Source organism: Hylobates moloch, unplaced genomic scaffold (assembly GCF_009828535.3).
Source record: "Hylobates moloch isolate HMO894 unplaced genomic scaffold, HMol_V3 SCAFFOLD_2, whole genome shotgun sequence".
NCBI classification, from domain to species: domain Eukaryota; kingdom Metazoa; phylum Chordata; class Mammalia; order Primates; family Hylobatidae; genus Hylobates; species Hylobates moloch.
The window spans coordinates 24,331,703-24,403,791 of NW_026652277.1; the positions used below are offsets into that span (position 1 = coordinate 24,331,703).

At 40.9% G+C, this 72,089-nt stretch overlaps 2 pseudogenes; one reads left to right on the top strand and one right to left on the bottom strand.

The window, feature by feature from the left end:
* Window positions 1–24,910: 24,910 nt before the first annotated feature.
* On the top strand, window positions 24,911–26,967 carry LOC116474793 (exocyst complex component 7-like; annotated as a pseudogene).
* Window positions 26,968–28,033: 1,066 nt separating this feature from the next.
* Window positions 28,034–52,632, bottom strand: LOC116476395 (zinc-activated ligand-gated ion channel-like; annotated as a pseudogene).
* Window positions 52,633–72,089: the final 19,457 nt, after the last annotated feature.

The following is a 72,089-nucleotide window of genomic DNA, read 5'->3' on the forward strand; positions in this document are numbered from 1 at the left end:
TTTTTTATTATTACATAAGTTAAATACTTCAGCTTATGTCCTCTATGTGATTAACCTACATTGATTAATTGATCGATTGAGACAGGGTCTCACTCTGTCACCCAGGCATGATCTTGGCTACTGCAGCCTCAACATCCCAGGCTCAAGTGATCCTTCTGCCTCAGCCTCCCTAGTAACTGGGACTACAGGTGTGCACTACTATGACCATTTTTTTTTTTTTAATTAAGTAAAGACAAGATCTTTGTATGCTGCCCAGGCTGGTCTTGAACTCCTGACCCCAAGCAATCCTGCCTCGGCCTCCCAAAGTGCTAGGATTACAGGCATAAACCACAGAGCCCAGCCCACCTTTCTATTCTGTTTTCGAATTCAAGGTCCTGAGAGCTTTATTAGCTAATTCATTTCCACTGCCAGACAATAGCAATCTTTCTGCAGATGAGGTAAGTGGACAAATGTCTGGTAGATGCTAATTGTCATATTGTCTCCTTTACCCTTGTGCCACACTGGAAATGGACAGAAACTGAAATCTACCAAGTATGAGTTTCTGATGAAAAATTGAGCTGGAAATTAAATTCAAGCTGTAAAGGATCACTGCAAACAGTCCTTGACTTATATCTATGGGATACCTGTGGTTTGTAATCTCAAGAGGATCATTAGAACTTTCTGTACCTCAGTTTCCACATGTAAAGGGTGGAACTAGATAACTGCTACACACCCTTATATTTCAAACTTCCATGATTCTATAATTCACAGCAAGATCAGAGCTAAGTTCCAATCTTGTTTCTCTGTATAACTCCTGTTTGGGGCTGCCCAGAACCCTTTCCTCCTTTGTTGGTAACAGCACCTGCCCTCACTCTTGTTTTGCCAAACTACTCTTCTTTCCCCATCACCCCAACAACCACTATGCACAAGTCATTCTGGTAAGGCAGCCACTCCAAGTATTCCATCTACTTGACCACAGGGACAAGCCAGTGGTGAGCATGTAGCCCAAGTAGGGCCGGATCTGGGGTTTTTCATCCAGAAGGTGGCAGGGATGTTTATCTTTTTCCTTTGGAACTCTAGCCATAAAGATGTGTCCTCATGTTACCCAAAATGAGCAAGAGCTGGTAAGCAAGAAGCCCGGCCTGAGGCAGAGGCCAAGATAAGAGGAGGGAAGGAGCAGATGGATTCCTGACGGTGTTCACGTTCCTGGATCCGAATGATGCTGAAGTGAGCTCTGTGGTTGCCTTTCTGTGATGTGAGTAAACCACTTCTTTGCTTAAGTCCTTTTTGTTTGGAGTCTCTGTCACTTACCACCAAAAGTTGTTGTAACCAATATAATTGTCCTAACCAATATAATTCTCCACTTTCCTCTAAACTGCTAATATTCTATATTTCAATTCAGTCAATTTAACAAAAAAAAGTTTTTATGACTCCAGCAGTTTAAAAAGTCACCAGATCCTCAGGCCTTTTGCTTCTGAGGTAGTACAATCAAATGATAGACTTACATCAGGGCTGTGAAACATGGTGATTTCAACTTCCGAGAACTGAGTTTTAAGAGATGGATACTTTAAATCATGAACCAAATACACTTCTTCTTCTACAAGAGTGTCGCAGACCTTCTTCAGTGTCTTGATTTTCCAAAAGACAAATTAAGCATGAAGAAAATATCAGATAAGTTACTAAGTCTCTGTATAGAACTTCTAGAGTGAAATCCAGGGATTGGGAATGTCCTCTGTCATGTAGGATTTGACACTAGGATCTACTACTAGTGGTAACAGACCCTTTTTCTGGTGTCATTTGCAAGGGAGCAGGAAGAGAGGAGGGAGCAACAGTGGTTGACAGCTCTAGAAGCCCTGATCTGGCATCATGGAGATTTTCTGGCCAACCCTGGAGAGATTCCTGAGTAGCGCATTCTGAGTGAAGGTACAGATACAGCCCAGAGCACCCTGGCTCCCCATTGCGGGGAAACTTGGGGTGCATGTTTTGGGGGAGTAGTTCAGCAAGTAGAGAAAACATATAGATTGGGACATTTTGTTTAATGGCGAGGGAAGAAAACCCCATGCAAAAACTTCCATCTAGCTGAAAAGGTAGGGGGGGAAGAGGGGTCTTTCTGCCTCACTAGTAAGAACAACTTTAGAAAACCCAAAGGCAACCGCCAAGCCCGTGTTTGGAGCATGGCAGAACTTATGAAAGACACAAAAGCCAGTGAGTGGCTGAAAGCACTGACCAGCTCCTCAGACGGGGAGAGATGGATGGCTCCTGGGAGAGAAAACCAACTACAGCTGCTCTCCACCACAGACGTGCAAAGATAAACAAGATTGTTTTCCATTTTAAGTGCAGCTTATTTGCTTTAAATATAGGTACACCTGAATCCAAACTGCAAGATGACATGTATAAATCCTATTCCTTCTTTTACCATTTCCACAGTCAGAACAGTTTGTAGTCTCGTAGTTGGGATTTGATTTACACAAATATAATTATCACTGCAGCACACTAGTATTTTGAGAATTAAAGCTTTAACACTGCCATACAAAGGATTGCATGGTAAGTTATTCTAAGCACCACAATTTTGGTCATTGTAAATTCAACTCTGACGACGGGTTTATAGGATTGAGCACTCCATATAAATTATTTGTGCCTCATTCTTTTCCCCATTGCCTCAAGCATTTGGACACTTTTCTAAAGTCATACTTTGATGCCAAGTGGTACCATTGAAATGATCTGGCCTAACCTTGTCTTTTGAAGACCAAGATACAAAGGCTCAAACAGATGACATGACTTGCTCTGGGTCATACAGGCTTTTTTTTTTTTTTTTTTTTTTGAGATGGAGTCTCACTCTGTCACCTAGGCTGGAGTGCAGTGGTACAATCTCAGCTCACTGCAATCTCCACCTCCTGGGTTCAAGTGATTCTCCTGTCTCAGCTTCCTGAGTAACTGGGGCTACAGGTGTGTGCCACCACGCCCGGCTAATTTTTGTATTTTTAGTAGTGATGGGGTTTCACTATGTTGGCCAGGCTGGTCTTGAACTCCTGACCTCAGGTTATCCACCTGCCTCAGCCTCCCAGCATACAAGCTATTAATGGCAGAGCCAGCGCTAGAAGCTGTGTCTCTAGAATGCCAGCTTCTGACTCAAACTCCTGCTCCGCGAGCTCCTATGCAGAAAATGGTCACCGTTAGAGGGGTTTACAAGAGGAGGTGAAAAGGACAAGCACACTAACCCAGATTGACCAGAATAGATTTGAGTGAGCAGGTCAAAATTGTGGCAAGATAAAAACAAATAACGATTATTTGAGTGAAAATTACCAGGGATTTGGGGGGTGGAGCCAACATGGCCGAATAGGAACAGCTCCAGTCTACAGCTCCCAGCGTGAGTGACACAGAAGACGAATGATTTCTGCATTTCCAACTGAGGTACCAGGTTCATCTCACTGGGGAGTGTCAGACAGTGGGTGCAGGACAGTGGGTGCAGCACACTGAGCATGAGCCGAAGCAGGGCGAGGCATCGCCTCACCCGGGAAGCACAAGGGGTCAGGGAATTCCCTTTCCTAGCCAAGGAAAGGGGTGACAGACGGCACCTGGAAAATTGGGTCACTCCCATCCTAATACTGCACTTTTCCAATGGCCTTAGCAAATGGCACACCAGGAGATTGTATCCCGTGCCTGGCTCAGAGGGTCCTACGCCCATGGAGCCTCACTCATTGCTAGCACAGCAGTCTGAGATCAAACTGCAAGGTGGCAGCGAGGCTTGGGGAGGGGCACCCGCCATTGCCAAGGCTTGAGTAGGTAAACAAAGCGGCCAGGAACCTCGAACTAGGTGCAGCCCACCGCAGCTAAAGGAGGCCTGCCTGCCTCTGCAGACTCTATCTCTGGGGGCAGGGCGTAGCCAAACAAAAAGCAGCAGAAACCTCTGCAGACTTAAATGTCCCGTCTGACAGCTTTGAAGAGAGTAGTGGTTCTCCCAGCACGCAGCTTGAGATCTGAGAACGGACAGACTGACTCCTCAAGTGGGTCCCTGACCCCTGAGTAGCCTAACTGGGAGGCACCCCCCAGTAGGGGCAGACTGACACCTCACACAGCCGGGTACTCCTCTGAGACAAAACTTCCAGAGGAACAATCAGGCAGCAACATTTTCTGTTCACCAATATCCACTGTTCTGCAGCCTCCGCTGCTGATACCTAGGCAAACAGGGTCAGGAGTGGACCTCCAGCAAAATTCAACAGACCTGCAGCTGAGGGTCCTGACTGTTAGAAGGAAAACTAAAAACGGAAAGGACATCCACACTAAAACCCCATCTGTATGTCACCATCATCAAAGACCAAAGGTAGATAAAACCACAAAGATGGGGAAAAAACAGAGCAGAAAAACTGAAAATTCTAAAAATCAGAGCACCTCTCCTCCTCCAAAGGAACGCACCTCCTCACCAGCAATGGAACAAAGTTGGATGGAAAATGACTTTGACGAATTGAGAGAAGAAGGCTTCATACGGTCAAACTACTCCAAGCTAAAGGAGGAAGTTCGAACCCATGGCAAAGAAGTTAAAAACCTTGAAAAAAGATTAGATGAATGGCTAACTAGAATAACCAATGCAGAGAAGTCCTTAAAGGGCCTGATGGAGCTGAAAACCACAGCATAAGAACTACACGATGAATGCACAAGCCTCAGTAGCCGATTCAATCAACTGGAAGAAAGGGTATCAGTGATGGAAGATCAAATGAATGCAACGAAGCGAGAAGAGAAGTTTAGAGAAAAAAGCATAAAAAGAAATGAACAAAGCCTCCAAGAAATATGGGACTATGTGAAAAGACCAAATCTACGTCTGATTGGTGTACCTGAAAATTACGGAGAGAATGGAACCAAGTTGGAAAACACTCTGCAGCATATTATCCAGGAGAACTTACCCAATCTAGCAAGGCAGGCCAACATTCATATTCAGGAAATACAGAGAATGCCACAAAGATACTCCTCGAAAAGAGCAACTCCAAGACACATAATTGTCAGGTTCACCAAAGTTGAAATGAAGGAAAATATGTTAAGGGCAGCCAGAGAGAAAGGTCGGGTTACCCACAAAGGAAAGCCCATCAGACTAACAGCTGATCTCTCAGCAGAAACTCTACAAGCCAGAAGAGAGTGGGGGCCAATATTCAACATTCTCAGACAAAAGAATTTTCAACGCAGAATTTCATATCCAGCCAAACTAAGATTCATAAGTGAAGGAGAAATAAAATACTTTACAGACAAGCAAATGCTGAGAGATTTTGTCACCACCAGGCCTGTCCTAAAAGAGCTCTTGAAGGAAGCACTAAACTTGGAAAGAAAGAACGGGTACCAGCCACTGCAAAAACATGCCAAAATGTAAAGACCATTGAGGCTAGGAAGAAAGTGCATCAACTAATGAACAAAATAACCAGCTAACATCATAATGACAGGATCAAATTCACACATAACAATATTAATCTTAAATGTAAATGGGCTAAATGCTCCAGTTAAAAGACACAGACTGGCAAATTGGATAAAGAGTCAAGACCCAACAGTGTGCTGTATTCAGGAAACCCATCTCACATGCAGAGACACACATAGGCTCAAAATAAAGGAATAGAGGAAGATCTACCAAGCAAATGGAAAACAAAAAAAGGCAGGGGTTGCAATCCTAGTCTCTGATAAAACAGACTTTAAACCAGCAAAGATCAAAAGAGACAAAGAAGGCCATTACATAATGGTAAAGGGATCAATTCAACAAGAAGAGCTAACTATCCAAAATATGTCTGCACCCAATACAGGAGCACCCAGATTCATAAAGCAAGTCCTTAGAGAGCTACAAAGAGACTTAGACTCCCACACAATAATAATGGGAGACTTTAACACCCCACTGTCAACATTAGACAGATCAGTGAGACAGAAAGTTAACAAGGATATCCAGGACTTGAACTCAGCTCTGCACCAAGCAGACCTAATAGACATCTACACAACTCTCCATCCCAAATCAACAGAATATACATTCTTTTCAGCACCACACCACACTTATTCCAAAATTGACCACATAGTTGGAAGTAAAGCTCTCCTCAGCAAATGTAAAAGAACAGAAATTATAACAAACTCTCTCTCAGACCACAGTGCAAACTAGAACTCAGCATTAAGAAATTCACTCAAAACTGCTCAACTACAAGGAAACTGAACAACCTGCTCCTGAATGACTACTGGGTACATAACGAAATGAAGACAGAAATAAAGATGTTCTTTGAAACCAGCGAGAACAAAGACACAACATACCAGAATCTCTGGGACACATTCAAAGCAGTGTGTAGAGGGAAATTTATAGCACCAAATGCCCACAAGAGAAAGCAGGAAAGATCTAAAATTGACACTCTAACATCACAATTAAAAGAACTAGAGAAGCAAGAGCAAACACATTCAAAAGCTAGCAGAAGGCAAGAAATAACGAAGATCAGAGCAGAACTGAAGGAAATAGAGACACAAAAAAAAAACCTTCAAAAAATCAATGAATCCAGGACATGGTTTTTTGAAAAGATCAACAAAATTGGTAGACCACTAGCAAGACTAATAAAGAAGAAAAGAGAGAAGAATCAAATGGATGCAATAAAAAATGATAAACGGGATATCACCACCGATCCCACAGAAATACAAACTACCATCAGAGAATACTATAAACACCTCTATGCAAATAAACTAGAAAATCTAGAAGAAATGGATAAATTCCTTGACACATACACCCTCCCAAGACTAAACCAGGAAGAAATTGAATCTCTGAATAGACCAATAACAGGCTCTGAAATTGAGGCAATAATTAACAGCTTACCAACCAAAAAAAGTCCAGGACCAGATGGATCCACAGCCAAATTCTACCAGAGGTACAAGGAGGAGCTGGTACCATTGCTGCTGAAACTATTCCAATCGATAGAAAAAGAGGGAATCCTCCCTAACACATTTTATGAGGCCAGCATCGTCCTGATACCAAAGCCTGGCAGAGACACAACCAAAAAAGAGAATTTTAGACCAATATCCCTGATGAACATCTATGCAAAAATCCTTAATAAAATACTGGCAAACCGAATCCAGCAGCACATCAAAAAGCTTATCCACCATGATCAAGTCGGCTTCATCCCTGGGATGCAAGGCTGGTTCAACATATGCAAATCAATAAATGTAATCCATCATATAAACAAAACCAATGACAAAAACCACATGATTATCTCAATAGATGCAGAAAAGGCCTTTGACAAAATTCAACAACCCTTCATGTTAAAAACTCTCAATAAATTAGGTATTGATGGGACGTATCTGAAAATAATAAGAGCTATCTGTGACAAACCCACAGCCAATATCATACTGAATGGGCAAAAACTGGAAGCATTCCCTTTGAAAACTGGCACAAGAAAGGGATGCCCTCTCTCACCACTCCTATTCAACATAGTGTTGGAAGTTCTGGCCAGGGCAATCAGGCAAGAGAAGGAAATAAAGGGTGTTCAATTAGGAAAAGAGGAAGTCAAATTGTCCCTGTTTGCAGATGACATGATTGTATATCTAGAAAACCCCATCGTCTCAGCCCAAAATCTCCTTAAGCTGACCAACAACTTCAGCATAGTCTCAGCATACAAAATCAATGTACAAAAATCACAAGCATTCTTATACACCAATAACAGACAAACAGAGAGCCAAATCATGAGTGAACTCCCATTCACAATTGCTTCAAAGAGAATAAAATACCTAGGAATCCAACTTACAAGGGATGTGAAGGACCTCTTCAAGGAGAACTACAAACCGCTGCTCAGTGAAATAAAAGAGGACACAAACAAATGGAAGAACATTCCATGCTCATGAGTAGGAAGAATCAATATCATGAAAATGGCCATACTGCCCAAGGTAATTTATAGATTCAATGCCATCCCCATCAAGCTACCAATGGCTTTCTTCACAGAATTGGAAAAAACTACTTTGAAGTTCATATGGAACCAAAAAAGAGCCCAAATTGCCAAGTCAATCCTAAGCCAAAAGGACAAAGCTGGAGACATCACGCTACCTGACTTCAAACTATACTACAAGGCTACAGTAACAGAAACAGCATGGTACTGGTACCAAAACAGAAATATAGACCAATGGAACACAACAGAGCCCTCAGAAATAATGCCACATATCTACAACTATCTGATCTTTGACAAACCTGACAAAAACAAGCAATGGGGAAAGGATTCCCTATTTAATAAATGGTGCTGGGAAAACTGGCTAGCCATATGTAGAAAGCTGAAACTGGATCCCTTCCTTAGACCTTATACAAAAATTAATTCAAGATGGATTAAAGACTTACATGTTAGACCTAAAACCATAAAAACCCTAGAAGAAAACCTAGGCAATACCATTCAGGACATAGGCATGGGCAAGGACTTCATGTCTAAAACATCAAAAGCAATGGCAACAAAAGCCAAAATTGACAAATGGGATCTAATTAAACTAAAGAGCTTCTGCACAGCAAAAGAAACTACCATCAGAGTGAACAGGCATCCTACAGAATTGGAGAAAATTTTTGCAATCTACTCATCTGACAAAGGGCTAATATCCAGAATCTACAAAGAACTCAAACAAATTTACAAGAAAAAAATGAACAACCCCATCAACAAATGGGCAAAGGATATGAACAGACACTTCTCAAAAGAAGACATTTATGCAGCCAACAGACACATGAAAAAATGGTCATCATCACTGGCCATCAGAGAAATGCAAATCAAAACCATAATGAGAAGCCATCTCACACCAGTTAGAATGGCCATCACTAAAAAGTCAGGAAACAATAGGTGCTGGAGAGGATGTGAAGAAATGGGAACACTTTTACACTGTTGGTGGGACTGTAAACTAGTTCAACCATTGTGGAAGTCAGTGTGGCGTTTCCTCAGGGATCTAGAACTAGAAATACCATTTGACCCAGCCATCCCATTACTGAGTATATACCCAAAGGATTATAAATCATGCTACTATAAAGACACATGCACACGTATGTTTATTGCGGCACCATTCACAATAGCAAAGACTTGGAACCAACCCAAATGTCCAACAATGATAGACTGGATTAAGAAAATGTGGCACATACAGACTATGGAATACTATACAGCCATAAAGAAGGATGAGTTCATGTCCTTTGTAGGGACATGGATGAAGCTGGAAACCATCATTCTCAGCAAACTATCACAAGGACAAAAAACCAAACACCGCATGTTCTCACTCATAGGTGGGAGTTGAACAATGAGAACACATGGACAGAGGAAGGGGATCATTACACACCGGGGCCTGTTGTGGAGTGGGGGGAGGGGGGAGGGATAGCATTAGGAGATATACTTAATGTTAAATGATGAGTTAATGGGTGCAGCACACCAACATGGCACATGTATACATATGTAACAAACCTGCACATTGTGCACATATAAGTAAAATAAAAAAAAGAAAATTACCAGGGATTCATATGTAATCTCCAGTGAAATATTGAAAAGTTAAGTTATTAAAATTGCCTTTAAGGCTTTGATGATAACCAGCATTTGCCTAATACCTTTCATCTGTGAGTTTTCAAAATATTGTAAAATTAGTGTGAGTAACTCAGTTTTACATATGGGAAAGCTGAGGGACAGGGTGGAATAAAAACTTGCCCAAGTTTATACAGAGAAGCAAGAATGGAACCTAGGTTATGATCTTCCTGTAAATCACAGAACCATGGTGGTCTGAAATGAAAGGGTCTGGATGATTATCTGGTTCTACCCTCTGAGTGTAGAGACTGCGGTGCAGAAAGGTCTAATGACTGGTCCAAGGTCACAAAGCTAGTCAGTAAGTGAGCCGCAATAACACTCATGCTCCATGAATCCCACTACTGGGTTTTCTTCCCTTGTTCATATGGCCTGAATATACAGTATCCCTTGGTATTGGTAGGGGATTGGTTCCAGGACCTCCTGCCAATACTCAAAACTGCAGATGCTCAAGTACCTCATATAAAATGGCACAGTATTTGCACATACCTCCTCCTGTATACTTTAAATCATCTCTAGATTACTTATAATACCTAATACAATACAAATGTTCCATAAATAGTTGTTATACTGTATTGTTTTTTATTTGTTACTTTTTATTGGTGTATTGTTAATTTTTATTGCTTTTTTTCCCCCAAATATTTTCAATCCACAGTTGGTTGAATCCAGATGCAGATCCAGGGACTGGGAGGGCTGACGGAGGGCTGACTGTGTTTCTGCTCTGGCAGATGTGAAGTGAGCCCTAAAAAAACTTCCCACTGGCCAAGGTACTTTCTAACTGCAGAATCATGCTTCCTCCCACATTCCCTCAAGGGATAATCAGCTCTAAGAGGGCTGACTATCCATGCTTCCTCTGATGCTTGAAGACCCAGTATGAGATCCAGGTTGAGGATAAGGAAGGGTGGCTTAAGGAAGTCCACCCAGCAGTCCTTGTTTCCACTGGACAGTGGCATCTCCCAGACTCTTCAACTGCATCTGCTGCTGCAGAGGCTGCCAGTCATCAAACTGGAGGTCTGGTAGTTGCTAAAATGGCCTGGCAGCATTTGGTGGCTACTGACTGGACTTATTGGTTCCATTAAAGTGTCTTAATGGTGCCTTCTTCAACTTGAAAATGCTTGTGATTCTTCCTCCTACAGGCCACCCCTAAGCAAAGAACAACCTCCTATTTTTCGTTTAAGTATTATTTTGGCAACCACAAGAGATGGCAACGCTGCTACGGTTGAAAATGTGCTCCACATCAAAGCCACATTTTCTTTTCAGCAGACTCACAAAGCTCTTTATTTCTAGCCCTCCTGAATACTCCACACGCCACCAATGTTTACATTTTTGTCCAGCCTACGCGTCTTTTCCTGCTTAAGAACCATATGCCCTATCACTTTAGTCATGTGGCTAACACACCCTGCTTCCTTCCTTTTCCTCCAGCTTTTCTGGCCTCTGACTCAGTTACACCCATCCTGGCTGGTAGGGAACTTTTTTTTAACATATCAATTCTTGCCAGTGCCCTCTGATGTGGTTCTCTTGTGCAGCATAGAAAAGATTCCAAGAGTCCCCAGTGTTCCTCACTACTGATCCCTTCATGCTAAGTATTTCACTAAATGTTCTCTGATGGTGACCACTGTAGAGTTTGTTTCATCTGAAGTCTACTTGTACTGTTCTTAACTTTAGTAAATAGGAGACAGTAAGAAGTGATGTTTGGGTTTGCAAGAAAGGTACAAATTTAATGAGGTTGCAATCTATATCTTGCCTCAAAATGAAAATAGAAACCCCATTCTACCCAATTACATTAGGTGGAAAAAATGTAACAGTCATGTTGGGGGCAGTAAAGCCAACACCACATGTTCTCACTCATAGGTGGGAATTGAACAATGAGAACACTTGGACACAGGATGGGGAACATCACACACCGGGGCCTGTTGTGGGGTAGGGGTAGGGGAGAGGGATAGCATTAGGAGATATACCTAATGTAAATGATGAGTTAATGGGTGCAGCACACCAGCATGGCACATGTACACATATGTAACAAACCTGCACGTTGTGCACATGTACCCTAGAACTTAAAGTATAATAAAAAATATATACATATAAAAAATAAAAAAATTTTAAAAGAGACTTATTCTCGAATCCTGTTAAAGAATGGGGAAGTGAATTTTCCAGAGAACTCCTCATTCTTTCATAGCGCAACTCCTTAAAACATCAAGTCAAGCCATCTTCTTAGGTTGTGGCTGAACTTGGTAATTAAGTCATTCAACAAAATATTTATTGACTCACTACCAGGTTTGGGGAACTGTGCTAGGTTCTGGAGATAGAGGAGTGAGCAAAACACATGCAATGCCTACCACCACGGAGATTACGGTCTAGTAGAAGACTATGCACTGGCTGCCTACCTTGCTCAACTAGGTCAAGTCAGTCAGTGGACATGTTAAAAAGTTAAATATCCATGGAATACAGGGTATTATATAAGGATATAGATGATTTGGTGTTGAGATATTTAGTAATAAGTCCTGCTAAATCTGGAAGGTGTAATAAAGTCCTGCCTAGGGTCAGCAGCCTCCCCAGCAGCAGGCACCACCGCACACTAGGGCAGAGACAGTAGCCAAGTCAGCCTTTTGGGTGCACTCTAGGCATGGGGTGGGCTAGAGGACACTTTTCACCTACTTACACTGCATGGAACTTTCCAAGTGGGCCCACACTCTGTGCTATGTACATAGTCTCATTGAATACTCACAATTACCCTGGAAGTAGGTTTTGTTGTTTCTGCTTTATGGAGAAACTGAAAGTCAGGAAGGAAAATGACTCGTTCAAGATCAATAGCTAATGTCAGGTCTGAGCTCAGATCTGTTGACTCTAAAGTTCTTGCTTTCAGGGGATCATGACACACTCTCTCTTAAACCAGAGAAATTAAGATCTGCAATGTAATATCTCAAAACTGAAAACCCGCCAAAGTCATCATTTGTGTAATAGAGAAGACGTACTTTCAGAAAGAAGCTGTTTGACTGTTAGATCCATAAGGATGGGGTTCAGTAGTAAAATATTTTCCCTCCACCTCACCTTTTCTTTTCTTATCTCAGAGCTTTTAACTACAGAAGTACCCTTGATTTTACACACACACACACACACACACACACACACACACACACACCCCCCCCGCTACATCAGTTTCGAAAGATGTATTTCACATCTGGATCTACTATTTCATTTTTTGCCCCAGTCCAGACCACAACAAAAACACCAACACAAAAACATGAGTAAAAGGGAAATATTGCAGGAGCATTCACATGAGAATTGTTATTTAGAAATCACATCCCTGAGCTCCACTTGTTCTGCATCTCTGATCCAGTCCCCAATTCTCCAGACAATGTAATAGTTTGTCATACCCTAAAGGAAAACAAAAAAGCCAAGAACTACTTCAAAGCACAGAAAGTCCTCACTAACTTAAAAGAAATCATCAAGCAATTTAATATGAAAATAAGTCGAACTTATTTTAAAAAACAAACATAATTTGAGTCCTATTGAATGAAGCAAAATAAATAATTAAGTTTTTTTTTGAAGCAGATTGTTTTGGAAGGAAATCAGGCTTTTGTAAGAATTCCTACACTTGTTGAGTGTGGTCAGGTGGTTGCAACATGGGCATGGAAATGTAGAATTCACGGCCTCCTTCTCCAAATCGTGAATGTCTGATGTACTATAAGCTTTCAGAAAACTTGTTTACAAACTCTGTGCTGTTGTTTGGCTGTCTATAACATCAGTATTACTTTTACAATATCATTTTTTAACTAATGACTCTTATAAGATTGTAGGAACTTACAACGCAAGTGGAATCATCCTGCCATGATACAGTCTGACGCGCAGAACGGCACCGTGTGATGAAAAGAGTGATCAGGAGACATCAGTGAAAAAGAGGTCTGTGTTTACAACAGTGTCTGTGGGAACTTAACATAGAATGGGTCACGAATGGACATGGAGCCCAGACAACCAGGAGGGCACCAGGTCAGTTTTTGGAAGGAGCTAAGGAGGGAGGTATGTATTTATAGAGTCTGAGCTATATGCTGAGCTGTGGGAAAATCCAAATCCTGGGTCAGAAAGGTGAGCTGGCTATAAAAATGGAGCAATGAGGTGAGAAATGAGACAGAACCCAAGATTAACAGTAGCGGCAATGGATGGAGAGGGTTTGGGAAAAGATTCCTTTCTCCATACTAATCAAGATAACGTTGCATAATTATTGATTTATAAGTATCCATTATATGCTAGAGTCAGCATTAAACATGCAGTGACACACTCATTTTATTTATTTATTTATTTTTGAGACAGGGTCTCACTCTGTCATCCAGGCTGGAGTGCAGTCGCTTGATTCTAGCTCACTGTAGTCTTGACCTCCTAGGTTCAAGTGATCCTCCCACCTCAGCCTCCTGAGAAGGTAAGACTACAGGCACATGTCACCATGCCTGGCTAATTTTTTTACTTTATTTCCTGACATACTCATTTTTAAGCAAAGGACTTCTAAGTCATGGCTTGTTAATCTAACACTGACGATAGTGTCTCAGGCAGAAGCCACAGCCCAGAAGACTTCCCAGCGTGGGAAGGCTTAGGAGACCAGCTGGCATCAGGCACATTCCACAGAAATACTGAGAAACTTACGAAGAACAAACAGACCCGGCAGGAGCAAGAGGAAGATACCTGGCCTGAGTAGCACTAAATATGTCCCAATTAAACAGAACTACTATCCCAATTAAGCAACTGTCATGACCATTAATAAACACAAAAGGGCGTGTTGCACGATGGCCTGATTCAGCGCCGTTACTGATTTAGTGCACTGTAATGATTATTAATAATCCTCAGCTACTGCATGCTTCTCTGAGTGCTCTGGGAATTCACATTTGCCTGGATCCTTGAATGAAGGTGATACTGGAAGTGAAACTCAAAGAGAATCATTTGGGTGGCCAAAATAGGTCTGATGAAACTGCTGATACAGATGCCTGAGTATTTCATGGAATTCTGGGCCATTTCCTCTCCCTGGTCATCTCATGTCTTGTGATCTAACCAGCTCTTAGGGATTCCTTGGTCAAGCACTCTGGCCCTGCTTCCTCCTTTCGCTTGGCTGGCAACTCTCACATAGACTTCAATGGCGAAAAGCTGTCAACAGTTCATAAAAGGATCAGACACCTTAAGATGTTGTATACAAGTTCCAGTGATGTTTTCAAATATACTTCCTTTCCTAGTTCCTCACAGATAACCTTTTGGCATCCAGTGAAGTAACGTGGAGGGCAGATACCCAGTTCTGATTTGGGGAAATGTTTTCCACCCACTAGTTGTCATCATACATGGTTTGGTTCAACACATTTCATCAATGGAACCTTGTGATGTTCCTGTTAGCAACTTTTTTTTTTTTTTCCTGGGGAATAGGGGTCAAGGAAAGGCCTTTCAAAGGAGGCCAACTGTAAAGAGCTGGGCTTACTTTCATGTTTGCCATCACAGCTCTTAACCATTGCTTCCCAAAGAGAAGCAAAAGAAAACACAGCTTTCCATGAGGCCTGTTCCTTTCATGCCAGCCTAGTTCCAAGGAAAAAGATTTTCCAAATCAAGTAGAGGTTTTAGATTTTTTTTTAAATTTCCAACTCTGAGTCTAAATATTGGTAAAGAGAATGCTTAAAGAGGACTTGAAAGATAAAAACAAGGTATTTTGCTAACATCATATCCATGACTAGTGGGATTGTTTTGGGGGGTGTGTGTGTGTGTGCGCGCGCGCACGCGTGCGTGTGTGTGTGTGCGCGTGTGTGTGTGTGTGTTTTGATTTCTGGGACAGGAGGCAGTGAATGGATAAACTAGCAAGGAAAAAGTGAGACTGAGCCATTAACCCATTGGTAAGAAAATCACAATCTCTGGTAATCTATGAGAAACATTTCCTAAGGACCTTTTTTGAGACCTTGCAGCTTTTCTCAATTGGAGTTTCTCATGTGAACCACAAAACAGACAATAATTTAAGTGACTATTTTCTCAGTTCTCCAGACGGCATAGAGCTAGTACTATCCTGGAATATGCATAGAAGAGAAGGTAATTCATTGTGTACAATGGGTATTTTACAACAATTAGGGCTTAGTTCTATCCCTGAAATGGTCGAGGAAAACCATTAGAAAAACACCACACCTAAGGCCCAATCCTGGAGACAGACCAAATACAAATTGCCTTTCCAAGAAGCACAGATGATTAAAGTGGTTTAAAAATAAATGTATGTACATACTTGAAATTTAACTTTCATGTAGTCACAAAGTTTAGGGAAAATTCTTTCTGAAATATCTAAAAGTTCCAAAAGTCTTTTAAACCTTTTGATGATGGGGTTAAGAAAAAAAAAGGAAACAAAATCCCTTCACTTTGGAGTCAAATGACCAAACACAGGCACACTTCTCATAATATTAACTCTGTAGCAATGCATTAATTTCTCCTTCTTTCCAACAACAAACATTTTGTTGTTGGATGATGTGCGTTAGGGGCCTACTAAATGTTTCAGTTATAGCTGGGTGCAGTGGCTCACACCTGTAATCCTAGCACTTTGGGAGGCTGATGGGGGAGACTCACTTGAGGCCAGGAGTTCAAGACCAGCCTGGCCAACATGGTGAGACCCCATCTCTACAATTTTTTTTTAACTTAGCTGGGCAGGATTGTGCATGCCTGTAGTCTCAGCTACTCAGGAGGCAGAGGCAGAAGGATCACTTGAGCCCAGGAGTTCGAGGCTGCAGTGATCCATGATTGTGCCACTGCACTTCATCCAGAAAGGCAGAGCAAGACCCTGTCTCCACAAAAAAAAAAAAAAAAAAAAATTAAAAAAAAAGTTTTTAGCTCTAAGTTAGACAATGTCTGTTGTCAAGGCTCTCATAATAACTGCAGGGAGGAGGACAAGCATACAAAATGGCCCTGGGAGCAAGAGACAGAGAGAGATGAGAGAAAGATTAAGGAAATAGAATCTTTATAAGTTAGTAATCAACTCTATGTGTAGATTGAAGGAAGGAGCTAATTTGAGTGATTGGCTTTTCCAGGCCTTAAATGGAAAATACATGAGGTAAAATTGATTTGTTGTGGTTGTCATTATTGTGGTTGCTATTGCCACGTGTGGTGGGAGAGATGGTGACAGCCGACTTAGTGCTGGAAGAATTTGAAGTTCCACTAAGGCACTCAAATGAAAGTATACTGCAAATAGTTGGACACAGCTCTGAGTTTCAGGAGAGAGGTCTCACTGGAGATGCAGATCTGAGAATTACTAAAGATCGTGAAATATATCCAGCTCATTCATGGAAGATGTGTTTACTGAGGAGAGGAAAGGTCTTTATTTTTGAAAACTTGAGAAAGAAAGCTGTATTTTCAGTTGCACATTCAAAAGATGATTTAAAAGCAGCCATCAGCAAAATCCATAGTATTAACTTTGATCTGAGAAAATCTTTGCATGCTCGCTGCTTTAGGGACTAAATTCAACAGCTTTGACACTGTTTTCTTAGATGCAACTCCTTTTTCCTCTTTCAAATGCTATAATTCTCCCGTTTTCCCTAAGCACTTGACTTCCCTGAGAGAGACCCTAAGACCATCTGTGCTTCAATATGTCCTCTTTGGAAATCCATTTGATTATGCTGTCCATTGCAGGAGGAGATTAAATAGGAAGATTAGCTAATAGATTTTAATATAATTAGTATCCAAGTAGCCAAAATTTTGCCAGACTCTTGACAGCTGAAAAATATCTACATCTACTCTTGTGACAAAAGAGACAACTATGATAATACGAAATTTTAAACACTGACTTCTGTCTATAAACCATTACACAAAAACGTTCCCATGACAAATATTAAAACATTGTATATGCATGACAAATATTGAAACATTGTATACATTGCAAAATACTAAGAAAGTAATGTAATTTGAAAAGTAAAATTTAGCATACAGTAAAAATGAGAGATTACATATAGTTACTTTTACCTAGGTAAGTGAATAAAGTTATCAAATATTAGTGATAATATTCAAAATTATATGTAGTAATTAATTGGTGTAAAAAATCAATGAGTATTATAGATTAAAATAGATTTTTTTCTAAATGAAACAAAGAATATCTTCATAAACATACTCCCCCTCAGAAAAGGTTCATTATTATGTAGATTCAAATCCTTACTCCATAGCATAACCTTGGGCAAATTATTTGACTTCTGTATGTCTCAACTTTCTCATTTTACAAATGAGAAATACCATTAGAACTTTTGGTTAAGGCCAGTGTAAGGAATAAATGAGAGAACAGAGTCTGGTACATATGTTCAATAAATACTGAAGTGATGATGACTGAAAGTGGTTTTGAATTGAGATGTGACTCAAAACCACTCCTTATGAAAACAGAACATTAAACAGCATTATAAAATACAAGACTTTTACAATATGATACTGATGGAGAGTCAGAGCTGCTGCATTTGGCTGTGCAGTCTGTGCACTGAACAATTCCAGGGCTCCATTTACAGATATGGTGACATGCACAGAGCCTGCAGTATTTATGCAATGCAATGGTCCTGGCTAGAACAAGAAATTAACCCACATGGAAAAGAACTTTTCTTCCCTCTTGGAATTCACAAAGAGTTGTTTTTTTTTTTTTTTTTTTTTTTTTTCATTTAATCTTAGAATTCTTAACCTCTGTACACAGTTCTTCACCTCTGCTACTTTACCTAAATCAATGATTCCAAATAAATATCTCCGTGGGCCAGGAGTTGAAAAAGTATTGTGTGAACTAAGCTTGCTATAATCAAAAGAAAGAAGAGGCATTACCTAAAGGTATTCATATTCAAGTGGTTTTGAAACACTGCATAGACCAAATAAAACAAATTTGTGTGCCTTAGCACACTAATCAACTTTGTGGCCTTGTTTGAGTCATGTAATTTCAGTTTTTTTAATCTAGAAAAGTGAAAGATAGGATCATTTTCTTACAGTGGCTCAAGAATGACGATCACAGAAACTCAGAGATTCAGCTCTTGTTCAATTTTTTCTTCTAACCCCAGAAATTATTGTCTCCTGAGTCAGCTAAAGATGGTGATCTGAAAAACAGCCTGTTCCCACAGAAGCAGCTCAATTCCCCTCCTCCCACTGCTCTATTGCATGGTCTCTATTTATTTGAGTATTGCTTTTTAAAATTACCTAAGGGAATAAATGTTTGTTTTAAATTATAGCATTGAAAGATACGGCCGGGCGCGGTGGCTCACACCTGTAATCCCAGCAGTTTGGGAGGCCAGGTCAGGAGGTTACGAGGTCAGGAGATTGAGACCATCCTGGCTAACACAGTGAAACCCCGTCTCTTCTAAAAATACAAAAAATTAGCCGGGCATGGTGGCAGGCGCCTGTAGTCCCAGCTACTCAGGAGACTGAGGCAGGAGAATGCCGTAAACCTGGGAGGTGGAGCTTGCAGTGAGCCGAGATCGTGGCCCTGCACTCCAGCCTGGGCGACAGAGCGAGACTCTGCCTCAAAAAAAAAAAAAAAAAAAAAAAAAAAGAAAAAAAGAAAAGAAAAGAAAAATACAGAAAAACAGAAAAGAGAAATAAAATTTACCTGTCGTCATATCTCTGACGATAGGTAAATATGTATGGAGGTCACATATCTATTTGGTTTTTCCTCTGGTACACATTCACGTATTAGTTATATGGAATCGGGATCATTCTATGTATGCTCTTTTAAAATATACTATGTTGTTTTTAAGATTTAAATCAATATATCTTTTTAGAATAGTTTACAGAAAAGTTGCAAGGATAGTGCGGAGTTACCGTATACCCAATACCGTTCTCTCTATTGTTTACATCTTACATTACTGTGGAATTTTTGTCACAACCAAGGAACCAGCATGGATACATTGTTATTAACTAAACTACACACTTTATTCAGATTTCACAAATTTTCCCCTAATGTCCTTTTTTCTCTCTCAAGATTCCAGTCAGGATACCACATTACATTTAATAATCATGTCTCCAATTCTCCTCTTGGCTGTGACAGTTTCTCAGATTTGTCTTGATTTTTACGGACTTAATATCAAAGGGGTACTGGTTAAATATTTTGTAGAATGCTCCTCGGTTTGGATTTGGCTGATATTTTTTCACTGTTTTGTAAACATTATGAGTTTTTGGAAGGGAATACATAGAGCTGAAGTTCATTTTCATCACATTCTATCAGGAGTATGTGTATCAGCATGACATATCACCGATGAAGGTAACTTTGATCACCTGGTTGAGTAGCGTTTACCAGATTTCTTCATTATAAAGTAACTTTTCCACCTTTTCATATTCTACTCTTTGGAAGCAAGCTGCTAAGCACAACCCATTCAAGGGATGTGGAGTTAAGCTACATCACCTTGAGGGAGGAGAATCTACATAAACTACTGGGAATTTTTCTGTTTAGGAGATCTGTCTCTTCTTTATTTTCGTGTTCAGTCATTTACTTATGTCAGTATGGACTCATGCTATTTATTTTAAACTTTGGATTATAATTCTATGTTATGTTACTATTTTATTAGGCTGGCACAAAATTAATTGCAGTTTTTGCAATTAAAAGTAATGGTAAAAACCGCAATTACTTTTGCACCAGCCCCAACCTACCATTTATTTTGTTGTTCAAATTCTTTGGGTATTAGAAGCTCTTTCAGGTTGGCTCCTGGGCCCCTCTCACATGCCTTCATCCTTTTTGAGCACTTCTAGTTTCCTGGCACGACAAAAATTGTTCCAGGCTCAACTTGTATATTCTCTGTCCCAGCTCTACAATGTGTCATTTCTCCAGGGAGTCCTGGTTCCTTTTATTGGAGAAGAGTATTAAAAACCAAGGTCTGAGCAATTGGTGTGTTTATTCCTGTCTTGATGTCATCTTTTCTAGGCTCTTTCAGTAGAAAGATCTAGGAAACCTATGTATGTGTACCAAACCATGTATTGCATATATCTATGATTACTTCTGTGCCTATTCTTCTGAATCTGTATTAAGATAAACATGACTTCATACTGGTGTCTCCAATTCTAATCTATTACCACGTGGTTCATTCTAACCTTGCTTCTCTGTTACACCCCTCTTTAATCATAAGAAATGTGGCTCCAACCAGCTGCTGTCAACTTGTTTACTTGTTCAATTCCAGTAAACATATTCAGCAGTTTCAGAATTGTTAAACCATATCCTCAGGAGAAACAAATTTACCAACTAGAAAACAGTGCTTATGTTCAATCTTCAGTTCCTTTTGTCTTTTGTTTTATAGTTTCCAGTTAAAACACCATTTTCGTATAAAGTGGACATGGGACACACCCATAATCCCAGCATTTTGGGAGGCCAAGGAGGGTGGATCACTTGAGGCCAGGAGTTCAAGACCAGCCTGGGCAACGTAGCAAAACCCTGTCTCTACAAACATACAAAAATTAGCCAGGCATGGTGTCATGCGCCTGTAGTCCCAGCTACTCAGGAGGCTGAGGCAGGAGGATCACCTGAGTCCAGGGAGGTTAAGGCTGCAGTAAGCCAAAATCACACCACTGCACTCCAGCCTGGGCGACAGAGTGAGACTCTGCTTCAAAAAACAAAAACAACAACAAAAAGCCCCACTGATATGGTTTGTCTCTGTGTCCCAACAAATCTCATCTCTAATTGTAATCTCCACATGTTGGGAGAGGGTCCTGGTGGGAGGTGATTGAATCATGGGGGTGAACTTCCCCTTGTTCTCCTGATAGTGAGTTCTCACGAGATCTGGTTGTTTGAAAGTGTGTGTGGCGTTTCCCCGCTTGCTCGCTCTCTCCTGCTCCACCATGGTAAGACACGCTTGCTTACCCTTCACCTTCTGCCATGATTTTAAGTTTCTTGAGGCCTCCTAGCCATGCTTCCTGTTAAGCCTGCAGAACTGTGAGTCAATTAAACCTATTTACTTCATAAATTACCCAGTCTCAGGTAGTTCTTTTTAGCAGTGTGAAAACAGACTAATACACCCACCATTTTCCAAAGTTACTTAGGTGAGCATCTTATTCTCCCCAAACCCTTCAGTGAGGTTACGTCATATATTTGTAATACAATTATATTCTTTTGTCAGAGTCTACAGTCTATCCGGAGATCTGTTGACCTCTCGATCGATTTTTTATTTGCATACATTAAGGTTCATTCTTTGTACTGCAAAGTTCTCTGTGTTTTGACAAATACATAGAATCATGTATCTGCCACTACAGTACCACAGATTAGTTCCATCACACTTTAAAGATGCCCAATGCTTCCCCTAGTCAAATACCTCTTTCCCCCTAAACTCTTGGCACCACTGATATGTTTTCTATCCCTATAATTTTGACCTTTTCCAGAATATCATATGGTTTGAATTATATTGTGTATGTAGCCTTCTTGCTCTGGCTTGTTTCACTTGTAAAATGCATTTGTGACTCATCCATGTAGGTGAGTGAAGTAATGGCTAATAAATACTATTCAATGCTGAATAGTATTTCATTATATGGCTATACCACAGTTTGTTCATCCATTCACCTACTGAAGGAAATCTTGGTTAATTCCAGTTTTGAGTAATTATGAATAAAACTGCTATAAACATTTGCATGCAGGTTTTGTGTGAACATAAGATTTTAAAAGAGTTAGGTAATGCCTAAGAGAATGATTGCTGGGTCATATGGTAAGCCTATGTCTAACTCTGTAAGAAACTGCCAGACTGTCTTCCAAAGTGGTATAGCATTTTACATTCCCACTAGCAATGAATAAGGGCTCTGCCTTTCTCACCGGCATTTGATATTGCATTTTTTTTTTATTTTAGCCATTCTAATAGATGTGTAGTGGTATCTCATGATTGTTTTAATTTGCATTTCTCTAGTGACAAATGATATTCAGTGTCTTTTCATATGCTTTTTTGCCATCTGTATATCTTTTTAAGTGTAGTGTCTTTTCAAATCTTTTGCCCATTTTTAATTGGGTTGTTTGTTTTCTTATCATTGAGTTTTAGAGTTCTTTATATTTTCTAAATAAAGTTCTTGTCAGAAATATTACTTGCAAATATTTTCTCTCAGTGTCTGGCTTGTCTTTTCATTCCCTTAGTGGTGTCTTTCATGGAGTAAGAGTTTTAAATTTTGATTAAGTCCAATTTACCTATTTTTTCTTGGGAATTATGCTTTTGGTGTTGTAGCTAAAAATCTTTGCTTAACCCAAGAATACACAGATTTTCTCCCATGTTTTTTTTTTTTTTTTTTCAGAAGTCTTATAGTTTTACATTTCACCTTTAGGTCTGATATATTTTGAGTTAATTTTTGTATAATTTGTGAGGTATACATTGAGATTCATTTTGCTGTGCATGAATCCCTAATTGTCCCAGTACTATTTGTTGAAAAGACTATAATTTCTCTATTGAATTGTCTTTGCACCTTTGTTAAAAATAAGTTGACTATATTTATGTGGATCAACTATTTCTAGGCTCTCTACAATTTTCATTGATGTATGCGTCTATCCTCTTCCTATTTGCACATTGTCTTGATTACTGAGGCATTACAGTAAGTCTTGGAATTCAATAATAGGAGTCCTCCAACTTTGTTTTTTTTTTTTTTTTTTCAGAATTGTTTGGCTAATCTTAGTTCTTTGCTTTTCTGTGGTTGAGAGGGGGCTATATTAAAAATCACATTTTTGATACCCACAAAAAAACTGCTGGAATTTTTATTTTAAATCTGTAGGTCAAATTGAGGGAAAATGGCATCTTAACAATCCTTGAGCATGACATAGCACTCCATTTATGTAGGTCTTCATTGATTTCTTTCATTATGGTTTTGTAGTTTCAACATACAGATCTTATATATATTTTAATAGAATCACATCTAACAACTTTTGCTGCTATTTTAAATGGTATATATGTTTTTTGCTTTTATTATTATTTTAATTGACACATAATAATTGTACATATCATGGGGAACAGTGTGACATTTCAATACATGTATACAATGTGTAATGATTAAATCAGAATAATTAGAATATCTATCACCTCAAACATTTATCATTACTTGTATTGGGGACATTCAAAATCTGTTCTTTTAACTACTTGAACATATGCAACAGATTGTTGTTAATTATAGCCACTCTATCATGCTGTAGAACACTAGACCTCACTAGACCTTATTCCTTCTAACTAGCATTACTTTTGTGTTCATTAACCAACCTTTGACAATCCCCTCCTTCCTCTACTATTCCTGTTCTCCAATAATTGCTCTCTACTTCTACAAGATAACTTTGTTAGCTTTCACACATGAGTGAGGGTGTGCAATATTTATCTTTCTGTGTGTGTGGTGTATTTCACTTAATATAATGTCCTCGAAGTTCATCCATGTTCCCACAAATGACAGAACTTTGTTCTTTTTATGGCTAAATGGTATTCAATTGTCTATATGTACCTTTTTTTATTCATTCATCTGATGATGGACACTTAGATTGAGTCCATATCTTAGGTATTGTTAATACTGGGGCAGTAAACATGAAAGAGTAGACATCTCTTTAACATGCTCCATATTTCTTTGGATATATACCCAGTGGTGGGATTGCTGGATCATGTGTTAGCTCCATTTTTAGTTTTTTAAGGAATCTCCATACTGTTTTCCATAATGGCTGTACTAGTTTACATTCCCACCAATAGCATATAAGGGTTCCCTTTTCTCCACATCCTCCCCAGCATTTGTTACTTTTTATCTTTTTGATAAAAGCCATTCTAACTGTGGTAAGATAGTATCTCTTTGTGGCTTTGATTTGCATTTTCCTGATGATTAATGATGTTGAGCATTTTTAATGTACCTGTTGGCCATTTGTATCTCTTCTTACAAGAGATGTCTATTCAGCTCATTTGCCCATATTTTAATGAATTATGATTATTATTTTGCTGTTGACTTGTTTGAGTTCCTTATATATTCTGGATTTAATCCCTTGTCAGATGGATAGTTTGCAAATATCTTCTCCCATTCTGCAGGTTGTCGCTTCACTCTGTTGGTTGCTTTCTTTGCTGCACAGAAGTTTTTTGGTTTTATATAATCCCATTTATCTATTTTTGCTTTTGTTACGTGTGCTTTTAAGGTCTTCTCCATAAAGTCTTTGCCCAGACCAATGTCCTTAAGTGTTTACCATATATTTTCTCCTACTAGTTTCATAGTTTTGGGTCTTATATTTAAATCTTTAATCTATTTTGAGTTGATTGTCTTATATGGTAAGAGATAGGGTTCTAGTTTCATTTTTCTGCATATGGCTATCCAGTTTTCCCAGCACCATTTATTGAAGAAACTGTCCTTCCCACCAATGAATGCTCTTAGTGCCTTTATTTATAGTCAGTTGCAGGGTGGGGAGCACTAAGGAAAAAAACTAGGAAGTGGGAGCCATAGGGTTTGCAGCTATGATCCTTCCACTGGAGGCATTCACCTGGCTGCCAGAGATTAAAGAGAAGCTGAATCAGGAGGAGGAGGTGCTGTCCTATATTCAAGACAGCCTGGAGAAAAGTGACCAGCTCACCAAGAACATGATGTCTATCCTGTCATCATATGAGAGCCACCATATAAAGCTGGAGAATTCCATCATTCTGGTGCACAAGCAGACAGATAATCTGCAGCGGCTGCAAGATAATTTTGAGAAGACGCTATCCATCCTGGACCACATCATCAACTCCTACCATGTTGCCAGTGACACTTAGGAGATCATCAGAGAGAGCCCCACAGGTAGGCAGGAAGAGTATCTGGGAAGCATGGCTAAGATTCAGAAGGCTGTGGAGTATTTCCAGGACAATAGCCCAGACAGCCTAGAACACAACTAAGTGAAGCTGCTGCTTGAGCAGGGGAAGGAGTCATTAGAGTCTGAGCTCTGCAGCCTGATGACCAGGCACAATAAGTTTGTATCCCCTGTGCTCATCCTGGATCTGATCGTTGGTGATGATGATCTGGAGGTACAGGAGATTATGTCCCTAGAGCACCTGCCCAAGAGTGTGCTCCCGGATGTAATCTGCATCTCCTGCTGGCTGGAATACAGCTGCAACCAAGATTTTATTAATGTCTACTACAAGATTTGCTCCAGCCAACTGGACCACTTCATCAAGGCCTGGAAATTATTTCTGGAAGAACAGTTCTTTTTCTGGAATTCCCTACTCTCCTTCTATCCCCAACAAGAGGAAAAACACACCCACCAAAAAGCCAGTCAAGTGGCCAGGGACAAGTCATAAGGCTCAAAACCTTCTGAAAACAGTGTTCATTCCCAGCATAGTTTAGTTGCAGAAAAGGGATGCTCCAACCTCCTTCCTTTGGAAGGTCAAGAGCATAATTTCAAAATTAAGCACCTGTCCGAGGCCTTGAATGACAAGCATAGGCTGCTGGCCAGGAGAGATGGTGGACATGGAGACTGATGCCTACATCCACTGTGTCAGTACCTTCGTCAAGCTGACCTAGAGCGAGTATCAGTTGCTGGCTGACATCATTGCTGAGCACCATCAGGAGAAGACCTTTGACTCTGATACAGGATGTGCTGGATGGGCTGATACTTGAAGGGGAGAATGTTGTCTCCCGCTCGGAGGCCATCATTTGACACAACTTTTCCGTGGTGCTTATTGTCTTCTCCATCCCACAGTGCCTAAGCACAGCAAGCCTGAGTTTGACCAGGTGCTCTAGGGCATGGCCGCCATCAGCAAGAACAAATCACCTGGCCTCATCATCTCCCTAGAGGTCATTGGAGCCAAAGCACTGGAGGACTTTGTGGACAACATCAAAAATGACCTCAACAATGAATGCAACATGCCCAAGAATGGCACCATGCTCATAAGCAACGTCATCCTCTTCCTGCAGCAGCTTCTGGACTTCCAGGAGATGGTGGGTGACATGCTGGCTTCCCAAGAGGCCAGTTCTTCAGCCACAGCCATGGTTCCAAGTTCAGCAAGTGACTGCTAAGCATCTATATCTGTAAAATTCTGGGCAGCCTGCAGTTGAACTTGCTGAGCAAGTCCAAGGTGTATGAGGACCCAACTCTGAGCATCATCTTCCTGCATAACAACTACAACTACATCCTCAAGTTCCTGAAGTCTGAGCTGATCCAGCTGGTGGCTGTGACTCAGCAGACTGCTGAGCACCCCCATTGGGAGCACATTGAGCAGTAGATCCCGACTTACCAGTGCAGTTGGCTAAAGGTGACTGAATATTTCACAGAGAACAATATACTTGTGTTCCAACCAGGAGTCTAACTCTAGAATAAGGAGCAGCAGATTATCAAGGAGTGTCTCAAGGGCTTCAGTGATGGCCTTGAAGAACTGTGCAAGATCCAAAAGGCTTGGGCTATTTCAGACACAGAGAAGAAGGACAGGATTGGCCAGGCCCAAAAAAACATTGTCAAGGAAACCTATGGGGCCTCTCTGCACAAGTTCAGCAGCATGCCCTTCACCAAGAACCTGGAGAAGTACATGTACACATGGAGCAGGTGGATGACATGATCAATCACCTTTTCAACACCTCTGCCTGAGTCTTCTGCTAGCCCTGCCTGGTTGTGCCAGACTAGGCTGGTCATTGGACAGATAAACCCACGTTAACTTGCCTCTGGGCTGGGTGAGTTTGAAGTCCTTTAGGAAAGAGATTTGTCTTCACTGCCCCATCCAGGAGCCCCCCCTCCCTGAGCCCTTTAGTCCTGGTTTCTGCTTTTTCCCTGTAGCCCATGTTTCCAACCAAACCAGCATTCACCGAGAAAGCTGGGTTCCTTCTCATCTTGGGTTTTGTGACACTGATAGCTTGTGAAATAGGATAGGAGAGAAAGAAGACAGAGGCCTGTGCCCACAGCTGCCTCATGTGTACCAAAAGCAGGAGGGCAAAACCTCTGGCCTCAGTCAAAAATGGGTACTAGCACTTCCTTTTCAGCCCAAAAATGTGGGTAGGTCTCAGAGGAGTAGTCAGAAGACCTGAGGAAAAGCAATCAGGTTCTCTTGGATTTTGTGCAGAAAACAAATTCCCCATTGCCCACAGACCTGAGGTCTGGGGCTGTTCCATCTCCTAGGAGTCCCCTAGGCGACTGGGGGCAGGACTGCCTGCCAGCTCGCCATTCCCTCTGGGGTCCAGTACTCTGTAGGAGGCATTCAGAAAAGGAGCCCTGACCCACCCTCTGTGGCCTGCTTCCCAGGCCTCCGTCTCCCACTTCCCAGCATTAGTGCCTCCTGGCCCAGGGCCAAAGAGCAGTGGTTGCAGAAGGAGAAGTGAGGCTGCATGCCTATGGACTGGGACACTGGTGGACAGTGGAGAGAAATTCAGGAGGAAAACGAGGGTGAAAAGTAAGGTCCTACCTACGTAGGATCAGAATGAATAGCTGAGTTCAATGAAGACAGACCCTTGAACTGTACTCGCACTTGGGGATGGGTTTATTTCAAGCTCTTTGCTTATATGCTAACAGAGGGAGAGCTCAGGGTGGTTTAGGGTGTTCTGGGGATAGAGATGAGATCTGACTTTCCTCCTCAGCTCTCCAGAGACCCTGTCTTGGCTCTACCCCCAGCCACGGGAAACCGAAACTGCATCCTAAAGTCTGCAACCCAGGCCCAATGCAGTTACAGCCTGGGCTGCTTGCCATGGGGTACAGCCTCTCTAGGGGCTGAGTTGGACTTGCATGCTGTTCACATCCAAATTCCCTTGAAGATGAATTGGCTGCACAGCACCCAGGCCACATACATGAGAAAGAAGTCACGGTCAACAGTCTCAGCCCAGCTCCTCTTTGACCCCTTTATTCTTCTGGGCGCTTCCATGAAGCAAAGATGCAGAGAAAGGAGTTGTTCTTCAGGCCCCCCCACCAACCAACATGAGCAGAAGAATGAACCCCAGGAGTCATCAGTCTGTATCCCTTCTGGAAAGTCTCAATTAATGAACGTTTGGGTCTGGCCCATTGCGGGCCATCTTCGATGGAAAAAAACACCATCTTAGAGAGGCTCCGCAAGGCAACATGTTAGCTTGGAGAGTTGAGGTCACCTGGGCCTTTAGGGAGGACAAGCTTGCCCCCAATGCAGACCTGCCTCTAACAAGGAAGGATATGGTGGAGCCCAGGGACAGGAGAGCCAGCAGGGTTGGTGCAAGGAGCCATACCCACCTAGCAACCCCTGCACCCTCACCCAGCCCTAGGCAGGCAACCTGCCAGTTCTTCTCTGTTCAAACCTGCACTTAGGCCTCATTCCTTACCCCTCACCCCCAGGAAGGTGCCTCAACCTCCATCCACTTTCAGGATTAGACACTGGATTATCATAATCTTGCTTTTCCTCTCTCAGGACTAGGCTGGGGCTGCTCATAGCCCCAAAGTTGCCCCAGGCCAGCAGCCCAGCCAGCAGCAAAATCTCTGTGGCACTGAGGAAGAGGAGCAGCAGCAGCAGGACGCTGAAGTAATAAACTGGAGGTGGAAGGGCAGGTGGGATGGTTAGGGGCCAGGTCCTGTGCCTCTGATGTCCAGGGAGCTGAGCTGAAACACTCTGGTATGGGTGACAGCAGGTGGGAGAAACCAGGAAGGCCAGGTAAGGAAGTAGAACTTACTGAGGAGCGGGTTACAGGAGGAGCTGGGCAGGGCCTGCACCAGGGAGGAGTGTAAGAGAGGTAGCCCAGCAGCAGTGTCATCTTGGAAGCAATGCACTTGATGGCCTGGAGGGGCAGCAGCCCCCCTGCATATGAAGGCCAATATAAGGGCCCCTCAGGTGCCAATAGAGCTATGATGGACTTTAGCGCTTTGTTATTCAGGCTCAACTGGAAGGAGAAAAACTGGGGTTTTCCAGGGGGAGATGGGGATTGGGCAGCAGGGATATAGGCTCATGCCTCTGGTCCTGCATCCCCCACCTTCCTACCTCCATTAGCCCTCCTGTCAGCCTCTTCCTGACTTGACTCACTGTCACCTGGAAGCAGGGCACCAGCTGCTAGGGTGGAAATCATGAACTACATACTCCCTCTTGACACTCATGATCTCATTCACCACGTGGGCCTGGAACTCCAGCTCCATTGCTGAAAAGGGTGGGGGTGAGAACAATGAATAGGAAAGGGAGATCCCTGCCCCCAAATCTCCTGGAAGTAGGGCCAAAAGCAATCTGGAGCCCAGGGGGTGATGGAGACTTCTGATGGCTTCTGGGGGACAGACTTGAGGACAAAACTGGTCTACAGGAGGGCTTCCCAAACCTCATTTTGCAAAATTTCAAAAGGTCTTTATCAGATTCATAGATGAATTTTCATTGTAAAAATCAATGAACTTCCCACAAAAAAAAAAGAACATCAGTTGGCTGAAAATAAGTGGACTTATTTCTGGGGTCTGTATTTTGTTCTATTGGCCTATATGTCTGTTTTGATGCCAGTAACATATTGTTTTGGTTACTATAGCGTTGTAGTTTGATAGTGGGATTCCTTCAGCTTTGTTTTTATTTTCATTATTGTTGTTTTTGCTCAGGATTGCTTTGGTTATTCAGTCTTTTCTGGTTCCATATGAATTTTAGGAATATTTTTTCTACTTCTGTGAAAAATGTCATTGGTATTTTGATAGAGGATTGCATTGAATTTGTGGATTGCTTTGGTGGTATGGTCATTTTCACAATATTAATTCTTCTAATCTATGAACATGGGATGTCTTCCCATTTTTGTGTGTCTTCAACTTTTTTCAGCATTGTTTTATAGTTTTCTCTGTAGAGATCTTTCACCTCTTTGGTTAAACGTATTACTGGGTATTTTATTTATTTATTTATTGTTATCGCTGTTGTAAGTGAGGTTGTTGTCTTGGTTTCTTTTTCAGATAGTTTATTGTTGGTGTATAGAAACCCTATTGATTTTTTTACTTGATTTTGTATCCTGCAACTTTGCTGAATTTGTTTATCAGTCCTAAGAGATTTTTTTTTGGTGGAACTTAGGGTTTTCTATATATGAGATCATGTCATCTGCAAACAGGGATAATTTAACTTCTTTTTTTCCAATTTGGATTCCTTTTGCTTCTTTCTTTGGCCTAATTGCTCTGGCTAGGGCTTCCAGTATTCTGTTGAATACAAATGGTGAAAGTGGGCTTCCTTGTCTTGTTCCAGGTCTCAGAGGAAAAGTTTTCAACATTTTCCCCATTCAGTATGATGCTGACCATAAGTTTGTCATATATAGACTTTATTGCATTGGAATACATTCCTTCTATACCTAACTTGTTGATAATTTTTATCATGAAAAATCATTGAGTTTTATCAAATGTTTTTTCTGCATTTATTGAGACACATACAGTTTTTGTTCTTCATTCTGTTAATGTGATGTATCATGTTTATTGATTTGCATATGTTGAACCATTCTTGAATCTCTGGGATAAATACCACTTGATTATGGTGAATAATCTTTTAATAATGCTGCTAGATTTGGTTTGCTTGGATTTTGTTGAGGATTTTTGCACTTATGTTCAACAGGGATATTGGCCTGTAGTTTTTTGCTGTTCTTTTGTCTTTGTCTGGTTTTGGTATCAGGGTAATGCTGGTCTTGTAGAATAAGTTTGGAAGAACTCCCTCCTCTTTAATTTTCTGGAATAGTTTTAGAAGAATTGGTATTATTTCTTCTTTAAAAGTTGGATAGAATTTCACAGTGAAGCCATCAGGTCCTGGGCTCCTCTTCGATGGGAGACTTTATTATAGATTCATCTTGTTGCTTATAATTTGTCTGCTCATATTTTCTATTTCTTCTTGGTTTAATCTTTTCAGATAATATGTATAGAGAAATTTATCCGTTTTAATCATTTCTGCTAGATTTTCTAATTTACTATCATACAGCTGCTCATATAATCTCTAGTGATGCTTTGTATTTCTATGGTATCAGTTGTAATATCTCCTTTTCCATTTCTATTTTATTTATTGGGTCTTTTCTCTTGTTTCTTGGTTAGCCTAGCTAATAGTGTGTGGATTTGTTTACATTTAAAAAAAACTTTTTTTTTTTTTTTTTGAGACGGAGTCTCGCTGTGTCACCCAGGCACCCAGGCTAGAGTGCAGTGGCGCGATCTCGGCTCCCTGCAAGCTCCGCCTCTCGGAGTCACGCCATTCTCCTGCCTCAGCCTCTCCGAGTAGCTGGGACTACAGGCGCCCCCCACCACGCCCGGCTAATTTTTTGTATTTTTAGTAGAGACGGGGTTTCACCGTGGTCTCTATCTCCTGACCTCGTGATCCACCCGCCTCGGCCTCCCAAAGTGCTAGGATTACAAGCGTGAGCCACAGCGCCCGGCCAACTTTTGTTGATTTTTTGCATTTTTTTTAGTCTCAATTTTATTTCTGCTCTGATCTTTATTATTTCTTCTATTAATTTTGGGTTTGGTTTGTTCTTGCTGTTCCAGTTCCTCAAAATGCATCATTAAGTTGTTTATTTGAAGTGTTTCTACTCTTTTGATGTAAGAGTTTATTTCTATAAACTTACCTCTTAACACTGCTTTTGTTGTACCGCATTTGTTTTGATGTTGTGTGTGTATTTTCATTTGTTTCAATAAATTTTAAATGTTTCTTCTTAATTTCCTCATTGCCGCATTGGTCATTCAGGAGCATGCTGTTTAATTTCCACGTGTTTGTACAGTTTCCAAAGTTCCTTTTGTTGTTGATTTCTAGTTTTATTCCATTGTGGTCAGAAAAGATACTTGATATGATTTTAATTCTTTTAAATTTGTTGAGACTTATTTTGTGGCCTAATATGTGTTCTATCCTGGAGAATGTTCCATGTGCTGGTGAAAAGAATATACATTCTGCAACTATTGAATGAAATAGTCTATAAATGTCTGTTAGGTCCATTTGGTTTAAAATGCAGTTTAAATCCAATGTTTCTTTGCTGATTTTCTGTCTGTCTGGATAATCTGTCCAATGCTGAGAGTGGGGTATTGACGTCCTCAACTATTATTGTATTGGAATCTATCTCTTCCTTTAAATCTAATAACATTTGCTTTACATATCTGGATACTTCTATATTTGGTACATATGTATTTACAATTCTTATATCCTCTTTCTGAATTGATCCCTTTGTCATTATAAAATGAGCTTCTTTTTCTCTTTTTCCTTTCCCAGAGGAAGATGTGCTGCTTCCGCTCAGGCCTGGGGGACATGACTTTTCCAGGAAGCCCAGACATCATTTCCCTGGAATGCAGGGTGCCACTTCAACTTAGGTATTGGGGTGCATGACCATTCTGGGTGGTCAAGGAACTGTTTCCAAGGGACGCAGGGCACTGCTTCAGCTTAGGTACCAGAGAGATATGACTTCTCTGAGTAGCTAAGGTACTATTTTCTTCAGCTTCTGCCCAGGACGGCACAGGGAGGGGTAAGCAAAGCACTTCCACCTCTGCTTGGCTCCACAGGGAAGGGTGTAATAGCTACTTGCAGCTCAACTTGTGGATGTCAGGCCACTGGGCTGGGGTGGTTCAGTGGTGACTTAGCCTCAGGGATGAAGGGGAGCTGTGGCTACTTGCCCCTGAAGCAAGACACATTTCAGCCACAGTTCCAGTTCGAAGACAGTGTAGCACAGTAGCTGTGTGGGTCACAGGGGAGAGGGCACAGTGTCAGCTCCTTCCCTGTGGAAAGCACAGCTATGTGGACTCCAGGTAGCTCCCTCAGCTGGGCTTCGTGCCTGGGAGAACTTCGGAGGACTGCAGTGGTGAGGTTTATAGGTGTCCAGGGTGCTGATGGGGATTGCTAGGATCCTTTTGCTTACCTCCTCACCACAGAGAGAAGTTCCCCCTGGTTCCCAGCTGATCCCAGTTGGGGGATGAAGTGGTAGAAGCCAGGCATTTTCTTACATTCTCTGTGTGGTCCTCCATAGTTTCTGTGATCAACAGGTTTCCGTTACTCCCATGATGCACTCCAGAGTTCCCTCTCAGCTATTTTTGTTAAAACATAATTGTTTATTCATTGTTCTGGCTGTCCTTGATGAGCATGAGGGGGTTGTACTCAACCATCTTGCTGATGTCCCTCCAGCATATACGTTTTCAATTTGGGAGTTCACTTTTTCTTTGTCAGTATATAGAAGTACAATTTCATTTTTTTATAGTGATCTTGTTTTCTGCAACCTTTGCTAAACTTACTAGTTCTAGGAACTATTTTGTAAATTCTTTGAGATTTTCTACACAGACACGAGCAAATAGAGATAATCTTATTTTTCTATGTCTTTTCTTTCTCTTTCTTTCTTTCTTCTTTCTTTTTCTTTCTTTTTGTATTGATTGCACTGGATAGAACATACAGTGTAATATTAAATAGGACTGGGGATAGAGAACAGCCTTGCCTTATTTCTGATCTTAGAGGTCCTCCTCAGTGCTCTTGTCATCTCAGTCTATTGTTATGGGCCCAGAAGCTGCTCCCCACCGTTTTTTTTTTTTTGTTTTTTCTTTTAACTATTCTCTTCCCAAGTTTTATTGTGTTTTCACCAGTGCCCCAAGGACATCAGTGTTTATAGCCCATCCTTCTGCAGAATCAGGCTTCTGTTCCATAAGTAGTAAGGGAGGGAAAAGCGTCTGAGTGGAGTTAAGTGCCTCTCCAACAGCAGTTGCTTCTCGTCCTCCACGCTGCACCCAAAGGACAACTTGTTAAACTTAACTTTCTTCATTCTTTTTCTGGGAGTACCTGGTGACATTTGTGGAGAAAAACCTGAAAAAGGCAATTTCAATGCCCCAAGGGGCTTCCCATTCTTGCACCATCTCCCCATTGGGCTCTACCACATCCCCAACCACCGCATTGAACTCCTTTTACTTGTGTTCGGTTGAATCCACCTGTGGATGCCAGCACATGCATTTCTCTTCCTGGGGCACCTGTTTCTCCTTAGACTGGGGGCCAGCTGGTTGCCCTGCAACCTTAGCTCCTTGATGGGTTCAAGGAAATGCATAAATTTGCAGTTTGTCTGGTTTGGTAAGAATAAGAGCAAAATTCTTTCCAGCTATTTAGATCCTTCAACAGAAACAAAAAATAACTTTTTTGAATAACAATTAAGACACTCTGTACTACTCACAGAGAGGTCCATATAGATTTGTCTTTGGTTACTGGCTTCACTTAAAGGGAAATTTTTCAGTATCTAATACTTCTGATTTCTACAGATGAAGGAAAAGAATACCCTCAAATTCATTTCTTCAGGAACCTACTTGGGTGGCACCAACGTTTGCTTTCAGATGGATAAGTATATCCACAAAAAGAAAAGTGGTGATATCTATACATTAAACCTAAAATGCATCTGGAGAAGGTTCTTTATGAATCTCAGGCCATTGTAACAATTGAAAACCCAGCAGCCATTATTCTCCAGGTATACCAACCAGCCTGCTGTACTTGAGCTTGCTCCTGCCCTAGAATCCATCTGTTTTGTTGGGCACTTTATTCCCAGAACATTTAGGCAGCTTTCTAGGATCCTCCTCCTTTAGTGAACTGAACATCAATATCTTCCAAAGGCATCTGCTACTAACCTGCTCACTACTGCGCTACGTAACACAGATTCCTCAACTCTATTTTGCATAGGATATTGACAACTTGTGCAAAAATAAGGGTACTCACTAAAAGGGTCTGACATCTGACATAATGGTTGCTGGCCTATGAGGTCCTGCTTGGGTGTGGCACTATTTCCCCTGAGCACCTGTGGGAAGTCATACCTGATCTCTGCTTCTACAGTGATACTAGAGAGATTGAAAAGGAAGAACAGATTGCTGCTGAAAAGGCAGAACAAAGAGAAGTTTTGGAGAGAATGCATTACTTATGTTGGCAGATTTACTGCAACTCAATCTGAGCTCACAGATTCATCTGAAAGAGTCTGCATCTATTCAGTATTGATGAAGAATGAAGTGCTCAGATTGTTGCTGAAGACAGATCTATAGCTGCCAACTGACCCTAGCGTACAGAACTAGGGTGAATAGAAAAGAAGTCTCAGTTTGAGATATTATAATAATAATAGCAATAGTAATCATGATAATATTTATGAAATAAACTTAAAATTTAGAGTAAATTCTCCTCCATGAGAATAATAAAATGAAAAGAACAAAAGTATGTCTAATGTTTACTGAGCATTTATTCTGTTGAAATTGAGCATTGAGCATTGAGCCAAATGCTTTCACATACATTTTATCAGTTATTTTTTACAGAAAGTCTAATAGATACTTTCCCCAGTTTATAGATGATGAAACTGAGGTTCAGACAGGTTAGATGACATGGTTTAGATGTGTGTCCCTTCCAAATCTCATGTTGAAATGTGATCCAAATGTTGGAGGTGGGGCCTGGTAGGAGGTATTTTGGTCTTGGAGATGGATCCTTCATGAATATCTATCTTGGTGCCATCCTCACAGTAATGAGTGAGTTCTTGCTGTATGAGTTCACAGAAGATCTGGTTGTTTAAAAGGGTCTGAAACCTCCCCTTTCTCTCTGGCTCTGTCTCAGCATGTGATATGGCTTGCCTGTGTCCCCACTCAAATCTCGTTTTGAATTCCCACATGTTGTGGGAGGGACCTGGTGAGAGGTAATTATTCAATTATTATGGTGGCAGGTCTTTCCCTTGCTGTTCTTGTGATACTGAGTAAGTCTCATGAGATCTAATGGTTTTAAAAAGGGGAGTTTCCCTGCAGAAACTCTCTTCTCTTGTCTGCAACCATGTAAGATGTTCCTTTCACCTTCTGCCATGATTATGAGGCCTCCCCAGCCACATGGAGCAGTGAATCAAATAAACCTCTTTCTTTTGTAAATTGACCAGTCTTGGGTACGTCTTCATCAGCAGTGTGAAAATGGACTAATATACCATGTGATGTGTTGACTCTCCTTTTCCTTCCACCATGATTGTAAGCTTCCTGAGGCCCTCACCAGAAGCTAAGCAGATGTTGGTGCCATGCTTATACAGCCTGCAGAAACATGAGCCAAAATAAACCTCTTTTCTTTATAAGTTACCCAGTCTCAAGTATTCCTTTATAGTAACAGCAATGGACCGACACAGAAAATTGCTATGAAGGAGTGGGGCATTGCTATAAAGTGAACCAAAAATGTGAAAGTGGCTTTGGAACTGGGTAATGAGCAGAGGCTGGAAGAGTTGGGAGATCTCAGAAGAAGACAGGAAGACAAAGGAAAGTTTGGAACTTCTTAGAGTGGTTGTGACCACAAAATGCTAGTAACAATATGCACAGTAAAGTCTAGTCCTATGAGGTCTCAGATGGAAAAGAAGAATTTATTGAGAAGTGAAGTAAAGGTTTGTTATGCCCTAGCAAATAATTTGGCTGCGTTGTGTCCATGTCTTAGGGCTTTGTGGAAGGTTGAACTTAAGAGTGATGACTTAGGAAATTTAGTGGAAGATTCTAAGCACCAAAGCATTCAAGAAGCAGTGTGGCTGCTTCTAACATCCTGCAATCAGATACAGGAGCAAAGGAATGACTTAAATTGGAACTTTTAATTAAAAGGGAAGCACAGTGTAAAAAACTGGAAAATTTGCAGCCCGGCCCTCTAGTAGTGAGAAAGGAGTATTTTCAGGAGCAGAACTGAAGCAGACTGTAAAGTATCCATTTGCTACAGAGATTTGCATGACTAAAAGGGAGCCAGGTACTAATAGCCAAGACAATGTGCAAAAGCCTTGAAGGCATTTCAGAAGTCTTCAGGACAGCTCCTCCTATCACAGACCCAGAGACCTAGGATGGAAGAATGGTTTCAGGGGCCAGGCTCAAGGCACTGCTACCATGCTCAGCCTCAGGACACTGCTCCCTGGATCCAGTTGCTCCAACTCCAGCTGTGGCTCAAAGGTCCCCAGATATAGCTCAGGCTGCCACTTCCAAAAGTGCAAGCCTCCACATGCCTTGATGGTTTCTATGTAGTGTTAAGCCTGCAGGTGCACAGAATGCAAGAGTGCAGGAGGCTTGGCAGTGTTTGCCTAGATTTCAGAAGACGCATGGAAAAGCCTAGGTGCTTAGGCAAAACCCTGCTGGGGGGATGAAGCCCCCACAGAGACACTCTACCAGGGCAGTGCTAAGGAGAAATGTGGAGTTGGAGCCCCCAAACAGAGTCCCCACTGGGGCAGCCCCTAGTGGAGCTGTAGAAATGGGGCCACTAGCTACAGATCCTAGAATGGCAGAGCCACCAGCAGCTTGTAACCTCAGCATGGAAAAGCCATGGGGGCAGAGCTGCCCAAGGCCTTGGGAACATGTCCAGGACACTAATGTGCCCAGGATGTGGGACATGGACCCAAAGATTGTTTTGGAGCTTTAAGATGTAATAACTACCCTCTTGGTTATCAGACTTGTGTGGGGCCCACTGCCTCTTTCTTTTGGCTAATTTCTCCCTTATAGAATGGGAATATTTACCTAATGCTTGTACCACCATTGTATCTTGGAAGTAAACAACTTATTTTGATTTTACAGGCTCATAGTTGGAAAGAACATGCCTTGAATCTTAAATGAGACTTTGGACTTTTGAATTGATGCTGGAACAAGTTAAGATTTGGGGGGAACTATTGGGAGGGGATAACTGTATTTTGCAATGTGAGAAGAACATGATATTTGGGGCCCAGTGTCAGAATTACATGGTTTGGATGTTTGTCCCCTCTAAGTCTCATGTTAAAATGTGATTTCCCCAGTGTTGGAGGTGGGGCTTAGTAGAAGGTGTTTGAGTCATGACGGTGGATCCCTCATGAATGTTTGGTGCCATCCTTGTGGTAATGGCTGAGTTCTTACTCTGTAAGGTCACAGGAAATCTGGTTATTTAAAAGAGTCTGGGACCTCCCCCTTCTCTCTCTTGCTCTCTCTCTTTCTCTCATCATGTGATGCTCTGGCTCCCCCTTCACCTTCTGCCATTATTGTAAGCTTCTTAAGGCTCTCACCAGAAGCAAAGCAAATGTTGGTGCCATGCTTGCTTGTACAGCCTGCAGAAATATGAGCCAAAATAAACCTCTTTTCTTGATAAATTACTCAATCCCAGGTATTCCTTTATAGTAACACAAATGGACTAATACATTAACTAACTTGCCCAAAGTTGTAGAACTAGGAAATGTTTTGTACCTCTATAAAATCATGCCAAGGAAGGCTTTTGGAATCCTAGCATTTTCAAGGTAAAATAAAATAATTTTAAAGACCATCTCCTTCCATTTCCTTGTTTGGAGAATGAGGAAACTAAACCTCAGGACCTAATATCACTCAGTCACTTAGTTCTTTATTGCAGAGCCAGAACCAGAACTCAGGCTTGTTTACTTTTAGTCCATTGTACCTTCTATAATTATACAGATATTCCTTGATGAGACTGAACAGACAGACCTCAGCAAAGGGTAAGATCCACTTTCTGAGTATTCTTACTTGTCGTGGATTTACCAATACTCTAAAGGCAGGTCTACAGGAAGCATCAGATAAATGTGTTAAAACCAGTCTTCTTCTTGAGTTGGACCTCAAAAAGACACTCCCAAGCAGCCAATTTCAATCTGGTCATGTAGACTAGTCCTACCTTCCACGTAGCCCCATTGCCTGAGATCTTTCTGCCTACCACTGCCTCTATCCCCTTCAGCTCCTCTGAGCAGGAGGTTCAAGGCAAAAAGGAGGGTGGGAGGAAAAGGTGAAGTATGTAAATAAGAAAGAAAATATTCCACCAAGGGAGAATGTGTGTAACTATCCCAAAGACAACGATCCCAAAGGAAGTTAAAAATAGGTTTTGGACAAGGATAACAATGTAAAAGTTAATCTGAGGCGTCTTTGGAGGCCTACTGAAAGGATTGCACTTATTTGGATGTTTATAGCCTGGCGTGTTACTGTAAAAATGATCCTTATTATCTTATACTCACACATAATACCATATTCAATCCTTTATAATGTCAAATAAAAGGGAAATAATAACACCTTATGTTTGTATATTGTTTTACAGCTTACTGAGTACTTTTACAACCACGATCTCACTTGATCGTCACAATAAAGTTGTGAAGTAGCTAAGAAAGGTTATTATTAATCCCATTTTACAGTTGCGGAAACTGAGGCTCAGAGAGATTAAATGAGTTGCTCAAGATCACTCAGCTAGATAATAGGGGCCAAAAATAGAATCTGGCATTTGAGACAGAGTGGTGCTCTGCGAGGGGCTATTGAAACACCAAGTATGGCCAAAGAGAAAAATTTTTCATTTTATCCATTCAAGATACAAACCAAGGTCTCAACGAGTTCAGGACTGAAACAGATTTTGAAAGCATGTTGACATGGAGCAGCAACATGTAGAGGGATCAGAAGGTGAAAATTCTCTGCAAATAGGGAACTGGCTGTACAGTTTCAAGACAGATGTAATTTTTATAACATCATTGCTAAAAAAGGGGAAGGAGTATGTGCTAATAAAATGGAAGTCCAGGAAAGCCTTAGAAAGGTCACAGATAACCAAATAACGTGAAGTCTACTTTTGCTTACTCAGAAAAAAAAAAAGAAAAAAATAGAAATGAGGAAAAATTAGTTCCTCATTCCTGGGACTCTGTCTACCAAAAATTACCAAGTATTTCTAATCTCCCCACCAGACATATACAAATAATTTCAGAACTAGATGTGTGTGTGTGTGTGTGTGTGTGTGTGTGTGTGTGCATACACAATTATAGGCTAAGTTAATGGTGAATATTTACATAATTTGAGGATATAAGAAGTTTTCTAAGCATGACGCCAGTGCAACAGTTGTAAAGAAAATATTTATAGATACAATTATACAAAATTTAAACATTTTTTCTTAAATCAAAATAAAATGCTATAAAATTTCAAAAGAAAATGCTATAAAAATTAAAAGCAAAAATTGTACAAATATTTGGAAAACATATGTTTCATGAGAGGTTAATGTCTTCATTTCTAACATCTCTAATGAACTAATGTGATGATTATGACGACAATAAAATTAACTTTCTATTTAAAAAAACACAGGTTTGGTGAATTAACACAGGAACAGAAAACCAAATGCTGCATGTTCTCAATTATAAGTGGGAGCTAAGCATTGGGTACACATGGACGTAAAGATGGGAAAAACAGAAACTAGTGACTGCAAGAAGTGGAAGAGAGGGAGAGGGACAAGGGCTGAAAAACTACCCATTGGGTACTATGCTCACTACCTGGGTGACAGGATCATTTGCATCCCAAACCTCAGCATCATGCAATATACCCATGTAACAAACCTGTACATGTACCACCTGCATTGAAAGTAAAAGTTGAAATTATAAAAAATAAAATAAAAATGAAAATAAAAAACATAGGCTTGGAATATGAACAAGAAATTCCAGTTTTAAGAACTACATAGCCAGTATACATATGGCAATCTGTACCACCCTTATTTATAATGGTATCAACCCACACTAAAATTTATTTTATTAATGTGGCAAAATTTTATAATGAATGTATTTAAAAGGTTATAAAACCTTATGTTCAGTATTATTCTTTTTTTAAAAAATACATACACATCTAAGCTCTGAAAGAACAGTGTCACTGAAACATAAACAGTGGTTATCTCTAGGCAGAAGGATTATGAATACTTTTTCTTACTTAGTTTTAAAAATCATGAACATGAATTACTTTTGTAATAAAGAAACCAATTGGCCATTATACCTGTAACCAGAGCCTAACTTCCTATTACACAATGGTTTCTAATTAGAAATCACATTTGACTTACGGTATTTGGATTTTCAAACTCCATGTCAAGAACACAATCTGCCATAAACGGGAAAGCTTTGTGCACTCCATTTGAGTACATAATTTGAGTTGGCTTGTTCCCTGCCTGGTCTTCCTGCCCTTCAGAGTGATTCGCATAGTTACCTCCTGGCTTCCTAGGTGTAATTACTCTACTAGGAAAAGAAGTATCTAGATTATTATATAAACAAACAGCATAATCATAAATGGTATCTTCTGGAATTTGGGTTGTTGCCGATTTTTCTTTCATAGCAAAATTAGATTTAAGTAAATTTTGCCTGTGCTACATTAGAAGATTAACACTTTCAAATAAATCAATCATAGGGGCCAGATATAAACTCTAACTCAACTGATTACTTCCCCCAGTACAGACCCTTCTTTCTTTAATAATCTCACCCTAGCATCGCCACATATTCAGCCCCACTAACAAACACAATCTGCTACACACACCATTTTTCAACCAGATGAGGACAAAGAGAATGAGAAACCATTCCCACAGTCAGCCATGGGACAACACCAGAATGCAAATAAAAGGTAGTTTGACAAAATTTCACTTTTTGCCTCTAAACATTCCAAAAAGTTAGATTATACTCATGGGAGAAGAGGGATGATCTAATACTTTAAGAGACTTTGCTATCCTGAGAATGTTTTTGTTTCTGTGGCCTTTTGTGGAAGGAAACTTTGCAGAGGCACTTCATCTTTGTGAAAGTCAAGGTAGCAGATGGGTTTTATACACCCAACCTGTTGTGGCTCTCCTACCACAAAAGTAAAGACAAAAATTATCCCTAAGAAGGCATCATTAGCATCTATGCTGTGTACCGTGAGCACTTGGTTGAAGTGGAAATGGTTGGCCATGCTCCTGCTGAACCATATACATGATAGACTATTTTGTATCTTGAAGCCACTGATCACTGCCACTTGTCACCCCCCGAATCTCCTGACTACCATTGCCCCATAAATAGGAAGAAGCATTTCTTTTTTTTTTTAATTTTAATTTTAATTTTTAAAATTTTTTTTTATTTTTATTTTTTTTAATGAGACGGAGTCTTTCTCTGTCACCCAGGCTGGAGTGCAGTGGCTCGATCTCGGCTCACTGCAAGCTCCACCTCCCAGGTTCACGCCATTCTCTTGCTTCAGCCTCCTGAGTAGCTGGGACTACAGGCACCCGCCACCACGCCCGGCTAATTTTTTGTTGTATTTTTAATAGAGACGGGGTTTCACCGTGTTAGCCAGAATGGTCTCGATCTCCTGACTTCGTGATCTGCCTGCCTAAGCCTCCCAAAGTGCTGGGATTACAGGAAGAAGCCTTTCTTAGGTGAAAATGGCTTCTGTTGTTCTCCACCTCCCGATATTCCATGGGACCATGTGTGTGTGCACAGACTCACGCATGTGGCAGCTGTGAAGGTCTCATTTGGAACCCAAATTGAAATGTTTGCTTGAATCTGGCAGAATCTGGTAACAGTGGAAGATATTTCATCATCATAACGATGATGCCACGTCACACTTTTCATCTTCAAAGTACTTTACAAACAGTAATTAATTCCTGTAACACTCATGAGGTAAGTAAGTAAACACCATCATCCCCATTTTATAGATAGAGAAACTGAGGTAAAGAAGCCAAGCAAATGGTCCAAGACCAAAAGGAGACAGTCCGAGAGCAGGGATCAGAGGGAAGAAGCTCCTGGTATCTGCTAATCCCCTCCGGCTTGCACCATCCCAAACCTGCGTCAGGGGAAAGTGGCCACAGAGCTGAAGATACCCAGAAGCTGAGGGAGGGCAGGCTCTCCCAACAGGCCTGGCTCTGGCCTCACTGCCCTGGGAAATGAATGCTGCTATTCATATTGTGTGGGCAGTTTGTGGGCATACACTTCAAGATCACTTGCAAAATCACAACAACAAAAAAGCCCATTGAGGCCCCTTTCTCCTTGGACCACGTATTTCCTGAGTTTTTCCTTGAAATCAGGGGATGCATAGTACATATACGCCCTCAGGAAGCAGAAGCATTCAGCCCACCCTACAATTCTTGGGAGGCTACATTCAGCAATGTGACCACAGACCCGGCTGTGCGGCAGGAACCTTCTCCTACGGGTTCCTGTCCCAGCTCCTTCACAAGACATTTAATAGCCATCTGGTTGGCTCCACACTGGAACACTTATCTAGTTGCCTTCTCACTGTGGGCCTCCCAACTCCCCGTGTCCAAGACGGACACATCTCAAGTAGCCAGCAATTAGATTGAAACCTTATATTACTGCTGGCGGAGGTGGCCTGGTAGAAAACGTGAATTGAAATGAAATGAACATGGCTTATCAAGGGAGGAACCTAGTTTCAGGGGAGTCGCTGACCAAACCGCTACCCCACTACAGACCTGAATGTTACCCAGACCACCCTGCTAGACGGCAATCCTAAGTTCCTCACAGGCCCCAAGAACTTATCAAACAATCCTTTTGATTTCCTCCCACCTGCCAAAAAAATGCTCCTACCTGTTCACTATCCTGCATCTCTCTTTCCACACCTCACATTTCCCTCAACAGCCCACAGGTTGCCCTGACCACCCACTTCACATTTGGGGCAAATCTGGAAGCTGCTGCATTAAGCATTATGTTGATCATGTTGGTGTCATGACTTGGCTCCTAATGAAAGCTAATAGGCTTTGAAGCTCTGAACCACACACAACAAATAGCTACACCATTCAGCTCCACTCTCTCACCTTGGCTGACACTGTGCCGCCTTTGGCAGCATGTGGCTTGCAGAGCTACAGAGAAAGGGAAACTTTCCCTCTGCTGCCCCTCCTGACTTTCCCAGGAGATCAGACTCAGGGAAATTTGGAAGGTCTCGGAAACGTTTTGGCTCAGAAAACATAGTAACGGCACCCAGGAAAACACTGGATGGAAACTGTCAGCATCAGCCACAACCCAGGGGCGTCTGCCCGGGAGAGGCCCTCGTCTCGCACCTCCTGAGGCACCTTCCTGGCTGTTGCTTGGGATGACAGTCTCTCTGCCCCACCCACCTCATTCACATCTAATCTGCTACGGAGAGAGTTAGGTTTACTAGAGTACCAGTTTATATAGTTTATACATGGCCTCCAGGCACAGCCTTGCTGAATGAAGGAGCCCTCCAAATTGAATAAGGCACATATCTTGAATACATAGATGATATTAATCAAATAAGACAACGCCACTCTCAGGGGTGACCTTCTCCATTCCACGTAATTGCAAAGACTAAACAATTCTGCTAATCTTCAAGAAAGACTGGACAACAGGGTTACACTCATCTCTGGATCCCCTGGATCCCCTGCTTCGTGGGCAGGCGAAATCCCGTCCTCTAACCAAACAGCAAGCTAAGGCCACAGGAAGAATTCTTCTCCATCCGCCTGAGTGAACTCCACTTCCCTTCACACACTGAGGTCCCCAGCAGCCCCATAGCTGGGCGCGTTCCAGACTCAGGCATTACACACGTTTGTTCCCTCCATCATGACACACTCCAGGTGAATGCTGGGGAGAAGGGTAGAGCAGAGAGGCATAACTTCTCACCACATGAAAGAGCCAGGCTCCGGCTGGCTGCCAGAGCGCCGGCCGCACAGTGACAAAGCACGTCACACCTTCCAGATTTGGAAGTTCATAAATAGATCCACAATGTTGATACTTCAGGGGGATGGTGGGTGGGAGTTGGATTTCTGTCTCTCCAACTCTGTAATTAATATAACCAGCAACGAGGCTATAATGATGCCAGGAAGAGAGAAAGAACCCCTCAGGGGGTTGTCTGTGGCTTTTCCTCACACTGACTGGGTACTCTTGGGTTGGAGCTGCAGCCTAGATGTGAATGAATTGAAAGCTGTGTGTGTGTATGGTCTATGTATGCTGTATGTGATGTGATGAAGGAGTGTGTATGGTATGAGTGTCTATCTGTGGTGTGTGACCGTGGGATGGTGTATGTGTGAGTGTAATTGTGTGTGTGTAATGCGAGTGTGAGGTGTGGTGTGTGTCTGTGTGGGGTGGTGTGGTATGTGTGTCTGTGGTGTGTGAAATGGTGTGGTATGCAAATATGTGTCATACAAGAGCATGAGGTGTGGTATATGTGTACTATCACATTTGTGGAGTGTGTACGTTTACGTGTGGTGTGTATGTGGTACATAAATGTGAATGGGCTCTGTGCGTATTATGTGAAAGTGTGAGGTAATATGTGGTGTGTGGATGTGTAGTGTGTATGTGCTGTATATAGGTGCATTGAGCATGTATGTGTGTGGCATGTGAGATACAAGGATGTAAAGTGATATGAATGCTCTGTAGTGTGTGTTACATGTAGCTGTGTAAAACGTGGTGTATGTGGTGCATATATGTGTGTTGTATGTGCATATTCAATAAGTGGGTGTGAGGTTTTGTGTGTATGCTGTAGTGTGTTTGCTCTGTGTGATATTTGGTGTATGTGTGCTATATTTATGTGTGGAGTATACATGTATAATGTGAGGGTATGAGGTGTGTTGTGTGAGTTATATGTGGTGTGCATGAGTGTGTGGCGTGTGTGTTATATGTGGCATGTTTGAGTGTGTGGCGTGTGTGTTATATGTGGCATGTTTGAGTGTGTGCTATATGGGATGTGTATAAATCTGGGGCGTGTGTATGTGTGTGTGGCATGTGTGTTACATGTGGTGTGTATGAAGGCAAGTGTCGTATGTGGCATATGTGAATATGTGTACAGTGTGTGTGTTATATGTGGTGTGTGAATGTGTGTGGTGTGTTACATGTGGCATGCCTGAGTGTCTGTTAAACACTCATGCATGTAGAGTGTGTGTGTGTGTAGTGTGTGTGCGTGCTTGGCCGACAAGCACTTGTGCAGACAGGCCGGGCCCTTACCTCTTTGATCCTCGTGCAGCTGGCTGTGTCCCCTCCCCCCACCCCTTTCTCTGAGAGCTAAATCCTAGTGCAGGAAGAAAGAAAGGCTGCCAAAGCACCACGCCCTGAGCCCTCAGGGAAGGGTTTGAAGTCAAGGACACTTCGCTGGGATTCTACTCAGGCCTGCCAGCCCCTCAGGCTGCACTGCCGAACACAGGTCTTACTTGCAGGAGCTCAGAGAGTGAGGGGAGCAGAAGATGATAATGGCAACTGCAGAGGAGCCCAGGGCCCTGCCTTTCCTCTCTCTGGGACCCCAAGCTCAGTTCTGACACTTCCCAGTGACATGAACAAGTTAGTTAAGCTCTCAGGTCAACATCTGTAAAATATATTTAATAACTTCTTTCTCTTGGGATGAGAATTTCATAAAATGGTGTTGCACAGTGAGTTACTGTTTCCCACCTCTGTCTTTAATGGGGGTGTGAGTTTGCTTAGGAATTGGGATTCTTTGGCTTTTTTTTGGCTTCAGAAGTTTTGGCACTCACCTGGTACCCTAAAAACCCTCATCTGCAAAGCTCAGAACTCGTTGGTAAATAATATAGTTGGTAGCTTGCTCTTTGTCATCCTTGTTTTCTGTTTCTAGAGCTTGTGGATAGTGCTATCAGGCCTGGAGAAAGTAACTCAGCTTCCTTGTCTCTGAAAGTGGGAAGGGAGAGAACATAAATTTATTGAGCTGCTAATTCAAGCCTCACAACAGGCCTGATGCTTTGCCATGGGGCAGTATTCAAGTAACAATAGGGGCACGGACTTTCAAGTTTCTGCCCATCAATTGCTGTGTGACTTTGGACACATTGTTTAACCCCTCTGAGCCTCAATGTTTAAAATCTCTAAATTGGAACTAATAGTAGCCACCCATTCATAGACTTATTTAAGGACTAAGTGAGATAATGAATAATAAACTCTAGCACAGTGCTTAGCACTTAGTCAGTGGTAAAAATATGCTTTACAAGATAATTCCCCTGCCTCCCCTGGATAGGTATTATATCCATACAAAAGGAGGCTAGACAGGTAAAGCAATTTGCCCAATTGCCCAAAATCACACAGCTAATAAGTGATGGACCTGGCTGTCTACCCAAATTCATCTTGTTAGCACATGGTTTGGCCACACTCTCTGCTCTATTTCTACCCTATCATACTGCCTGCCCTTGCAGCCTCTAGAGACCTCTCCAGGAGAGGCTGCTGAGTGCCAGAGGGGCTGTCATTCATTTGAGCTTTAGTCCTGAAGATATTTTAGCAAGAAGCTATGAAGAACGGAGAAAAAGCCATGGACTGGCAAAATGAGATTACTTCCTTCTGTAGGAGCTGAAAAGTGCCCTGACCTGTACATGTAGACTGGTAGAATTCTACATGATATTTTTGAGATGAATTTGTTGCTGAGTAAAAACAAACCTCACTGTGACTACTCCCACTTATAACAGAACCTACTATGCTCTTCCAGGACATCACACTTTTGCACAGGCTGTTTCCTCTCATAGGAACACTTTTTTTTTCACATGGGGTCTTGCTCTGCCACCCAAGCTGGAGTGAAGTGGGGCAGTCATGGCTCACTTCAGTCTTGACCTCCCAGGCTCAAGTGATCCTCTCACCTCAGCCTCCTGAGTAGCTGGGACCACAGGCTCACCCCACCATGCCTAGCTAATTAGGAACACTCTTTCTCTGCCCTACCAATCACCACCTCCACCACCCTGGGGCTTCTTCCAACTCTTCTTCCATTCCACTTTGAATATACTTCTCTTGTAATTGGTATCTCATTGATCTAATTATTTGTTTATATGTCTGTTCCCTGCCCCTGGATTGTGCACACCCAAGGATGGGGGCCCAGTTCCACTCACTCTTGTTTCCCTGACACCTGGCAGAACCCCTAAACAGAAAGCACTGCTAGAGCCATCATTTGTTTATACAACACACTCGGTGCTGTTGGCACTGACATTACCCAGGTACTATGCTGCTGCTCCCGGTACAGAGCAGAATAAGGTGCAGGCTCCAGGATGTGGGGTGTGCATCACCCAGTGTCTTGATAGAAAGTAGAAACCGCTTTAAGTACTTACAGCAAAGGGAATTTAATGCAGAGAATTGGTTCCATAGGTGTCATAGGACCGAAGAAGCCAAATAGAAGAAAAGAGAGGCAAACCAGAAATTAGCCACAAATGGGAGCCACGACCATGCCTAGACTGAAGAGACAAAGAGAGGAGGTGGAAGTTCCTCCCAAGAGCTGAGGCAACCTGTCAAAGGGTGGAACCACAGAAGGCCTGTCCTGTGGGGGCAGAGGCCATCAAGGATACGCAGCCACAACCAAAGGCAGAGAGCTTAGGGAGAGAGAGGCTTCATCTTCCACCCTCAGCTGGAAGCAGGAGCCTGGAAATGCCTCCTGCAGGAGTCAGCCCCCTCCAGTAGTCAGCCCCCTCCAGTATAGAAGAGCAGCTGGGAAGGATGGGGCATGGATCTGAGGGTTAATTCACCAAGGATCAGCCCATATGGATAATACTGCACTTTGTGGATGGAGGGCTACTTTGAAGGGCATGCAAGACCAGGGTGATAATAGGCTGAAGAGGTGAAAGTCAAAGTCATGCAAGCTCACTGGTTTCAGGGCGGGTGGGTGGATTCGTTATCTGTTGGTGCATAACGAATAACCACAAATTTAGCCAATTTAAACAATATACATTTATCTGCAGTTTCCATGGGTCAGGAGTCTGGATACTACCTAACTGGGTTCTTATTCAGGATATGAAAAGGATGCAATCAAGGTGTTGGCCAAGCTGCATTTTTATCTAGAGTCTTGACTGGGGAAAAATTGACCTCAAGACTCACTCAAGCTATTTGTAGAACCCCTTTCCTTGTAGCTGTGTGACTCAGGGCCCAGCTCTTGCTGGTTGTCAGCTGGAGACTACCTTTAGGGCTTACAGCTGCCTGCATTTCTTAGCCATGCAGATTTCTCCAATATAGTCACTTACTTCATTAAGCCCACAAGGACAGTCTCTAGCTCCAGTCAGCTAAGAGGGAGTCTTCTATAACATAACTTAATCACACGCTTGACATCCCATCACCTTTGCCCTGTTCTGTTGGTTAGGATCAAGTCCCAGGACCCACCTGCACTCAAGGGGAGGAGATTACACAAAGGCATAAACAGTAGAGGGCAGGGATCATGGGGGAAGGGGGGCCATCTAGGGTCTGTCCACAACAGTACATCTCACACATCTCACAATGTAGCTTTGTGCACCTCAGTTCTGATTTTCTTCTTCTGTAAATGTGAATTCCTTAAAGTACTCACTACAGAGTAAAACGATAGGAACAATCTTGTGAATGTTTTATCATCTGGCTCAGAAGATTACCATAAAAGTCCACAGACATTGCAATTAGTGAAAGCTCAGAGATGGTATAAAAATTTGCTAAAGCAAATCCCATGCCAAATGCAAACTTAAATTTTAATTTGGACTACACAAATATATCTTAAATGCTTTAATATTTTGCAAGCTATTTGACAAAGAAATTCCAGTTCTGGGAATTTATCTGAAGAAAATTATCATGGATGTATGCAAAAATTTAGCTATAAGGATGTTAACCACAGCAATGCTTATAATTGAACAAAAACTGAAAACGACATATTGCCTTGCAATAGGATATTGGCTGCATAAAGCTATGATACATTAATGCAATAGAATATGATGCCCTCTTTGAATATGTCGTAAAAGAATATTGAAGTATGTGGAAAAATGTTTGCCATATAATGCTAAGGAGAGAAAATGACCTTAAAAGAGCATACACATCATGACTGCATTTTGTCTTTGCTGTGTTATTTTAGTGTATATAGGCATGGATAAAAGACTGGAAGAACTTACACAAAATTTTAACAATGATGGTATCTTCAGGTAGTGAGATCAGATGTGCTTTTTATTTTGCCTCATTATACCTTTTAGATTTTCTACCATAAACATGTATTATTTCTATGATAAGGAACATGTTAATTTTAAATAAATTTTAGGAAGTTTTCATAATCAAATATTAGGAAGAACAGGCAACCTCAATAGTTACTACTTTGCAGCTTAGCATTACAGAAAGAGATAAATTTGGGGCGTAGTTCTATTTGCTAGCTCTGTTACCTCAGGCAAAGCGCTTAATTTCATGAACCTCAGTTTTCTTTTGTGTAAAAGGAAGTACCATTCACTCTGTCTAGTTCATAGCAGTGTCTACTGTAACAAGGAAGACTGTGTGTAAGAAAGGGCTTGCTAAATTGTAAAGCATGAGTAACAGAGTATTCAAATTAAGTAAGGTATATTGCACAGAGGTATCCGGAAGGACCTGGTGGTTGAAGTTGTCATTGAACATTGTTCTGTGCAGGGATTCCTCCTCAGCAGTATATTTAATTACCATCCCACTTGGTGTTTGGGGTTGATGTGTCTGAGTGTATATCTTGTTTACCATTAGCTGGCTGCAGGGTCTTGAGTGTATCATTTACCTTTCTGACTTTAGTTTCTTACCAAAACCTTGCAAGATAAGCATCGTATTGGGTTTACAAGTTTTTCTACCAGGCCTGTTTCTGCCAAGAGACTGATTCTTTACAGAGCTTTCTTCAGATCAAATGCTCTATGACTTGAGTAGAGTTTGTTTTCATGGGTAAAGCATAGCCAAAGGCTGTCCACCAAAATGGTGAAAAATAAGGGTCAGGGTTTTCCACCTTCAGGAAATTTTTGGGTTGGTTACATTCCTAGCTGAAGAAAGAGTGAAGGATCTAGGTGACATATTATATCACTGACATCATCACAAACCTCTTAAAGCTGACTACGTCGGTATGAGGGGTGGCATCAGAGAACATGAGGAAGGTGGGCTCTGGCATCAGCTGACCTGGGCTCAAACCTGACTTCGCCTTACCCTTTGAGTAATCTTGGACAAGTTATTTCAACTTTCTGAGTCTCCGTTTCTTCCTCTTTAGACCTCCTATGACACTTGCCTTACATGGTTCGGGAATTAGGAACTAGTAAAGTGCCAGGACAGAGTCGATACTCAGTAACTGGTAACTTTGACTATTTGAGGTTAGTTGGAATAAAGCAATCAGAGAATATTCTTGATTTACTCTAGTTCCTCATTTCTCCTGGGTAAAGAGGATGACATCACAGCCTAAGACATGTCATTGTCATGATTCAAAGTATCATTTAACCATGCCCAATCATTTAATGATGCCCAAGTTTTCCAGGGTCAGCTTTTTAGTCATTGCCTACACTTGGGTATTCAGCTACCAAATTCCAAATCTGTGGGGAAGAAGCATGTTAAAATAAAATACCTGTGGCTTTAAGGAATTTCAATAGGGGACAAGTCTGTTTCTGTTTACTTAAAGATGTTTTCTTGAGCATCCCAACAATATTTGTACTTGAGTTTTCCTACAAATATTCAGAAGATGTGGAAACGCCAAACCTATTGCCATGAACATGAACAATGAATCGAATTCTGCCCTCACATTTTGTCCCAAAGCTGTGAGTTGAATGGAGAATCATGGCAGAAAGTTGTACTTAGTGGTCTAATGTGTAAAGACAGAATATGATGCAGCTTCTGTTGATAAATGAAGTTGTGTGTATTTGGCCACATCACCTATACCCAACAGGGCTTGGCCTCCCATAGCGCAGGAGCAGGTACAATGTTTCTTATGAGAAGAACAGCCAGTCTCTTGGTTACCTGGGACCAGGATGATAGCACCAGCTTCCTTTGCTGTTCCTTAACTAGGGTGTTCTCAATGGCCAGGGTTTTTGCAGGGACAGCTGGGCACCTGTTCTTTGGTGCTGAAGAGTGTGGGAATCTTGGTGTGTAGATTATACCCTCCCCTCCCATTAGTGAACAAGAGAAGGGACCCTGGCATATATTAAATCACCTTTGGTACTTTGTGTCAGAGATTGGTTGAAATAGCTGAGAAGCACTTTGTCGAATAAAAGTATATTTTATAATGGGTAGATCCTGTGAGCTAAAGGTTTTGAGTGAGTTTCTCCTTAGAAAGACTAAGTTAAGGATTTTCCTCCTGTAAAAGACTTAATATATTTACTAAATACTAGGGCTGTTTTGCCAAGAAACTTTTTTGTACATGGGAAATTGCAGAAAAGATCCTGCTTAGATAATGAGAAATTAATATGGTTTATTTTTAAATCCTATTAACTTGTTTCTTTTTTATTATAATAGTAATACATACTCACGTTAAGAAATTTATTTAGACAAGATTCGTAAGGGAATAAAACAAAAATAAAGAATCCTCTCATCAACCCCACCTAATCTTCAGAGCTACTTGTCTACCTCTGCAGAGGTAATCTGTGTTAAAGCTGGCTATGTGGCCCTGCAGAATTTTTGCTGCTTACATTGCATGCATATATGATATTTATGTTTTTTAAACTAAACTTTCAGGTATTTGTAGATTCATGTGCAATTTTAAGAAATAATACAGAGACATCCTGTGTACCTTTTACCCAGTTTCCCCCAATGGTAACGTATTGCCAAACTACAGTATAATATCATAGCCAGGATATTGACATTAATACAGATAAGAGACAGAACATTTTCACATGCACAAGGATCCATCCTGTGCCCCTTTTTATAGATACACCTACTTCTCTTCCACAACCACCCCCTCATTAACCCCTAGCAACCACTGTGTTTTCCATTTATATAATTTCATCATTTCAAGCATGTCGTCTGTGTAGAACCATACAATATGTAACATTTTGGCGTTGGCTGTTTGTTTTGTTTGTTTTGTTTGTTTCGTTTTTTTGTTGTTGTTGTTTTGAGACGGAGTCTCACTCTGTCCCCCAGGCTGGAGTGCAGTGGCGTGATCTCGGCTCGCTGCAAGCTCCGCCTCCCGGGTTCACGCCATTCTCCTGCCTCAGCCTCCCGAGTAGCTGGGACTACAGGCGCCCGCCACCACGCCCAGCTAATTTTTTGTATTTTTAGTAGATACGGGTTTCACCGTGTTAGCCAGGATGGTCTCGATCTCCTGACCTCGTGATCCGCCCATCTTGGCCTCCCAAAGTGCTGGGATTACAGGCGTGAGCCATCATGCCCGGCCGGCGTTGGCTGTTTTTATTTAGCATGGTTCCCTGGAGATTTTTCCAGCTGGTTGTATCTGTTAGTAGTTTGCTCCTTTTTATTCCTAAGTGGCGTTCCATGGTATGGATGTACCACAATTTGTTAAACCATTTACCTGTTGAAGGACACCTGAGTAACTTATAGTTTGGGGGTTTTATAAACATAGCTGCTATACACATTCAAAAAGGTTTTTAGGTGAACACATTTTCATTTCTCTGGGATAAATGCCCAGAAGTACAATTGCTGGGTCATATGGTAATCGCATGTTTAGGTTTTTAGGAAACTGCCAGACCATTTTTCAGAGTGGCTGCACTATTTTACATTCTCACCAGCAGTATGAGTAATCCGGTTACTCCACATCCTCATCGGCATTTGGTGTTGTCACTATTTTTTATTTTCTGCATTCTAATAGGTATGTAGTGCTATCTCATTGTGGTCATAATTTGCATTTTCCTAATGGCATATGATGTTGAACATCTTTTTATATGCTTATTTATCATAAAAATCTATTTATATCCTCCTCAGTGAAGTATCTCCTCATGCCTTTTGACTATTTTTTTATTGGATTTGAGAGTTCATTATATGTTTTACATAGTAATCTTCTGTTGGTTTTCTGGTTTGCAAATATTTCCTCCCAGTCTCTAGTTTGTCTTTTCACTCTCTTAACAGAATTTTTTTGGAGAGCAAAGTTTTGAATTTTTTTTTTTTTAACTTTAAGTTCTGGGATACATGTACAGAACGTGCAGTTTTGTTACATAGGTACACATGTGCCATGGTGGTTTGCTGCACCTATCAACCCGTCATCTAGGTTTTAAGCCCCACATGCATTAGGTATTTGTCCTAATGCTCTCCCTCCCCTTACCCCACTACCCTCCGACAGGCCCTGGTGTGTGATGTCCCCCTCCCTGTGTCCATGTGTTCTCATTTTTCAACTCCCACTTATGAGTTAGAACATGCAATGTCTGGCTTTTTGTTCCCGTGTTAGTTTGCTGAGGATGACGGCTTCCAGCTTCTTCTATGTCCCCCTGCAAAAGACACGATCTCATTATTTTTTATGGCTGCACAAAGTTTTGAATTTTAATGAAGTCCAATTTATCAGTTTTTCATTTTCTGTGTCATGATTTCAGTGTCAAGTTTAAGAACCCTGCTTGAAGCTAGATCCTAAAATTTTCTCCTATTTTGTTCTAAAAGTTTTATAATTTTTTGTTTTGCCTATGTCTGTGATCCATTTGAGTTATTAATTTTTGTCTAAGGTGTGAGACAGGCTGAGGCTTTTTTATTCTTTGCCTATGAATGTCCAATTGCCCCAGCTTCATTTGTTGAAAAGATCACCTTTCCTCCATTGAATTGATTTTTCACCTTTGTCAAAAATCAATTGGATACGCACTATCTCTGGATTTTCTGTTCTGTTATATTTATCTATGTGATTATCTCTACACCAATTCCACTTATTGTAGCTATAGAATGTCTTGAAAGAGGTTGGACGGAGTCCTCTCATATTCTTCAAAATTGTTTTAGTTCTTCTATTTCCTTTGCCTTATCATATACATTTTAGAATAATTTTGTTTATACTTACAAAACATCTTGCTGGGGTTTTAATAGAAATTGCATTAACCTGTATATTAATTTGAGAAAAATTGGTGCCTTTACTATGTTGAGTCTTCCAGTGAACCATTAATACAGTATGCCTTGCAATTTATTTAAACCATTAATTTTTTCATCAGCATTTCATAATTTTCAACATGAAGTCCTGTACATTTTTTTTATATTTAACCTCCAAGTATTTCACATTTTTGTGTAACTGTAAATGGTATTGTATTTTAAATTTTGGTGTGTATGTGTTGATGACTATTATAGAGAAATACAATGGATTTTTTGTGTGTTTATCTTTATCCTGCAATCTTGCGTAACTCATTTATTAGTTCTACATTGTTCGTAGATTGCTTGGGATTTTCTACAGTGACAATCATATCATCTACAAATCGGGACAGTTTTGCTGATCTGTATGCGTTTATTTCCTTTTCTTGCTTTATTTCACTGGTTAGAAATTCCAGTACTGTATTGAATAAGAGTGATGAGTATACATCCTTACCTTGTTTCTAATCTTAGGGCAAGAGCATTGAGCCTTTCACCATTAACTATAATGTTAGCTGTAGGCTTTCTATAGATTCTCTATCAAGCTGAGGAAGTTCCCCTTTATTCTTACTTGTCTGTGAGCCTTTATCATGAAGCGGTATTAAATTTTATTAAATGATTTTTCTGCATTGATTGATATAATTGGGATTTCTTTTCTTCAGTTTGTTAGTGTGGTGGATTATGATTTATTTTTTAATTATTGCATTTCAAATGCCTTGCATCTTGGAATAAACCTCGCTTAGTCATTGTGTGTAATTCTTTTAATATATTGCGTACTTCTATTTGCTAATATTTTGTTAAGGACTTTTGCATCTACTTTATGAGCGATATTGGTCTACAGTTTTCTCTTTTTTTGCTTTGACTCTGTCTGGTTGTAATATTAGGGTAATACTAGCTTCATAAAATGAATTTGGAAGTGTTCCCTCCTCTTCTATTTTCTGGAAGCAGTTGCTTAGAACTGGTCTTCATTCTTCTTTAAACATTTGGTAGAATTTTCCAGTGAAACCATCTGGATTTGGAGATTTATTTCTTAGAAGTTTTAAAATTACAAATTCAATTTCCTTAATACAGGCTATTCAAGGGGTCTATTTCATATTGAGCGAGTTCTAGTAGTTTGGTTTTTTTTTTTTTTTTTTTTAAGGAATTGGTCCATTTTATTTAAGTTTTAAAATTTTTATGTGTAGAGGTATTCATCGTAGCCTACAGGGTTTGTTGTGATTATCTCATTTTATATTCCTGAAATTATGTTTTGGTTTCCAAGTGTTTGGTGATTTTCCTTTTATCTTTCTGTTATTGATTGTCATATTAATTCTATTAATTTAAATGTATTCTAGAGGACATACTTTATATTATATATCTGGGTTCACCAGTTTGAGTGAAGTATGAAACCATTACCTCCTTTTATGTTCCTTTGCTGTCCAACATGTATAATAGATTTATCTGAAATATTTCCTTTACATGCAATTCAAGCCAAGTCAGAGTGTTATCCTTTTTGCTTTAACTGTCAAACATAATTTAGAAAGCTCAAAAGAAGAAAACTTCATTATATTACCTATATTTTGTTTTACCTTTGCTTTTCTTCTTTCCTGATGTTCCAAGATTCCTTCATCACTTATTTTTCTGTTTAAAGAACTTCCTATATGAAGTTCTTTTAAGGCAGGTCTACTGGTGACAAATTCTCTTAGTTTCTCCTAATCTGTGAAATGATTTTCCTTTTATTCCTTCTGTTTTCCATGGTTTCTGATGAGAAATCTGCTGTTCATTGGAATGTGTTCTTCCTTATAGGCAAGGTGCTGTTTTTCTCTTGTTGCTTTCAAGGTTTTTCATGGCTTCTTTGCTTTGCTTTCAGAAATTTGACCCTTACATGTCTTAGTATAGATTTCTTTGGGGGTCCTACTTGGGGCTTACTCAGTTTCTTGAAATCTATAGATTTATATCTTTTACCAAATTTGGGAAACTTTCAGCCATTATTTTTTTGAGTCTTTTTCAGCCCTGTCCTCTTTCTCCTCTCCTGAAACACTAACAACAGGAATGTTAGACCTTCATTTATAGTTCTATAGGTCTTTGAGACCCTCATCATTTTTTTTTTAGTTTATTTCCCCTCTATTTTTCAATAGTTTCTATTGTTGGATCTTTAAGTTCACTGATTCTTTCTTCTGTCCTGTCTATTCTGCTGTTAAGCCTACCCATTGGGCAGGTTGTTTGTTGTTGTTGTTGTTGTTAGCTACTGTGTTTTTCAGTTCTAAATTTCCATTTGGTTCTTTGTATGTTCTATTTCTTTACCGAGACTTCCTATTTTTTATTTGTTTTGAGCAAGATCATAATTGCTCATGGAAGCATTCTTATGACAGCTGCTTTAAAAATCTTATTCCGATGATAATTCTAACATTCCTATCCTCTCAATGTTGGCATCTATTGATTGTCTTCAGGTGTCCAATTTGAGATCTTCCTGGTCCTTGGTACAATTAGTGATTTTTTTTTTAAATTAAAACCTAGACATCCAGGGTCTTATGAGGCTCTGGATCTTTTTTTTGTTTGTTTGTTTTTTTATGTTTTATGTTTATTTATTCATTTATTTATTGAGATGGGTCACTCTGTCACTCAGGCTAGAGTGTAGTGGCGCAATCTTGGCTCACTGCAACCTCCACCCCCTGGGTTCAAGTGATTCTCCTACCTCAGCCTTCCCAGTAGCTGGGACTATAGGCATCCGCCACCACATCCAGCTAATTTTTGCATTTTTAGTAGAGATGACGTTTCACCATGTTGGCCAGGCTGATCTCGAACTCCTGACCTCAAGTGATCCACCTGCCTTGGCCTCCCAAAGTGCTGGGATTACAGGCGTGAGCCACTGCATCCAGCCAAGGCTCTGAATCTTATTAAACCTTCTGTTTCAGCTTCCAGTGACACTGCTTTGGCAGAGGAAGAGGGAGCACTGTCTTATTACTGCCAGGTGGGACAGCATAGCCAGGTTCCCCTCATAGCTTCTGTTGACACCTGAGATGGGAGTGCACCTCATTTATGTTGGACACAGGTGGGAATTTTGCTACCCCCACCCCACTAGGTCTTGAGAGGCTGGGAGGGAAAGGGATATGTTCTTACTGCTTCCCTTGTGGCCTCCACCGACACCGCTGCGGGTAGTGGTCTCATTATGTCTGGGCAGTGGTGAAGATGTGACTCACTGCTTGACCTTCTCTGATATCCTGCATGGAAGTCAGGGCATCTCATTACATTCCAGCCTGGCAAAGGTGGAAATCTAGGCACTCCATTCAGCCCTTGCTGTTGGAGATTGGGCGGGGGCCATAATTTTTTCTGTGTTTTTTTTTGGCTGGAGCACAGCAGCCATTGTCTAAAAGTTTAGTGTTTTGCTACGCTGCCCTACTCCTGGTCCATTGGTTAGAAAGAGTTAACTTTTGTTGAGGCTTTTTTTTTTTTTTTTTCTGTACCTGTTGATGTTTCCAGTTGCCAACTTCTTCAGCTCCAAGTCTAGAATGTATGAGGCAGGGACATCACCACTGTGTTGTTTCTAGGGTACTGAACCCCTTAGCAGTTTTGCCTTCTTGTCTCCACCTTTAAGAGTCTCCTCATGTTTGTTCCATATATAACAAACATACATCTAAGCCCAGGGCGTTTAGCTGTACTTAGTGGGAGGAACAGGGAGAAGTGCATCTACTCTATCTTCCTAGAAGTGGAAGCCCATGGTTTACTTCACTTAACAGGGCCTTAAATAGTACAAGTTTTCCCTTGAGCAATCAAGCATGCAGTTTCAGCAACTACAAAGAACTAGCGGAAGACTACAATTAAGGAAATCTTTAATCTTGAAATTAGCTAAATAAAATCATAGTGTCTGTACCTTCTAATGCATAACAGGGAAAACTGAATAATGCCTGTGTATTAGAGGCCCAGAATTATGGAGTCAGAAGAGCTTAATTAATATTTCAAACCAAGATTGCAAATCGAAGTGTTTTCTGCGCTAACAGAACCATCAAAGTAAAATTAAGGACCCAGAGTGCTCACAGACTATATCTTATTGTATGTAACCCTTTCTTTCTCCTTTTTTCTTTCTTCCTTTCTCTTCCTTTCTTTCTCTTTGTGACTTTCTTTCTTCCTCTTCCTTGCTTCCTTTTGTTCTTTCAACTTTTCTCTTTTTATTTTTAAGACTTTGCCTTTTTTGCTTTGAGTTCTACACTGCTGCCTCCTGCCTTTATTTTGAGTCTGTCTTTAGATCCAAATGATTTGAATTATCATTTTGAAGAATGTTACAAATCTATGGATTATTCTGGACCAATCATAAAAAAACCACTTTAGCTAAAGATAATTCTACAGAATTCTTCCAAATGGTAGCTTGGAATATCATTGCATAGCATTTTGTTTTCTGACTTTTCCACAAACCCTGTTTAGAAAAGTGTTTTCCTAAGTTTATTTACATCCCATCTTCACAAATTGTGCCAAATCTTTACTTGTTTTATTCTTTACTTTAAATTTTTCTTAAATCAACTCTTTTTAACCTTTTAATATCCTTTAAAAATTTATAAAGATAGGAAAAAGAAAACAGTGTTGGTAAAGTTTTATCTTTAAAAAACAAAAAGGTACCACAATCTCACATAGTAAGCAAATTCATAATTTGCAAATGTAGAGCAATGAAGTTCTCTGTGATGTCCAATCTGCCTTCCTATCCGTGAATGCACTTTAAACTAAGTTATTTTGGTTTTGTGAAAATAAATCTCCTACAGCATTGGACACATGATCTGTGGTAGAGGACCAAAACTTGACTTTATTCTTATTTCTTCATTAAAATTGTCTCCTTTAACATTTTTGTTTCCTTTAATCTTGCCTCTTTTAAAATTTATTCCCCTGCCACTTGAGGAAAATTCAACAGGCCCCATGATTTTTCTGCTCACTCTTAGATAACAAGCTGTCTTAAAGTCTCAAATCAGCAGAAAGAATGTGTTCGAAGATAATAATCAACTCTTCAGTTTTCAATTGAAGACCAGACCTCACCTTTCTTTCCTTCTTGCTGGGGCCTGCAGTTGGTGGCTCCTGCCCTGGGGGCAAAGGAGGATGTGGCCAGGTTCTGCTCACCTCTTCCCCTACTTCTAGTCTGGTACAGACCCCAGCCAAGTGACAGAGGGACAAGATAGGACAGGAAAGTGGGTGGAACAGTCCTTCTTTGGTTAGATGGCTTTGTGTTGTCTGGCACTTACGGAAGATTGACGTTCACCCTTTCCAAGATTTCCATCCCTAGGGCCCTCCCTCCACACCACTCTGGCAGCCTTCCCCTCAGGAGCCCGCAGCGGAAGTCTTCTTCTGCAGGATTTGGGAAGGCTTCAGTGAGCTCCTCCTCTCCTATGTGGCCCTAATCTAGTCCCTGAGAAACAATCAGGCACCCTTTACTCTGAGAAATTAATGTGCAGCTTATTTCCAATTCAGCATCACATTCCTGAATCTACCATCAAAGCCATTCACCAGCCTTCTCCTGTCCTCATCATTTCCCCAGAGAACAGAGCCAAGCTAACTCTGTCTTCCATCTCCAGGACCTCTGACTGATTGTAGAGCAATTCTTAAATTTTTTTGCCTTTGGAAAATATGCAAGTGATAATCTAGTACCTCACTTTGGAATTTCACATCTACATTTTTCTCAGTCAAAACTTTAATATTAACACCTAACAAAGGAGAACAGTAACTCATTTCCATCCCAACTGACTTGTTGATATTTCAAGACTGTTATTAAACCTTTCCCTGCCCTATTGTTTCAGAAGCTGATTCCAATTCTTACAGCCATTTTTCCCAAGTTCTTTAATAACATTTATTTCTGTACTCTAATTTCTCTAGTTTTGCTATGCTTCAAATAATGTGTACATCAGACAAATGAGCTTTCAAGAGGTATATATGGTGTTTATGGTTTTGTTTTATTTTTATTTTATTTATTATTTTGTGTAGCTCATACTTTTATAGATTTCACAATTCTGAAATAACAAAAAGGGTATACAGTGACAGTTTCTTTTCCCTTCTTGTCTCAAAGCCACCTAACACTATTCCCCTACCCTGGGAATGAGTATACTAGTTCCTTCAGAATACTTCCAACCATACTGTGTATACATACAGGAAACTGTGTATTTATATCCCAACTCACTCTCACACTTTCACCCTTTTCACTTAAATAGTGGACACTTTTACCCTTCCTTGTTCCCTGTTTATGAGGAAATCTTTGAGATCCTCCATATCAGAAAAGAACGTCCCATTCTCTTTCTGTAGCTGCATGGTAGTCGTTTGGTCAGATACCTCACTGTTTATTTAACCAGTTATTTCCCTTATTAACCAGAATAATCCCTTATTATCTGGTTCCCTTAACCAGAATAATCCTTTATTCTAGAACATCCAAGTGGCTTCCAATCTCTATCACAAATAATGCTTTAATGAATAATCAGTACCTACATCATCTAGTTCATGTGAGAATTTATTTATGGGATACATTCTTAGAAATGGAATCACTAGTCAAAACACGTATGCAGTTATTATTCTAATGATGTTGCCAAATTGCTTTTCACTGGGGTTGTACCAATTATGCTCTCCCCAGCAACATAGAAGACTGCCTGTTTCCCCACACTTTCCCCTATTTTGCGCTATCAAACATTTTAATCTTTGACAATCTGGTTGGTGAAATGTATCTCAGTTGAGTGAGGCTGAACAGATAATGTTGCATACGTTTCAGTACTTATTTTCTTATTTCGTAAACTATCTTGAACTTTATAATTGAACGTTTATCTGGAAGGTCTGCAATGATGGAAGGACTATCTCAACAGGCATGGAGGCGAATGGTAGGAGATCCTGTCACAGAAAAGAGACCAGGGTCTAACACAGGAAGCTTCAGGAGACCTGCAACAAGAAGCACAGACTCTTTGCCAGAGCATGATACCAACTTGGACAGTGATGAACGTCAGCTGGGTGTAGTTCATGTCCATCAGACAGGCAAATTCCTGGATTGATAATGGTTCCAAAAAAAAAAAAAAAGAATTATTAGCAGATACACTGCTTCTTCAGTTATACATGGCAATCAGGAAGTTACAAAAAAAAAAAAGCAAAAAAATCTTGAAAATATTTGGCACCCTCCCATGGTAAGACTTTATAAACAATCTATCAGCAGTAAAGAAATTTGGTCTTGCAATTACTGAATCTATTGGGAAAAAAAGATATGTATGAATACATAGATGTGTGTGTATGTATGTATAGTATATATTTATAAACATATAGTATATACCATTTTCAACATATACAATAACATATATAGTATCCATATATACTTTTTAAGTATTTTGTAATATTATAATTGTTAATGTAATTTGTTCTAAGAACTATTAAGAACTCAACTATTGATTGTTTGTAGTCAACTTTTTTTTTTTTTTTGAGACAGAGCCTGGCTTTATTGCCCAGGCTGGAGTATAGCAGTGAGATCTCAGCTCACTGCAACCTCCGCCTCCCAGGTTCAACTGATTCTCCTGCCTCAGTCACCCAAGTAGCTGGGATTACAAGCACCTGCCACCACACCTGGGTAATTTTTCTAATTTTAGGAGAGATGAGGTTTCACCATGTTGGCTAGGCTGGTCTCGAACTCCTGGCCTCAGGTGACCCACCTACCTCGGCCTCCCAAAGTGCTGGGATTACAGGTGTGAGCCACCATGCCCAGCCTGTAGTCAGCTATTTTAAAAATTGCACCCAACTCGTTACTAAAACAAAACAAGTGAGCAAAAAGTATTTCTGCTTGTTGTATATGGAAGGAGGTGAGGATGTTGTTTTGCTTTAAAAGCATTTGCAAATGTAGGAAAGTCACTGGTTGGAGACTGCTGTGGTTTGAATGTCTCCTCTAAAACTCATGTTGAAATTTAATTGTCATTATGGCAGTATGATAAGTTGGGACTCTTACGAGATGATTAGATAAGGAGGGTTCTGCCCTCATGAATGAATTAATGCCATTGTCATGGGAGTGGGCTCCTCCTAAAAGGATGATTTTGGTGCCTGTTCTCTCTCTGTCTCACACATTCACTTGCTTTTCTGCTTTCTGCCATGGGATGATCCTCACCAGATGCTGGTGCCATGTTCTTGAACTACCCAGCCTCCAGAACTGTGAGCCAAATAAACTTTTGTTCTTTATAATTTACTCAGCCAGTGGCATTTTGTTATAGAAGCATAAAATAGACTAACAGATAGACCTTAAACCGTTAGCTAATTTATTTAAACTTAAAGTGTGTAAAAGATAACTTTTTAATTTTTAAATTTCTTCCAAGAAGTGTGCAAAACTGACAAGGCTTGCATACAGAAAGATTTCCTTCCAAGTTATCTTAGCTCCTTTCACTGACCTTCGGGCATGCTGACTCCTGAATAACCTAAAGTCCTTTAAGTTGACAATCTTTGGTTGCCTGACCCAGATTGATCCCCTCAGATGCTGTTACTGATGGCAAATGTGGCTCCTTCAGGGTTTTAAGACTCTTTGGCCAGTTGACACTCCAGGGTGCTTTGATAAGCTCGTCACCCTGTAACATGAGACTGACAAGAAGGCAACACCTGAACATGTTCAGGGCTTGAGTCCACAAAGGAGAGCAAGTCTGGGAGCCATGTGCATCTAGTTAAGAACAGGAATAAGCACAAAACAATATTAACTTCAGAAATGAGATGAAAGCCCATGTGTGCTGGCTTTCACACGGAAGGGGAGACCCAATGAACCTCCACCCCCTTCAGCACTGCTTTTAGATGGAAATGATTTTGTTGAATACTGACACAAAAGGAAGATACAAATGAAGTGAAGAGCCTTAGCGAACAATTACATGCAAGTAGGTTACATGAAAATATAGTCTCAAGTGTATGATATCTTGTGAATATTAATTAAGGAAATTATTCTCAGAGCAGCTAGTGTTTAAAACAAGATCTAATCTCTGCTGAGTGGCCCCACCATTCTTCCTCTCAATGTTTAACTTCAAAGGGCTTTGGGGTTGGGGCAAATGAGATTATTATTACTTCAATCTAGGGAAAATGTATTCTAGCCAATTTCATGATAAATTCTAGAATTACACATAGCAGTTAATACAAAGAAGAAAAAAAATTCTATACCCATGAATGTCTGCCTGCTTAAAAAAAAAGGTTTTTAAACCTTATCTAATCTACTCTGTTCCCCTACAAAAATTGCACAATTCAAATATAGAGCTGGAGAAGGATATGGCCCAGTCGAAGATATAATTTTTTTTTTTTAAAAAGCTGTTCTCCTCTATCAATTTGGTACCATTTGAAATAATAATATCACTAATAATAATAGCTAATGCTCATATACGTCTGTGTGTCAGGTGCTAAGTGTTTTGCTTATATTAGCTCATTTAGTCTATGAGGTACTGCATGGTAAACAAACATGGAGAGGTGAAGTGACCACGATGGTTCAGATATGGAGCTGGGAGTTGAATCCTAGCACCAGACTCAGAAGTTTAACCACCATGCTATGCTGCCCCATAGTTACAGCTCATGTCGAAAAAAGGCAATATTTCTCTCTGTCAATCAGGATAGTTGTCTGACGACCTGTACAACTCAGAGTAGGAGGATAAAGGCAAGTCTTTAAAAAACAAAAGACAAGCACTGTATTAGGTAGTACCAGCAAAACTGAATTATATTCACAGATTATTAAGGACGCCCATATGGATTTGGCAGATGTGTGCTTAAAAAATGTTTGAGGAAAGATAACCAATTACCTAATGTTAAAGATTTAGCTGTTGGTGAAATCAGTGCTGCTGCCATTCAGCGTATTCAACTGTAAACAGATGCTGAGTATGGATAGGTATTGAAGCACCCAGATGCTGAATGGATACAGTTACAATGGGATGAGAGATGCAGACAGTGAATCAAGGCAGAGCAGCTGCAGATGTGTGCCAGCCATGGATAAAGGAGAGCATATCCATGCTGGGGTCCCCAGCAGACTTTTAGACTGCCATGGTGCCTGGATCCTCAGCTGTCATACTCCACAGAGAGTGTCGGAGGTAAATGGAAGTGTATTCTGCCATTCTTAGATCAACCTGAGACCCAGAAAAGTTAGGCACCACCAGTTAAAACAAAGATCTGGAGAATGCAAGGTGCCTGGAGGTGGGGGCTTTTCAGAGCCAGCCTCCCCACCTGCCACTTGCCCTGCACAGCAGCCCCACAAGGTCACTCCTGGTTTTCGCATGTGCTGCGCAGTGTTCCCCTGCATGCCTTTGGCAATGCTGTTTCCTCTCTCCCTGATGCCTTCCCCGCAACCACCTCTCTAGCAGATAAAACCCTTCTTGTGATTCCAGACCTCCAGTCTCAGAAACTGAGATTGCCCTTTCCTTTACTGTGGATGTATAGCCTTTAGTTCCATTCCAGCACTTATTATTACATCTGCTTCTGCTTCTGTCTCTCCCCTTTGCTTAATGAAGGATTTGAAAACATGATCCATGTCTTTTGCATTTTTATATCTGCTGGCTTCTGAAACAGTGCCAGGCACATCGTAGGTACTCAGCAAATAATTGTAGAGTGAATGCTTATTGCAGGGAAATCTGAAGGCCCAGAGATATGTTTTCTTTGGTCTACAAATGACTTAAAAATAATAAATATGATCCAAATATTTACAGTTTCAGGGATTTCACAGAAAAAAAAGTATTGTTGTCTTCTCTAGAAATAAAAAAAAAAAATCTGGCCACACTGGGCTTGAATCACACCTAACATCAGTTAGAATTGAGTAGTGGCTGTCCCCTGTGGACAAAACATTCACTTGGAGATTTGCTTCAGTCTCTACCCCTCCCCAGGTATTTTTGCCTTACATCTGCTCTCTTCCCTCCTTATGAAACCCACTTCACCCCTGTTAAGCAATTGATTTTTCATCCCCTGCACCCATCGAACCAGATCATCAGACCCTCCTGGAAACTTTGATTGCCATTCCCAGCACATGTGTGCTACAGTGGTTTTCCATCGTTCAATTTTCACCATACCCACATCTCACTCCTGAGTCTATTCATAAAAGGCCGAAGAGGTAGGAGAAGGATGCTTCTTTTGGTTCATGGGAAGGGAGCTCAAGGAAAGATCTGTCTTCTTCTGGCATATCAGCTGTTGGCACTGGTGAGAAGCAGGATGCTGGCCAGGATGGACAAACAAGCAGCTAGGAATGGCAGCTCCTATATTTCAGCCAGCAAAAGCCTTTTCAAAGCCTACTTTGCATAAGACAGTTCCGCTGACCACATTAGAGTCACAGGGGAATAGTTACCTCTGGAACTTCCTTTCTGCAACAGTAGCACCCTGTTTAAAGGAACCAAGAATGGAATATGATCGTCTCCTATATATGCTGCCATGAGGTTTCAGACGACTGTACTGGCATGAGCTTTCAACATTGAAAAAATAAATGAAAGCTCTCTATAAATAATAAGAGCACTGTGTCCTGGAACCCAAAGAATAACAATCCCAGGTCATCAGTCATTCAAGCTGAAAAAGTTTCTTCCTCTCTCTTTACTGTGCCTGGGATGACGTGACACAGACCTTAGTTCAGGAGTGATATGAAACCTGGCCCAGAGACTCAGAACAGGCTGCTCCCACCACTGCCAACATGCTGAGTGAGACAGGGGACTCATCCCTCACTGAGGGTGAGGGTCACTTCCTAGGTGTTGATGTGAAGCACAGTTTTGGAAGACAGGTTATGCTTCATGAACTGCTAATATTTGGATTTAAGGGGGCCTTCAAAACAAATCTGGAAGAATCACAAGAAGAAGAACATGAGCCAGGTATTGAGAATTTATGTTCTCAAAAGCCCATAAGTCTTCGCCTTGTGTGGACTCACGCAATCTGAAACAGTGGGCCCCCTTCTTAGGCCCATTTTCTAGATGAGGGTGCTGCAGCTATGTAGGCTGAGCAAGGTCACTAAGCTTATGAGTGGCAGGTTATCATTTGAACTTGGGTCTGTCTGTCTCTGATCCCAGAGCCCTGGCTCTTAACTATAACTTTCTCTTATTTCCCCCATTCATTCACTTATTTTCCAAATATGTATTGATTACCTGCTATGAGCCAGACACTGTTCTAGGTGCTTGGGATACAACAGTGAGCAACTCAGATAAGAATCCCTGCTTTCAGGAACAAACAAATAAAAAATCAAATAATGCACGTTCTCACTAATAAGTGGGAGCTAAACGTTGGGTACACATGGACATAAAAATGGGAACATTAGACACTGGCAGCTACACATTAGGTACAATACTCACTACCTATTAGGTACTATGTTCACTACATATTAGGTACTATGCTCACTACCTATTAGGTGCTATGCTCACTACCTCTTAGGTACTATGCTCACTACCTATTAGGTACAATGCTCACTACCTATTAGGTACTATGTTCACTCCCTATTAGGTACAATGCTCCCTACCTATTAGGTACTATGCTCACTACCTATTAGGTACTATGTTCACTACCTATTAGGTACTATGCTCACTACCTATTAGGTACTGTGTTCATTACCTATTAGGTACTATGCTCACTACCTATTAGGTACTATGCTCTCTACCTATTAAGCACAATGCTCACTACCTATTATGTATTATGTTCACTACCTATTAGGTACTATGCTCACTACCTATTAGGTGCTATGCCCACTACCTATTAGGTACTATGCTTACTACCTGTGTGATAGGTTCAATCACACCCCAATTCTCAGCATCATGCAATATACGCGTCACAAACCTCCACGTGTACCTCCTCAATCTAAAATGAAAGTTGAAATTGTTAAAAGAAAAAAAGAGTCTTTGCTGTCAATGAGGTTGTATTCTACCAAGTGTATTTTGTAGTGCTGTGGAGTTTACAGTCCACACTTGTGAAGACTCTTCACAGTTAGGCCTTACTTCTAAAGTACCTAGGGCAAATATGTGAATTTGGGGAGAGGAATGAGCTTATTTGCTGTATGTGAATTTTTAAACTAAATCCAAGGGGCTAAAAAGTTCCTAGTGAACTTGAAAATGAGGTTGGGGTATGGTCTATCAGTTTTCCCTGGAGGGAAAAAATCCCCCAATTTTAATTCTTTTCTGAACTCCGCCACATGTTGAGATAAGAAGGGTGGGGTTATAAATCAACTCAGCTCCCTTGGGAGAAAAATTATAGTAATAAGCTTTAAAAAAAGATAATAATAAGCTATATGATTTCAAAGTGACTCACCCCCACCCCTTTTTTTTTGACAACTGAAATTGATTTTGAAAGGAAAGGCTGTGGAGATTTTAGTAGAATACAATCCAGACACTCTAAATCTAAACCCTCCAGATCTGGAGACGCCTGGGCTCTGTTGATAATGCCCTACACCATGCCTGACATACTATACCCACCACCACATGTCACTCAACATGCCTGAGAGTTCATAGATGAAGGAAATAAAGATGGAATGATAATAAGACTGAAATCAATACAGCTTTCTTTTACATTTCCCAATAGTCTCAATAACTTCAAAGAAGCAGATATGCATATAATTAATAAACAGAACAAACACCAAGTGGAAAGTAAATCTGGACCTTGTTCTATGAGCAGCACTAAAATGATGGATTTAGGATTATAGACATGTTTGCTGGCAAATCTGACTACTCATTTTCAAATGGTATAACATTTTAGGGCAATTGAAGTTGCTTCGGCTTGAGTGTCCCTTTGTAAAAACATCTTGCTGGAACTGTTTGGTACCCAACTAAACAGAGCCCTTGTACTTTGATGCATTCAGCTGTATTAACATTTATGTTAGAATCAGTATTAGAATGAATCCTCCAACCAGCTCTCCATTTGACTGCTTCTGCAAGCTAATCCTGCTTTAAAATATGTATATTCTTAGAAAACAGACTAAATTGAATAACAACGATGTTCAGAGGAAATTCATACTTGTGTTTGGAAAAGAAAGAAGAGTTCTTACTAGGGAATGAGTTCAAAAGCTAGGGGAAAAATGGCCTTGCTGTGGTCTAACTGTTTCTGTGTGGCCTTCCTTATGGAAGTCCCTCAAATGTCTGACCTTCAGTTTCCTCATCAGTAGTAGCAGTAGTAGTAGTACTCATAGTAACAACAACGATAAAGTTATTGGGTATTCTCTTCACTATGTATTAAACTGACTGTGCTAATAGGTTCACATCCTTATCTCCTTTAACCCTTACAACAGCCTTATGAGATAGTTCTAGTATACTCTCATTTTGTGGAGGAGGAAAATGAGGATCAAATAGGTACAATGACCAGCTTGTCCTTTTTAAGTACATAAAGGCCAGCATTTTACGTAAAGCAGCCTGACTGCAGAACTTCCATTCCTAACTACTATTTTCTTAGGGCTGGCGGTTAGGAGGTGTCGGATGTGAGTTCATTTCCATAGCCATGGCTAAGTTGATCTACTCTGTGTTGCAGCTTCCTCATCTCTAAAATGCTGATAATAATACCGACCCACCTCACCTCTTGCACTCAGTACATTTATTATGCAAAAGTCAAAAGAAGAGGGAGAAATACATGGCAAATTGTGATGGTTTCTCTGTGATGGAATCAGAAGCAACTGGATAAAAATGGTCCTTCTAGTTTTTTGTAGCACACCTACAACATCATGAGTTCCAAAGACCTGAGTATATTCGTCCCATCACTCCCAAGACTTTCTTAACCTGTTGTGGCCAATTTAAACGATTAATTATTTAGGTGTCCTATACCAAGTCAATATAGCAAAAATAAGAGAGTTCTGGTAATTAGTTATACATATACATTGTGTAGAATCAAACCAAACCATTTAGGCCTTGGAGTGACTGTTAAAAAGCTAGGCTATTAACCCTGATTTTCTATTCAAGATCAAAGTCATTTGTTTGTCCTCTAAGGCATTGGTCTGATATTTGGCACAGCAACAACTCTGTTTCTAAGACATCTGCCCCCCAGGGACATGAATTTAGCCAGAAAATGTCCTGGCAAGCAGTCTCATTATAAGACTTACACAGAGAGAAAGAGAAGTAAGTTTGTTCCAGTGATTTGTCATGAAAGACACATAAATGTCTTGATATTCTTTCTTTTACCAGTTGTAAAAACGGGAATTGTTTGCATCTTAACTTACAACTAGAACAACGATGTACAAATCCTGACCCACCTGGCTGCTTCAGTCCACAGGGCGGAAGTGAGAGCCAACTGTAGGGAGGCGATGGCCCCTTCTCAAGGGGACTGATGGTAATCCCTTTGAAACTGCCTCATGGGCAGAGACAAATACAACATGCAGAGGTCATGCTACTTCTCAGGCCTGACCCTGGAGAAGGGCTTGGGTAGAAGGAGCATCCCATGTGCCCTGCATCTGCTCCAGCAGCAGTGCGGCATCCGTACTTGGTTAGCCAGCACAGCAAAATTAAAAACATCGGGCTGGGTCAAAACGGGGGAAAAAAACCACTTGCATTAGCAAACTCTTTGTCTTTTTATGTGGTAAGGAAATCTAAGATCTAATCAGTATGCTTAATTGAAAGGCTCAGTGAGGGGGATCCTGCAGATCTTCTCCCTGTCATTAATTTGAATGCTAGCCCTCTTGCGGGTGTATTGACAGAAGTGGAGGTGATGCCATTTTGAATCCTGCAGCCCCATGGTAGGAGGCTAAAGCACTGTCACTGCAAAGTCACTGTGCAGCCAGGTGCCTGTTGGAGCTTCCTGTGGCCTCACACCTGTTCTCCTCAAGAACTTTCAGTCTCCGCCTCTGCCCACTTGCACCTCACACTGCCCCTCCTTCTGCCAAAGGAGGAAGACTTGGCCTGCTGCTACCTCCTGACCCACAGCTTTCAGGAAGGCCACATGCTTAAAACCATCTGACGATGAGGGGTTGGGGAGGGCTGAGACACGGCTGGGGAGGGCTGGAGAGGGTGGAGAAAGGTTGAGAAGGTTGGGGGTTGGGGAGAAAGTGAACCCATAGAGCAACAGCAAGAACTGCCTTTAAAGAAACACCACCTAGTCTTTTCTTCTCCTGTATTTATTTCTCTAATTATTTTTGAGAAACAGGGTCTCACTATGTTGCCCAGGCTGACTTTGAACTCCTGGGCTCAAGCAATCATCTTGCCTCAGCCTCTCGACCAGCTGGTACTACAGGTACATGCCACCACATCCAGCTAATTTTTAAGTTTTTGTAGAGATGAAAGTCTTGCTGTGTTGTCCAGGCTGGCCTCAAACTCTTAGGCTCAGGCAATCCTCCTGCCTCAGCCTCCCGAATAGCTGGGACTACAGACATGAATCACTACATTCAGCTTTCTTCTTCTTTATTTTTGCAATTTTGTGGAATACTCCTACTAAGTGCTAAATTAGAATTTGCCATAGTGCTCATTTAGGTGCCACTTTGGTGCAAAGTACTTGCTGTTACACAGGATGAGCTTCCTTTTGCAGGAATTAAGACTTTAATAGTGTCTCCTTTGTGCTTTCACCAGTTTAATGCCAGAGCCAAGCGTAATTATAGCGCAGGCTGTTAATGGATTAGGTGGTGGCTTTTGCCGCCTTACTGTGTGCCTGTTTTCTTCCATTTGGCTTTGTGCTGGCTCCCATCATCTCCTAATTATCTGTTCCCCTCTTTGCTTGACTGCCTTAGAAGTTATCAGGGTATTATCTGAACCCAAATTAAATTTCTTTTTTCTTTAAGGAAATGAAAAAGAGAGGTTTGTTTTTTGGTTTGGTTTTGCTTTGTGTTAGGAGTAGCACCTCTATCCAGAGTAATTGAACAGGAAAGACATATAAAAGCATCTGTGGTGTTCAAGCTCTATGAAGCCAAAGAAGCCCAAGTCAGCTCCAGCCTTGCTTTGGATGCAGTGGGCATATTCAGTCTCTTCTCCACCTCAGGGTATCCACCTGGAAAAAAAAAATGAAATAATCACACTTACCAATCTCAGCATGGCAACTGGTAGATTTAACAGTGCCCTGAAAATGAGAATCCTCTATTTAACGAAGCATTTTATTCAAAGGTTCATTTGGTTAATAAAAACCCCATTTTTCACTTGTGTTTGAAGCTAGTCCATTATTCTTTCACGTGTGGTTTGAACCAGTTTCCCGTGAGCTGTGGTCGCTCCTGAGGATGGATATGAATGGCACTTATTAGGAAGGGAAGAGCTCATGAATTCAGATCATCCTTAATGCTGAAATGAGCTGTAATGAAGCCCCGAGATCAAAGTGCTTGAGGAGCAACAGCAGATGAATGGGCCACGGCGCTTGGGTCTGGGTTGCTGTAGAAAAGGATTAGGAAACTTCACTTAAGTAGCCAGAAAGGTTTCCACAGGCTATCATGCTACGCATTTAATTGTTTACGGGATTCATGGACGAAAGACACTTTTAACAGATATATAAATAATCTCCCTCAGAGAAAACGGTGTTAGCAGATATTTTCCACGGGGAGAGAAAAGGCTGTAAATTAGCAGCAAGAAGAGAGGCAAGGCCATTCTTAGCTCCTAGGGAGGAGGGAGAGGGAGGCCAAGGGAGGAGTGCAGA